General features: G+C 36.0%; 1 protein-coding gene and 1 pseudogene across 1 annotated transcript; both read right to left on the bottom strand.

The window, feature by feature from the left end:
* Positions 1–4,301: 4,301 nt before the first annotated feature.
* LOC129888060 (5S ribosomal RNA) lies at positions 4,302–4,421 on the bottom strand (annotated as a pseudogene).
* A 15,694-nt stretch (positions 4,422–20,115) lies between these two features.
* On the bottom strand, positions 20,116–22,474 carry LOC129884252 (uncharacterized). The gene is made up of 4 exons (XM_055958580.1): positions 22,325–22,474; positions 21,413–21,531; positions 20,767–21,106; positions 20,116–20,499 (listed from the first exon to the last, which is right to left on the bottom strand). Exons 1-4 carry the CDS (start codon positions 22,472–22,474, stop codon positions 20,116–20,118), a joined length of 993 nt encoding a protein of 330 aa, XP_055814555.1.
* Positions 22,475–63,030: the final 40,556 nt, after the last annotated feature.

Genomic DNA, 63,030 nt, shown 5'->3' with positions numbered 1-63,030 from the left:
AGTTTAAGAATGTCGTAGAAATTCTCGACGTTCGAAATAAACTAAATTGGAGTCGCTAAAAGTGAATTGTCATCGAAATAAAGTGTCGTTCTTGTGAGTTGCTACTGCAGGGGTGTGGCTTGTTGTTGCAGGGCCTAAATATGTCCTAATGTGGGTTAGGTTGCTGCTGGTCTGAGCCACATGACCCCTCGTTACGTATAACTAAAGGCGTCACAAAATAAAGGCTAGACGCCCTATTTTGATATCGTATTTTTGAATAAGTCGTTTGGAGTTTATGTTGTATATTGTTGGTATGAATTGTTGCAGGTTGTTGTTGTTGGTTGGTTGTAGGTCTTAGGGACCTAATTGGAAATTCGTATAGGGCACATTATAGGGAAGGTGCTGCCCAATTTTCGTTAACGTCTTAACAAACTAAAGAACTAGTCGAGGAAACGACTAAGGAAATAGATTCTATTAATATGAAGGCATAACCAAATATGCTGGAAAGTTAAGAGTAGTTGATATTCGTATTACTTTCATATTGAATAGGTTCAAAAGACGAAGAGACGAGCAGAATAAAGGGTAACTCCCAAGAGGTAAGTAAAGCTTTCTCTTGGCATGTTTTGGTATAAGCTCGTACAACTATCTTTCTTTCCTTTTGGCAAGTTTTAGCCTTAAGTGAATTGTGTGTGGAATGTGGGAATAATTACATTCCCAAAACTCCAAGTACGCCTCATAACCCCTATCCACTGCTTAGTTTTGGAATTTCTGTAAGGATTGAGTATTGCCTGGTAAGGCTTCTACGTGTTAAAAAGTAGTGTGTGGAAAGCTATCTCTCATTTTCCTTGATACGTACTTGGTACAAAAATGAGATTATGATGCCATAATGATTCACCAAGCCCCATGATGGGCCGGGTACGAAATATTTGTATGCAGATCCCCTAAAAGAAAGTACAGACTACATAAAGCTTATTCTCTTTCTTCTTCTGGCATGTCTTAGTTGTAGGTTAAACATGATATGAGTTCCGAGATAACTCCATTCTTATCATCTCTTATTTACGTCTGACTATCGGACTTTTATAATAATTGAACTATTTCCCTGAAAACTTCTCTATGCTAAAGATATAACAAATGTACAGGCTACAAGTCTTACAGACTATATGTTAACAAATGTTTCTGGTTCCATAAGCGATTTGGCTTTAGTTTAGTACATGTCTAGGAGCCCCGAGATTATAATTGATATTGCCCATAATGGCATTTAGAAGTCACTCGAGATGACTACAATACTACTCGAGTCCTCTAACAAAATTTTAATCTTCTTATACAGTCAAGTCTCTAATAATGATTTAAATTGCATATAGTTACTCACTACTCTACTCGTGTATATTGTAACACTTCTTTCCCTGAGTCCCGGGCCAGGATATGTTCTCGTGCATAGTTCACTACATTATTCACTGAGTCCCTCAATAGAGGGCCAGGATACGTGTATAGATATATGATGATGTGATGTAATAAGGTGGAGATGGCACCAGACCTATGATGGTCCTATAGATATGATTCACCGAACCCCTGAAAGGGCCAGCTATATGGTATGACTTGAGCATGCATGCTTTCCTGATTCACAGAGTACAGGTACAGGTTTCAGATTTGATATATTATCCCCTGCTTCTCTATTTCGAATATACCTCCAGTGTATTATGTTACATTTTACATACTCAGTACATATGTCGTACTGACCCCCTTTCTCGGGGGGCTGCGTTCATGCCCGCAGGTACAAATGCAGGTTTTGGGAGTCTGTCAGCTTAGGATTCCATGCAGCTCAGCTGGAAGAGGCTCCATTGTATCGGGGCCTAATTTTTGATATTGTCCACTGATGTATAAAAATTGTTTTGTCCATTCGGGGGTACGACGGGGGCCCTGTCCCACCATATGTTGTCATTTATATGTTTAGAGGTCTGCAGACATGTATATGTGGGTTGTATCTGTCAGTTTGGTTCAGCTGGGTCTATATGATATATTGTACATGTTGTTATGTTATGGAAGCCTTGTCGGCTTGCGTGCCCTGTCATGTTGTGATACAAACAAAAAGGGCTACAGGTATATGTAAATGTTATCGCCCATTGGGGCTCTGTTATATGATATATTGTTTTATTTACAGTTCAATGTGATCACAGCTGATAGATATGTGTACGGGGGGTCCAGGTCGGACCCCAGTCGCGACCTACGGGGTTGGGTCGTGACAAAAGTGGTATCAGAGCAGTTCGTCCTTGGATTGTCTACAGACCGTGTCTAATAGAGTCTTGGTTATCGATGTGTTGCGCGCCACATCTATAAATAGGAAGCTATAGGACATTTAGGATGTTACCTTTCTTCTACATCTGAGATTGTGCTTTAGATCCGAGTCATAGGAAAAATTCCTTATACTAACCTTGGATCTTAACAGAAGGACGACACCAATAGAAGGAAGTAGTTGACGACATGGAAAGTTATGAAGCATACAGGTAAGTAAAGTAAATCCACAGAAGATATCCGGCGGGTAAGGTATTAAAATATAAAGTTGAAACCTGAAAGAAAAGCAGACAAAAAGTGCAACAAATGCAGTTTGAAGTGGGACATATGAGGTAAGTCCAGTATTTTTATATTATTGTTGACATTGAAAGCCCTGAGTGGCTGTGATATGAGATGACATTGAAAGCCCTGTGTGGCTGTGATATGATATGTATATATATATATATGTTGGCCCTGTGAGGCACTGTTGGTATTTTCTGCGTGCAGGTTTTGGCATAAGTAAGAAATGTAGAGAAAACTCTGCCGAAATTTTCCCAGAACAAGGAAAAGGAAATGAAGCATAGATTTTTGAGATGCCCGAGAAATTGATACCAAATACCCCTACTGTGTTTAACTAAAACTGTAAGAGGTATCCTTCAAGTCGCCGACAAGGGGCACCTTTTTTACTTGAAGAATTTTATTTCGGAGGAACAAAAGCTTAATTAAGTAGTAAAGTTCAGACTATGGTATCTCCAGCCGTATTTGTACTGTAGAAATATAAACAGAGGGCTCAAGGTGAAGGATAAGATGTCCCGCGAATGAGTTTCACTCTTTTTGAAAAAAATAGCAAGCCCTCAACTCCTAATTGTAAATTAGATGAGTTGTTCATAACTCGAGGATAAACTCAAAAGTAGACCAGGTAGGTCAAGTATTAGAAGAAGTATTGTGATGTTTAAGAGGTTCTGATTTCTTCCAACAATGGTTGGAAAATGATGTACGATAATAGTTTATAATTTGCCACCGACTAATTGGGGAAAGAACTTCTAACAGAAGCACCTCAAAGAGATGTCAGGAACCAAATATATATACGAGTTAAAAGGGGGATATGTAAGTATGAATTGAACAGTGTGATACGAGTATGCAGGGATAAATTGGAACCACTAGTAAGACGCACTTAGTACGCGTTGCCTAAGTTAAAGGCCTGCATTGAGAACGCAGTAAGAGTATGGGGATTAAGATACAAAGAAATGACGCGTGTACACAACGTCGCCCCAAAAATAGTGGAATCCTTAAGGGACGAGGAGGGAAAACTTAAGGAACAAATGACGCAACTTCTATTCGCCCCAAGAAGCAAAGGATATAGGTGGGGACAAAACAACAACTTCGAGAAAACCTGGAATAGTTATCGTCATAATACTAGTATTGCCTAATTGAAATTGGAACGACTACATGTACAAATAGAGGAAAGTACGAGTACCCTCTAAAGGGGGAAGTTAATGAGAAAATGGCAAAGGTAGGAGGAGGCAATTGATATAGCAATAAATGTGAGATAGACGTCTAAACTTCGATAAGATATCTTGCTAAACCAAGTTAGAAAGGTCCGGAAGTTACCAATAATTGGATGGAAGCCAGAATGCTACATAAGGTAGCGTTAAGAAGTTTGTGACGAGACCCTGAACAACATAACACTAGAAGGCGGCTGCATATAAAAAACAGAAGAATGTACCAATGAAAGGATATCGAATAATTCAAGAGACACTACAAAGGATAACGACAGTATGCTAGACCAAAAGCAAAAATGTTGGTTCTAGAGTTAGTCGCAAATGATGTTGCGATAGATAAATAACCAAAGAAAAAGGAATAGAAAGCCTCATGTGGTAGAAAATAAGGAGAAAACAAAGTGAATAAAGGATTATGGAGCTAAAGGTCTACACCGATACTAGATGCAAGATAACAGACGAAAAGACAGGGCAAAACATAAAGACTCGCGAGACAACACTGAGGTAAATCTGGAGCTAAGTTGAGTGCCCGCACCTCGTGGAAAAGGTTATAATGAAACGCAACATGAAGACTTCCCATAGAGGTCACCCATCCCAATATTACTCTCACCCCAGCACGCTTAACTTCGAAATTCTGATGGAACTTAATGCGTAAGTGCTGGTATGATCACACGAGATGGAAGAATCTGAACTAGCGACGGAGAAACGCTATGAGATTATGTACCCAGGGTATTATAAGATACGTTAAGGAAACTGTAACAAGGGCTTAAGAAAAACAAGAAGGATTAGCTAATTGCTAATTGATGATGCACTCGAATGCCACAGCTCTTCAACATAGAGCTAGTTAATGAGAGGGAAACCGCAGAATGGCTATATGGGCCAGTGGGTGAGGGAATTTCGACACCACTTGGTAGCCAACTCTGAGGGCGAAAAAGTAGGACCCAAAAGATCGAACGCCAGTTAAAGTTCTGAAAAGAGTCGAGAAGGACTATACGAGGCTAACGATTCCCAAATTATCAACGTCATTATGAACCTATTTTGTACTCTATAAGAGTAGTGTGCTATATGAGTTATTGTGAGTAGGCTAGCGAATCAGCTCATTTGCTTCCAAGCAAGACCACCTATGCCGCTAGAACTAGGTGAAGTTATATGACAATGAAGTAGTAAGGTTCCGTGAGGTTCCCTCATCTAATATCCGAGATAAAGGGACTTCAATTATAATTAACGCCTTGAGATCAGTCCAAGAAGAGATCAGGAGCACAAACAGTCTTAGTACCACATTTCTCCCTCGAGCTACTAAACAGACTGAGCGCACTATTAGACGCTAGAAGATATGTCACAAGCCGAGAGATTAACTTCGAAGGTAGCCGAAATGATTATCCCTCACTTATCAAGTTGCCTACAATAATAATTACTACTCTAGTATTCCAATGGCCCGACATGATTAAGCAAGCCATTGACTAAAAGCCCAGAGTCGGCAAGAATGATATACAGATAATCAACATCGACATACAGAGTTCAAGTTGATGATTGGATGTTCATCATAGGGTCACCTAGAAAAGGAAATTGACCCAAAATATGTTAGACGGTATCAAGTTACTCATAAGGTGGGCAACGTGGCTGGTAAGTTCAGCTTACCACCACATTTGGAAACTATACGCCCAGTCCAACAGATAAGAATGCTTCACAAAGATACTGATGAGACACCCAGGGTATATGCCATAGGTGAGGTCCAGGAGATGGAATCCGATGAGGAAAAACCTACCGCCATCCTAGATCGGCGAACTGAAAGATTGTAGAATAAAGACGTACCTTCCATCATGTTACGGTGGAAAAACCAAAACCAGAAAGAGGATGATCGGGGAATTGAAGAGAACATGAAATACAAGTATTCGCACCTGTAACCGATGTCTACAGGTAACTCCAACTCTTGAGCACTCTTATGTTAATAATATAGATGGGAATGTATGTGATAGCATAAAGGAAAGGAACCCCTCTATAATTTATATAAAGTCTTAAAGGAAGTTGCATTTAACATTCGGGGACGAATGTTCTAAAGGGGGGAAGAATGTTACACCCCACATCTTTGAACTCAGAAGGTCCCTTAAGTTACTTAGAAGCTAGTATGTGAGCCACTTAAGTTACGATACTATCAAACGGCTCTAAGGAAGGGAGAATATGATACCCCATACTAGAGAAGGTTGGAGATGAAATCATAAGAGTCCGGAAGGAATTGGAGGCCAAGTAATAGGTCGTAGGACTCGATTTATCTACGTAAGCTACTAACTTGGAAGTCTTACACACTTAAGCTATTGGAGTATGTACCAAGCTTGGGTAGCATGGGTTACATAGGCTCTTAAAATAAGACAAGATTACGAACCTACGAGAGGGAGCAAAAACTAGTTTCCGAAGTTATGAAAGTGAAGCAAGCAGGTGACAAGCAAGCAGGTGACTCACCTACTTGGTATGGACCCCACGCTGCCACGTTGCAATTTTGTGTTGGAAGCTTGGACGAGGTGTCACCCTAGGAGGCTGGCACGTGTCACCCTAGTGGGCTTCCACGTGTCACCTCCTAAGGAGGTGTATATATACATGTTGGCTGACTCTTTAACTTATTTTCCATCCAAAAACATCAGCCAAATGAGAGGAAAAACGTGAAGAACCAAAAGGAACAAGGCAGCAACGTTTTTGAAGAATTAAAGGTGAGTTCTTAGAATTTTCCTCCGTGAATTAATTATCTACAATGTTTTTCAAACATGTGGGGGTGTATAAATGTGTCTTAGGATGCCTACGGAACCATGGTTGCAGTTTACACTTGGAAAGAAATAAGAGAAAGTTGAAGGAGAAAATGTTAAGAACTAATTAACCAACACGTTTTTGGAAGGGACTGTTGTTAGTAATATTGGTATAACTTCTTGTGTACAGTTTCGTTTCCAATGATTTAATATGTTTTGGAAAGGTATTTCATAGGCCGATAACTTTCGTTCAGACTCTAAAATCCATTTTTACCTTTATCTTCTCGAAAAATGGTGATGAAGTGTAGAGGAGGTACTGCCCAGATTTGGTTTTGGAAATCCTACACGGACAGCTGTGAGTATTTTGGTCATATCTTTTTGTACAAAATTGATGTAGGGATGATTCGAAATTTTTTGCGACCCTAAGACACATGTATATAACTTTCATAAAGGACGTAAATCCTTTTTCCCTCCATTACCCTTTCGAAACGAAGCGACAAGGTAAAACAGTAAGCTGTCCAGATTACACATTTTGGATATTTTTGGCGAGTTTGACAAGTTTAACGTAAGGTAAGGACTTTCATTTTAAATTGGAGTTTATGGTATTTTTATATGGTGTATTACACCCCTTGTATGCTGCTGGAAGTTTAAGAATGTCGTAGAAATTCTCGATGTTCGAAATAAACTAAATTGGAGTCGCTAAAAGTGAATTGTCATCGAAATAAAGTGTCGTTCTTGTGAGTTGCTACTGCAGGGGTGTGGCTTGTTGTTGCAGGGCCTAAATATGTCCTAATGTGGGTTAGGTTGCTGCTGGTCTGAGCCACATGACCCCTCGTTACGTATAACTAAAGGCGTCACAAAATAAAGGCTAGACGCCCTATTTTGATATCGTATTTTTGAATAAGTCGTTTGGAGTTTATGTTGTATATTGTTGGTATGAATTGTTGCAGGTTGTTGTTGTTGGTTGGCTGTAGGTCTTAGGGACCTAATTGGAAATTCGGATAGGGCACATTATAGGGAAGGTGCTGCCCAATTTTCGTTAACGCCTTAACAAACTAAAGAACTAGTCGAGGAAACGACTAAGGAAATAGATTCTATTAATATGAAGGCATAACCAAATATGCTGGAAAGTTAAGAGTAGTTGATATTCGTATTACTTTCATATTGAATAGGTTCAAAAGACGACGAGACGAGCAGAATAAAGGGTAACTCCCAAGAGGTAAGTAAAGCTTTCTCTTGGCATGTTTTGGTATAAGCTCGTACAACTATCTTTCTTTCCTTTTGGCAAGTTTTAGCCTTAAGTGAATTGTGTGTGGAATGTGGGAATAATTACATTCCCAAAACTCCAAGTACGCCTCATAACCCCTATCCACTGCTTAGTTTTGGAATTTCTGTAAGGATTGAGTATTGCCTGGTAAGGCTTCTACGTGTTAAAAAGTAGTGTGTGGAAAGCTATCTCTCATTTTCCTTGATACGTACTTGGTACAAAAATGAGATTATGATGCCATAATGATTCACCAAGCCCCATGATGGGCCGGGTACGAAATATTTGTATGCAGATCCCCTAAAAGAAAGTACAGACTACATAAAGCTTATTCTCTTTCTTCTTCTGGCATGTCTTAGTTGTAGGTTAAACATGATATGAGTTCCGAGATAACTCCATTCTTATCATCTCTTATTTACGTCTGACTATCGGACTTTTATAATAATTGAACTATTTCCCTGAAAACTTCTCTATGCTAAAGATATAACAAATGTACAGGCTACAAGTCTTACAGACTATATGTTAACAAATGTTTCTGGTTCCATAAGCGATTTGGCTTTAGTTTAGTACATGTCTAGGAGCCCCGAGATTATAATTGATATTGCCCATAATGGCATTTAGAAGTCACTCGAGATGACTACAATACTACTCGAGTCCTCTAACAAAATTTTAATCTTCTTATACAGTCAAGTCTCTAATAATGATTTAAATTGCATATAGTTACTCACTACTCTACTCGTGTATATTGTAACACTTCTTTCCCTGAGTCCCGGGCCAGGATATGTTCTCGTGCACAGTTCACTACATTATTCACTGAGTCCCTCAATAGAGGGCCAGGATACGTGTATAGATATATGATGATGTGATGTAATAAGGTGGAGATGGCACCAGACCTATGATGGTCCTATAGATATGATTCACCGAACCCCTGAAAGGGCCAGCTATATGGTATGACTTGAGCATGCATGCTTTCCTGATTCACAGAGTACAGGTACAGGTTTCAGATTTGATATATTATCCCCTGCTTCTCTATTTCGAATATACCTCCAGTGTATTATGTTACATTTTACATACTCAGTACATATGTCGTACTGACCCCCTTTCTCGGGGGGCTGCGTTCATGCCCGCAGGTACAAATGCAGGTTTTGGGAGTCTGTCAGCTTAGGATTCCATGCAGCTCAGCTGGAAGAGGCTCCATTGTATCGGGGCCTAATTTTTGATATTGTCCACTGATGTATAAAAATTGTTTTGTCCATTCGGGGGTACGACGGGGGCCCTGTCCCGCCATATGTTGTCATTTATATGTTTAGAGGTCTGCAGACATGTATATGTGGATTGTATATGTCAGTTTGGTTCAGTTGGGTCTATATGATATATTGTACATGTTATGTTATGGCAGCCTTGTCGGCTTGCGTGCCCTATCATGTTGTGATACAAACAAAAAGAGCTACAGGTATATGTAAATGTTATCGCCCAGTGGGGCTCTGTTATATGATATATTGTTTTATTTACAGTTCAATGTGATCACAGCTGATAGATATGTATACGGGGGGTCCAGGTCGGACTCCAGTCGCGACCTACGGTGTTGGGTCGTGACAATCACAATCACAATAACAATAACAATAACAATCACAATAAATACAATAACAATCACAATAACAATCACAATAACAATAACAATAACAATAACAATAACAATAACAATAACAATAATAATAATAATAATAATAATAATAATGACAATAACAATAACAATAATAACAACAACAATAATAACAACAATAATAAGAAGAAGAAGAAATGGGTCATATCATAAATCTGTAGTTCGATACAAAATATACAAAAGAGGCTCGAATGTGACCAGGAAGACAAATTGACAGAAGACTAAATCCCCGGACCTGGTGTCACCTATACAGGAGCTACTAAGTACAAGTAGGCTATACATGTAAGATATATCTGACTAATAGTGTTACAAAAGTACAAAAGGAGGGAAGGAAGCAAGTCTCTAAACGTAAGGAGCTCACCATGATCCAAGTCTGCGACGACCAAAAAAGATCCAATGCTCATGGAAGGTGGCTCGTATTGAGAATTGCATCAGGATAAATTGCAGAAGTGTAGTATAAGTACCAAAATATGGGGTACTCAATAGGTATCATAGGTTGATCGAGCTTAGAAAGATCATGCATACATATACAGGAGTAGGATAGTACTACAACTACAATCTAATAGTACAACGAACAACAAATATCACTGTGCATACAAAAATTCACTAACTACCAAGAAAAGAGCATGCAAGTACACAAAAACCACGATCACATAATAAGACAACATGATGCAATATAATGGTCAAGTGCATAAATGTAAAAGCCCAGAAGAACCCTCGAGCTGCCCGAAATGGAACGTCAGACTCATCAACAATAAACTAATAACCTGGATATTTGTCGATGGGCCACCCGAAATGGAACCTCAAACTTATTAATGAATGAAATAATAAAATGTAGCCCAGAACTAAGTCAATGTGCAGCCTCGAATGGTACCTCAGACTTATAAATAGTAAACCAAAACATATGAAATAAAACCATGCAACCAAGTGCTACCTTGTCATTCAAGTCATGCAAGTTCAAGAATTCCAAGTCATCCGAATAAATTTTATTTTTTAAGACAACTCCAAAATAATCTATTTCCCTTCAAAAACAAGTTCCTTATGTAAAAGGAGAAAAGTATCTTTCTCCCATGGAGCCTAACATGTAGAAATATAGCAAAACCACTTAAAGGGGGCTTAAAACCCGAGTCTCCTTTCCTTACCAAGATCAAGTCATGCCAAATGCACAAGTAATTCATATGAATGCCACCAAGACAAAATAAACAAATCATACCACTAGTCACATCATGCAAAAATATGGTTAAACACCCATCACAGATCAATAGTACTAACCTGGAACTCCAGCCTGTCCAAATCCAAGGCCTCGGGCCCAACATTACAATCATAAAGCAATAAAAACCAAAAATAATACAAAGTCACCCAACAATCCCAAAGCACTCAAAACCCATAAAACTAAGTTTCATGCCGCCTAGAAGCATATTAAGGAGCTAAACTCGTCAAACAATCGAAGGATCAACCTAAGTTAAGGCTTAATGCTAAAGTCTAAGCTAAAACACCCAGATATGGCCATTTCAAATCTAAGGATCTTGCTGTTGTGTCCAAATGCACACGCAAGTGTACGTGGTCTCAAAAGTAATATAGTGACCCTTTTTAAGACCCGGATATCGAACCCACAGGAAAATACAATTAGGCGTTAGTTAGCTTTTCAATGAATCAAATTATTCATGTGTGTTTTCAAATAGTTGAGTTTATTTATATCTACAAACTAATTACACCAAAAACGATAAGAGAAACTGATTTAATGATATTAGAGAAATTTTATCAATTTAGAAAAGAGTCCCTGGGTTGTATCACTCATAGATTTTCAGTCTAAAATTCTTTACTTTGGTATCCAATGGGTTTTTCAATTACTGATTTACGGGTTCATTTTATAATTATGATCTTTCGACCTCTAATTGCCTACTCTTGTTAACAACTTAACTACATCTTTGAGCGGGGATAAGAATGAACCAATAAAAATGCATAGATCTTATCATCCTTTTTAGTAACCAAATATGGTGTATAGATATGTTTCACGGTCATTCTATACACGAATTATTCTAGACAATTCTAGAACAATATGCACCTTATATTCTAGTGTTCTATCACTTTTCGTCTTTCAAATTCTGGGTGGACAACAAATTTGTTCTAATAGTGATCAAGCATTAAAACAATCAAAATAAGAATATAAGAGTAATCACATACAAAACCCATTTTCAACTAAAGAAAACATCATTTAAACCTTCATCTTGTGGCTACAACCCAAGAACAAGGGGATTTAGCCACTCATAGTGTGTAAAATATTTACATAAATCATTAATAACATAAAAACTTGAATTCAAAATGAAAGAAAAGAAGAAAATATCACCAAAAGTAGCTCTTCCTTCATCTTCTTAAACTCTAAACCTAACAATCTAATCTACTTTTTAATAAAATATGTAAAGGTATTATTTGTAGCCCAAAAAATGTAGAATTAAAGTAGGCACACTGAAGTCCACGATGCGGACTTGGTTCAGTTCAATACAATATTTCATTTTCTGTGTAGGCATGAATTTGTGTTATCCAGAAACCAGGTCCACGATGCGGACCTAGCGTGTATCACACTATTTCATCAAATAAATTCCAAGTTTTGAAATTAAATCTTGGAAGCCAAGTGCGCGATGCGGACACACTTCCTTATAGTGTATTTTCTTCACATTGTGTTCCCAACTTCTCCTCTTAGCTCCACTTTCTATCTGATCATGTTTTAAATGTTCATTCTTTCCCAATCAGTCCTGAAAGTGTCTAATCACATTAGTTTGTTACAACAATACAAAAATACAATAATATAAACTACATTCTAGGAATTTGCTCTCAACTTGACCAATGAATTATGGGTTTTATTTGTTATTAGGCGTATAAATGTACCCAAGATCACCACCCCATACTTATAACTTTATTAGTCCTCGAACAAACTTCAGTTTTATTCCTAAAATAACAAATCCATAATATACAAAACAATTCTACCAAACCACACTGATTGCACAATTAGCTTATCTTACAAACACATGTAAAATTTCTGTTTTAACCAACTGACTAACTCAACACCACATAGAATCGAGATTTGACTCTGTAATGAAATAACTCATATGGTTTGTTAAATTAAAATTTATGCATAACTACCATTTCTTCATTAAACATGTTCCCTCACTAAGAAGGAATTTACCCATACTCTCACAGTTACGTTAATATGTATTTAGACACAATTTTGCTCACTCTCTCAAATGAAATTACAAGTTGCTCAAGATGAACCATAGGCTTTCCATTAGTGTATCAAATAGATCTATTAAGGCAGCTAAGACTTAAGGATCACTTAGGACTTTTTTAGGTTGTAATGTGGGCTAGGAGATGGGTAGGTAGAAATTTGGACATGTATAGTGACTTGATTCCTAAGCGCTTTCAACACCTTACATTCTTTAATTCCTTTCAAGTACTTCATAACCTTATTCTTACCACTTTGTTATTTCGTTAGCTTAACCTTTTACTTCATTATCTGTGTAGAGAAATTTCTAACTTCAACCATAATGTGGTTGAAGTTCTTTTCATTTTCCACAAGCTTGTCTTCCCTAACACAAGATTTTATTTCAATTAATTGCACCAATGGTTTTATTCTTAGTAACCCAAGATTTTTAACCTCCCGTTTCTCCATTTTTTTCTTTTCCAAAGAGCTTGGCTTTTTGGATCAAAATTATGGTCTTAGAAAAAATAAAAATAGACTTCAAACTAGGCTACCAAAGAATCAAGTCAAAGGCTCAAAAGAGATAACTATAGATTTATATTAAGGTGGGTACACAAGTGGTTTTAAAATGAGGTTACCAACGAATTGCCTAGATCCTTTCTCTAAATTCTAAACTTCTGTTAATTTCACTACTCATACACAGGGCAAGTTCTAGCAATCAAAAGCAACCAGGATTATACAATTAACCGTACTCAAACTGCATATATTTAATTTTAGAACGAAAATTCTTCAAAAACTTCAACCACAATTACATGAATTTAACATTATTCAAAATCTAACAACAAAGTTTTAGGTGTCTTAATTTAGTCAATTATTTTATATGGTTCAAAGGAACTATCCATGGACAAAGAACCGAAAACAAATTCCATGAAACCCAAGTTCAGAAAAAAGAAAATAAACAAGTACCTCTCCAGATGAATCACAAAATAAATCTAACACAAGTAACAACAATTACAATCCAAATAAAACAGAACATCAAACTTACAAAAAAAATAGATATGGTTTAAATAGACAGACTTCACCCCACACTTAGAGGTGGGCACTATCCTCAGGAGCTCAAGTTAGTAGACTTCCCTGTCTACTCATCCATCTGTCCACCAGTAACCGGATCTTCCACCGCTAGGGGGTCAAACTTTGTGTCCTCCAAATCTGACTCCACGTCTGATCTGGTCCTCCTTCTATCCTCATATGTGGGGATGTCATCTTCAGTAGGCTCATTAAAGTTATGTCCCAGTACGTGGACAACCATAGTATGCTCATTCAGCGAGTATTGTCTATCATCCTCACAGAGTTCCTCTTCAGTTAAAGCTCTCCCTCCGGTGCGGTGTCAAAGCATTTCCAAGATAAACATGCTGGCTGTGATCATATCATCATACCTCATGAGCTCCTGGGTAGTGAGGACTAGGCTGTGAGTATAGTCTGGCCCCTTGATATTTGTGACATCATAAGAATCTGAGGGAAGGGGGCCATATAATCATGTTGTTCCTTGGGGACCCCAGCCCTTTGACATATATCTATGATGAGGCCTCTGAATGCAAACCCCCTGCCTCGATGAACTCTACACTTCCTGATAGTAGATTTGATCATAGCACCAACATTCAAATCTATCCCTTTCATAATGGCATAGACCAAGCACACTAAGTCCTGCGTTAATTCTGTGGAGTGGAGGCCTGGAATAAGGCTTTGCATAATAATTTTTACCCACACACATGCTTCTTTGTTAAGATGCGCGTATGGTAATATGTTGTGGTAGCCCTAAAGATCGTGACTCAAACTCACTTTGCAGTCGACCTAGGCCCCCACAAAGTATGTCAGACATCCCTGTATGGCGATTGAATGTTCAAATATTTCAAGGCGGTGGTTGGCAGCTCGGGCGTTCCCTATATCTCATTTATTACCATGGGAGATAGAGAAACATCAACCCTTCGGACTGTGATGTAATGTGTGCACTAATCAGGTTGATAGTTTACATAGAATTCTCTTACCACGTGCAAATTTCACGACTTTGGGTTAGCAAACAAGAAATGCATATTCAATTCCTCTATTCTCCACATTATTTGGGGGTAGTCTCTGACTAATTTTTCTTCATCAAATAGTATGTCGGAGAGATAGCAAGATTGAGTGTGTCGTTTATACTAATTTTTCCCAATTGGATGCACCTCTTTTGTGCCAAATCGATAAGATTGGCCTCGAGGCATGGGTGGGGTTAGTGGTATAGAGGGTGCCCTCCTCTCTCTTTTCCTGGTGGTTCCTTTCCTGACCTTCGGCTGGATGACATTTTCACTGCAAATAAGCCACCCAAAAATAATATATAAGAACCTAAATGTGCATTTGACTTTCAGGCCCGTACCCCACACTTAATCATTTCATTAGTATGCAAGTGATATAAAGGTACTCAGACTTCCCTTCATTTGAATACTATGCACACATATGCTAACAAACCAACCCATACTTCAAATAATCAACATAGTGAGTCCAATACTACACGAATTCAAAATAGCCTCCCGTAATCTAGCATATCTCTCAAAAATCAACATACATGATTCAATACTACAAGCCACTTCAACCCCAACTTCAGAGCACACAGATAAACTCATGATTAATCCAACATAGTATTCAAGTTCAAGCATAAATGTGCATACATGATCACCACTACTACAACCATGTTTTCAACCCAAGAATTGGAAGAATATAAACTTCACTTCACATTATTTTCACAATTCAAACAAACTTCAACACATTACTTTATGCATGTTTACTCAAGAATTCAACACACATTATCATACTAATCACAACATCCAATTTTTTCTAATCATCAAAAATAGAGTTAGGTTACAAGAACTTAACCTATAATAAGTTAACCACAAGAAGCAATTCCTAAGCAACTTGACGCACCTAATAAGTATTTTAATCTAAGAACCATGAAAATCAATTATATTGAGTCAAAACTTAAGGCCCAAGAACTTACTTATGTAGATTTCAAATATTTATGAGCCCGTTTGGATTGGCTTTAAGTTGGTCAAAATCAACTTAAAGCCCCTTTTTAGCTTTTGCACGTGTTTGCCTAATGCTGACTTTAAGTCATAAAGTTCTTAAAGTCAGTCAAAAATGAAAAGTTAGGATTCCTAACTTTTTTTTTTCCAAAGTGCTTAAAGTCATTTTCTTTGACCATGGAAATTACTTTTATATTATACCCTTGTATTTTAACTAAATTCCCAAACTACTTTTTTTTATTCTTTTAACCCTAAAATTCACATCATAAGCACTTTTATCCAAACACTCAACTGCTTATTTATAAAATATACTTTCAGCACTTCAAAGTTCTAAAAGCACTTCATACATAAAAGTTACTTTTTTTAAGCCAATCCAAACGGGCTCTATGTCATAAAAGTAGTTCAAGAACATATACCTTGTTGGTGTGCAGTAGAAACCCAAAAGAATTTTGCTTGAAATTGTTGAATGCGTCATGGATTTTACCTTAGAAGAAAGGAGTTTTGAGATTCAAAAAGAGAAAGAAAACGGTTCAAAGTTGAAAAAATAAAGTTAAATGGGTCTTTTTCGGTGTTTTAACGCTAATTTCATCCAGTGCACCCATTAAAAATGGGTTAAACCCATCTTTTTAAATGAAGAATTGCGAAAAATGTCTCAGGCCCGCAATGTGAACTTGCCGCGGACCTTACTATTTAGCCTCCAAAAATTTCAGACTGCATTTTGTACTGAAATCTGCCAGGTGCGGACCTGGCGCGCACCTTACTTGAAACTTATTTCCACCAAAACCATTCGAAAATTGTTTAAAAACATACCTAAGTAAAATTTGAATTGATATGGAAGAGTTCCGCGAAGCGGACTTGTCTCGTACCTCTCTTTGAAGGCTTCGGCCAAATTTTCTTTTTATTTTCTTTTATTTTATAAACTAACTTATACACTGAAACAAAATGAAATTTTAACATACCCAAAAAAATCCATTATAATTTCTAATTAAAAAACATGTTACATTACCTCATAGTTTGCCTCCCGCGTAATACCTTATTTATCATCGTGGCATAACTTAACGCCTTCATCTTTCGTCCTCAAGCTCTACAGCTTCCTCTTCACTGTCCACATCATTACTAAAGTAGTGCTTGACTCTTTGCCCATTAACTAGAAACGTAGACATTTTTTATGCATTTCATAGTTCCACAGCTCCATGAGGTATCATACATACCACTTCAAAAGGGCCACTCCACTTGGATCTTAATTTCCCTGGAAAAAGTTTGAGTATAGAGTTTAAAAGAAGTACCTTTTGCCCTGTTTCGAAAGTGCGAGTGATAATGTTCTTATCATGCCATCGCTTTTTTTTCTCCTTGTAAAGCTTGCCATTTTCATAGGCCCAGAGCCTAAACTCCTCCAACTCATGCAATTGGTCCAACCGCTTTCTCCATGCTAACTTTGAATCAAGATTCATGTCACGACCCTACCCCGTGGGCCGCAACTGGGGTCCGACCTAGACTCCAATATATGTATCTATCAGATATAATAACTATACATATGTACCCTAGTGGGTGATAAAATTTTCATACACATGTAGCCTCTTTCATTTGCATCATGTCATAAAAGGGCAAGCGAGCCGACAAGGCTACCATAACATAATAACATTTACAACTCATACATATGTCTACAGACTTCTAAGAATAGTAATAGTAACATATGATGGGACAGGGCCCCCGCCGTACCCCTGAATAAACAAATATATATATATATATCAAATGACCAGTATCAAAAGTTAGGCTCCGGAACAGTGGAGCACTTTCAACATTGCTGAGTAGAAACCCTAAGCTGGTGGATCTCCAAAATGAACATCTGTACTTGTGGGCATGAAATGCAGCCTCCCAAAGAAAGAGGGTCAGTACGATATATGTACTGAGTATATAAAGTATGGACTGTAATAAGTAAAGTCATTACCAGAGCAGAATGTGCAAAACTAAGCAAGGTATCCAGAAATATCAAAATGCTTATCATAACCACAGATAAGGTATGCAGAAAAACATATGCCATATCCGTCCCCATTATGGGACTCGGTGAACAAATTATGGTCGCCGCCCCGTCACTAGAGCCACAGCATATCATAACTCCAGAGTAGGGAATATCTCCATAATAGATCATATCATATCAGATGGTCATATCAGTTCATATCATATCATATATGTACATGGCACATCATAACTCTACAAATCCTATGTACAAGTCGTACATGCCCCCTCACATCGGGGCACGGCGAACAATACAAAGAAGTACACATAATAACAAATCCTGGCCCAGGCTCAGTAAAGGAAGCATTGAGGCATCCACGAATGGAGTAGTGAGAAACTATATGCAATTTAAATCATATTTGATACTAGATGGAATAATCAAAATGAGCTATCATTCAAAATCAAGACAAGAGTCATATCAAGTACCTTTTGAAAGTTACTATGGGTTATATAAAAATAGAACTTTTGGGAATCATATACACATATCAAGGCATAACAAATATCTTTTGGAAAATCAAGAAGTTGGCCATCCTAGCGGCTCTACGAATAGGAACTTCCTTGGGATCATATAAAAGTCATATACTTGCTTCATAAAAACCATGTCAACAAGGAAGATTAGCTTTACATATTTATACCCAAAACATTCCAAGAGATAGAATAAGCTTAATACACTTATGCCGAAGATGTGCCAAAAGAAAGTCTAAGCTTTACACACTTATGCCAAAAACATGCCAAAAGAAGGAAACGTTAGCTTTACATACCTCTTACGGATTACTCTTAACACGTTCACCTCGTCGTTTCTTGAACCTATTTAACATGAAAGCAATATGAGTATCAACAACCCTTGACTTTCCAGTGTCTTAAGTTACATACGAGTATTCATAGAACTCATCTCTTCACTCGCCTTCTCAACTAGTTCCTTAGTTAGTTAAGGAGTTAACGAAAATCGGGCAGCATCTCCCCTATAATATGCCCTATCCGAATTTGCAATTAGATCCCTAATCTCTACAGCCAACCGACAAAAACAAGCTGCAGCTCATATACAACTAAAACATGGCAATATTACACAATATAAGCTCCAAACAACTTGCTAAAAATTACGATACCAAAATAGGATTTCTAGACTTTATTTCGTAAAACCTTTAATTATACGAAATGAGGGGTCATGTGGCTACAAACAGAAGCCCCCACACCTCTTTTAGAATACTTTTAGGCCCGTGAAACACACCACCACACACCTGCATCAGCACACCAGAAGCACAACACCTTGCTTCGACTATAATTTAACTATAGCGACTCCAATTTAGTTTGCGTCGAACGTTAAACATTTCTACGACATTTTTACATGTCCAGAAGCATAAAAGGTGTGTAATACACCCTATAAAAACACCATAAACTTCAAATTGGAATAAAATACCTTACCTTACCCGAAATTGGCCAAAACCCACCAAAATTGCCTCTCGGAACTTCTCTAAATGTGCTGAAATTTCGTGGCTGCTTGCTATCCATTTGGTGCTGCTCCAAATCATAAATTTATATCATTAACACTCTCATAACCTGTACAAACCCTTATAAAAATGTGGGAGAAGAGAACCAAGCCATACCTTGCTAAAACTTACTAAAACTTGTCTCGGAAGTTCTCTTAGTATGCTGAAAAGTAGTGGGTTGTTTGTGTCGCTTCTTCGCTGCCCCAAATAGAAATTTTTCTTTATTAAAAACTGGTATATCACCGTAGGATACCTTAAATAATTTATTCATAGAACGAAATCAGAAACCTTACCTTAAATTGAGCCAACCCGTGGCTGCCCTCTCTTGCCTTCAACGTTTTTCTCTTCTTTTTTCCAAAGAGAGCATGCTGAAAATGAATTATATCTCAGCATAATATACATATATACACCTCCTTAGAATGATCCACGTGGCATCCCCTTAGGGGTGATATGTGGCAGCCTCCTAGGGCACCACCTCAGCCCATGCAGCCCCTCACATGCTTCCCTATGGTAATGGGGTCTACCCCAAGCTGTTGCATCACCTACTTGACCTTAATTAGGTGCATCACCTTTTTTTCCAAGTAGGTGCATCACCTACTTGCTTCGAGTAGGTGCATCATTTCCTTATTTCTCTTTTGTGAGCTCGTAATCTTGTCTCACTTCAAGAGCCTATGTATTCTTTTCTACTTAAGCTCGAAGTGTACTCAAGTATCTTAGTTATGTAAGATGTCCAAGTCGGTATCTTACGCAAGCAATTCGAGTCCTACGACCCATTACTTGGCCTCCAACTCCTTCTAGATTCTTATAACCCTATTTCCAATCTTTCCTATTATGGGATATCTCATTCTTCTTTCCTTAGAGTTATTTGATATGTGGTGGATAATCTAGAGCACACGACACTTTTCAAGAGACTTAAGACAGTGTCCCAGGGTGCAAAAGTACGGGGCATAACAATTCAGCTTCTTGATTGCCCAATATGCTCGGTATTGTAATTCAACCGACAAGTGACATGCTTTACCAAATACCATCTGATATGAAAAGGCCCTGATGGGTGTTTTGTATGCCATTCAGTTGCCCAAAGTGCTTCATCTAACTTCTTTGACCAATCTTTCCTTTGTGCTTTCCAGTCTTTTATAATATTTGCTTCACCTATTGTTGGATACTCGACCTGCCCACTGGTTTGTGGATGATATGTTGTAGCCACTTTATACCTCACCCCGTACTTAGCAAAGAGATTCTTCACTGTTTGATTTATGAAGTGTGATCCTCCATCGCTGATAATTGCTCTAGGAGTGCCAAATCGAGTGAAGATGTTCTTTTTGAGAAACTTGGTCACCACCTTTAAGTCATTAGTGGAAAGAGCTACAGTTTAAACCCACTTGGACACGTAATATACTTCTACTAAGATATACTATTTCCATAAGATGATGGAAACAGACCCATGAAATACATGCCCATACATCAAAAATTATGATTCCAGGATGTATCTCAATGGCATTTCATGTCTTTTTTAGATGGTGCCCATTCGTTGGCATTGGTCGCAGTTCTTCACATACCCTGCAGCATCTTTAAATAATGTAGGCCAAAAGAAACCAGATTGAAGTACCTTATGCCTAGTTTTCTCTCCTCTATGACGACCGCCATATGGTGATGAGTGGAAACTATCTAACACTAGGCACACCTCGATTTTTGGCACACACCTTCTTTCTATTTGGTCTATTCCCTGCTTGAATAAGTAAGGCTCGTCCCATATGTATAACATGACATCATGCATAAGCTTTTTCTTCTGCTGTGAGGTTGCATCAAAAGGAAATACTCCACTAACCAGGTAATTGACGACATTTGCGTAACACGACAATTTAGTCACCTCTAGGGACAATAGCTTCCCATATGGAAATTCTTCTTTAATATGCAGTTGTTCTCCAACAAGTGTTGAACTCTTTAACCTACAAAGGTGATCAGCAACTTAATTCTCATAGCCCTTGTAATCCTTGACCTCGATATTAAACTTTTATAGCAATAAGATCTATCTTATGAGCCTTGGCTTTGCATCTTTCTTGTTGAATAGGTAACTAAGAGATGCATGGTCAGTTTGAAAAATTACTTTAATACCTACCAGATAGGATATGAACTTGTCGAATACATAAACCAGCACCAACGTCTCTTTCTCGGTGACTGTGTAGTTGGCTTGAGTTGAATCAAGGGTCTTGCTTGCATAGTAAATAGAGTGAAAGATCTTCTCTTTTTGCTACCCTAAGATTGCTCCTACTGCTACATCACTGGCATCACACATAAGCTCAAAAAGTAGCTCCCAATTAAGAGCAATTAAAATTGGAGCCTCTATAAGCTTCTTCTTCAATAACTCAAAGGCCTGCATACATTTATCATTGAATGTGAATTTTATTTCCTTATCCAACAAACTACACATGGGACTAGTTATTTTTGCAAAATCCTCGATGAACCTTCTATAAAACCCTATATGTCCTAAGAAACTGCACACTCCTTTTATTGAAATCAGGGGTGATAACTTCTCTATCACTTCTATCTTGGCTTTGTGTACTGCCATCCCTTGTTTTGATACTTTGTGACCTAAGACAATCCCTTCTGTTATTAGAAAATGACATTTTTCCCAGTTCAGGACAAGATTTATCTTTTCGCACCTTGCCAACACCTTGTCTAAGTTCTATAAACATAAATCGAATGATTTCCCAAAGATTGAGAAGTCATCCATAAAAATTTCCATAAAATCTTTGACCATGCCATGAAAGATTGCCATCATACACCTTTGAAACATTGCTGGAGCATTGGACAATCCAAATGGCATACACTTAACGGCATATGTTGCATAGGGAAAAGTGAACGTAGTTTTTTCCTAATCTTCGTGTGCAATTGAGACTTGATTATATCCTGAATATCCATCCAAGAAACAGTAGTACTCCTATCCGGCCAACCTGTCTAGCATTTGATCAATAAAAAGAACTGAGTAGTGATCTTTTCTTGTAGCTTCATTCAACTTGCGATAATCTATGCAAATTCTCTATCCAGTGACTGTTCTAGTGGGGATTAACTCATTCTTTTCATTTGTGATCACAGTCATTCCTCCTTTTTAGGAATACACTACACTGGACTTACCTATTTGCTGTCTGAGAGGGGATATATGATACCTGCTCTAGACACTTAATAACCTCTTTCCTCACTACATCCTTCATTATTGGATTCAATCTACGCTGAGGTTGTGCGACTGGTTTATGTCCTTCCTCCATAAAGAACTTATGCATGCACAAGGCTAGGCTAAATCCATATAGATCAGCCATTTTCCAACCCATAGCTTTCTTTCTTCATCTAAGAACCAATAGAGCTGTAAGGACCTGCATTTCAGACAAAAACGATAAGAGGATTACCGGTAACTTATCATTAGGACCGAGGAATGCGTACCTGAGATGGGAAGGCAATGGTTTCAACTCTAATTTAGGAGCTTCCTCAATTGAGGGTTGGGGTGAAGGACCCAACACTCTGTTCAATGGTTCTACCTATTTTTCCACATGCTCACATTATGAGCATCTAACACACCAACAATTTCTTGTGTTGTTACATCACCTTCTATGTCTTAACCCACTAATACTTTTTCAAGTGGATCCTTTAATTACACATATTTCTCTGCCACTACTTCCTCAATTATTGTTATCGCAGATAACTCTTCATATATGGCAGGCAATTTCAATGCGTTGTACACATGAAATACTTCCACCTTATTATGAGCTCTCATTGTGAGTCACCTGGCCGCTACATCTATCAAAGCCCCTCTTGTTGCCAAGAATGGGTGTCTAAAAATAAAGGGAACCTTTGGGGTCTGGATCAAAATCTAAGATGACAAAGTCCATAGGGAAAATGAGAGATCCCACCTGGACTAAGACATCCTCAATGACTCCATTCGGTTTAGCTACAAAGCGATCTACCAGTTGTTACAAGATGGTGGTAGGCTAAGGATTTCCCAAGCCTAATTTCTTAAACATATAGGTTGGAATCAAATTTATACTCACACCCAAGTCACATAGTCCTCTCGCATTCACACACTTCCCAATAGTAACCTACACCGTAAAACTCCCTAGATCTTTTTGCTTGGTTAGAAGCTTAACTTTATTCAAGATTCTGGAACTGCACTTCTCAGTAAGTGCCACTATTTCATACTTTTCCCACTTGCTCTTATTGGACACAATGTCCTTGACATACTTGGCGTACTTAGGGATTCTCTACAAAACATCAATTAAATATAAATTAATTTGTACATGTTTTAGCAAGTCTATGAACTTCGCAAAGCACTCCTTTTCTTTCTTCTTCTTAAACTTTTGTGGGAATGAAGGAGGAGGTTTTGTTTTTGGTTCTTCGACTGCCTTTGGTCTGCTGGATTCACCTTTTTTCCTAACTCACTTTTTACCTTTTGCCTCTGCCAGCTTAATTTGGGATTCAATTCAACTAGGGGGAGACCATTGTGAGTACTCACAGTATTCACCTATTTGGGATTTAGGTTAGTGTTACCTGGTGAACCCCCTTGTTGGCGAGAACTTTATGCACTTGCCAATTCCCCAATCTATTTTTCTAAATTTTGAGTAGCTAAGTGATTTTAATGAATATCTACAACTAACTTAGCTTGGTCCGTCATGATATGTTTCAACATGTCCTCTACACTCATGCTTCCTAATTTTCCTGAGCTTTGATTACTTTGACCTTGATTATTGTACCCTTAGTTTTGATTGTTGTACTATTGTCCACTTCCTTGTGGTCTGAATTGGGTTTGCCCTTGATGTTGATTTTGCTGATTTCTACCCCATGAGAAGTTCGGATGGTTTCTCCAATTTGGGTTGTAAGTGTTCCCATAGTTCTAGTTACCACCACCCCTAGGTCCATTACCCACAAAATTCACCGACTCAAGATTAGATCCATAGTATTCTGCCACATGTTCACTACTGCCACATACCTTACACCACATGCGTTGTTGTTGAACCATATTCACTGAAGCTTGTTGTTGTCCTTTTGCTTAAGTGTTGAGATGCATTGTCATCATGTTTTGTATTGCTACAATCTGTGTAGTCAATGTTGTCACTGCATCAACTTCCAATATTCCTGGTTGTTTTTGAACCACGGTTTAGAGTTTCCTCCATTCCACTCAGGATTCCCCTGAGATATGCAATTAAACAATGTGTAGAGCTCATCATAGGTTTTCTCTAGTGCTTGTCCACCTGCTGCAGAGTCAAGAAGAATTTTTTTGTTGGATTCCATACCTTTTATGAAGGTATGGACCAATATCTCATTAACTTGATGAAGCTGAGGACAACTACTGAGTATAGATTTAAACATGTCCCAAGATTGGTACAAATTTTCTCTAGTTTTTTATTTAAAGCTTAAAATTCCAGCCCTCGTCTTAGTTGTCTTCCCCAAAGGGAAGAACCTGAGAAAAAACATGCGAGCCAACTTCAACCATCTCTTAGCTTCCCCCAAAAAAGAAAAGGGAAATAATATTAACCTCACGTAGTCAGGAGATACCCCATTAGGTGTATAAGTGTCGCTAATCTCCAAGAAGTTTTGGATGTAACTTGAGGATCTTCATGAGGCAAACCTGTAAACTGCCCATTAGAGTGCAACAACTACACCATGTTCTATTTCAGTTCAAATCTTTCTCCAGCTGGTGGTTTTTGAATGCTGGAGGTCACATTCGCTGTGAGTGGGACCTCTACGACACTTTGTTATTATCACCTAGATTTACCTGTGGTACGGGATATAAAGCAGCTACTCTCCTATTTTGCGGATGCAGAAAACTTTTAAGCTCAGTTAGCGGTTCTACAATGTTTCCACTTCTGTCCAGTGTGCCTTTTTGAGTTATCCTGCCAGAAATACCAGCTAAGATCAAGTTGTTAACACACTCAAATAATAAAAAAACTTTGCAAAGAAAACTATTTCTAAATTAAACAATTTCCCCGGCAACGGCACAAAAAACTTATTGCGTCCAAATACACACGCAAGTGTATGTGGTCTCAAAAGTCATATAGTGACCCATTTTAAGAGAATGATATCGAACCCACAAGGAAATGCAATTAGGCGTTAGTTATCTTTTCAATGAATCAAATTATTCATGTGTGTTTTAAAAGAGTTGAGTTCATTTATATCTACAAACTAATTATACCAAAAATGATATGAGAAACTGATTTAACGATATTAGAGAAATTTTATCAATTTAAAAAAGAGTCCCTGGGTTGTAGCACTCATAGATTTCTAGTCTAAAATCCTTTACTTTGGTATCCAATGGGTTTTTCGATTACTGATTTATAGGGTTGATTTTACAATTATGATCTTCCGACCTCTAATAGCCTACTCTTGTTGACAGCTTAACTACATCGTTGAGCGGGGATAAGCATAAAATAACAAAAATGCATAGATCCTATCATTTTATTTAGTAACCAAACATGGTGTATAGATATGTATCACAGTCATTCTATACACGAATTATTCTAGACAATTCTAGGACAAACAAGCTCCTTATATTCTAGTGTTTTATACCCTTTCTGTCTTCCAAGTTATGGGTGGACAACAAATTTGTTCTAATGGTGATCAAGCATTAAAACAATCAAAATAAGAATATAAGATTAATCACATACAAAACCTATTTTCAACCAAAGAAAACAAGATTTAAACTTCATCTTGTGGCTACAATACAAGAACAAGGGGATTTAGCCACTAATAGTGTGTAACATATTTACATAAATCATTTATAACATAAAAACTTGAATTCAAAATGAAAGAAAATATGAAAATATCACCAAAAGTAGCTCTTTCTTCGCCTTCTTCAATTCTAAACCCGACAAGCTGATCTACTTTTTAATAAAATATGTAAAGGTGCTATTTATAGCACCAAAATGCAGAATTAAAGTAGGCGCACTAAAGTCCGTGATGTGAACTTGGTTCAGTTCAGTGAAATTTTTTATTTTCTATGTCGGCATGAATTTGTGCTATTCAGAACCTGGTCTGCGATATGGACCTGGTTCCCACCAAACTATTTTGCCAAATAAATTCCAAGTTTCTAAATTAAATCTCAGAAGCCAACTGCGCTACGCGGACACACATCCTTATAGTGTATTTTCTTCACATTGTGTTCCCAACTTCTTCTTTGAGCTCCACTTTCTATCCGATCATGTTATGAATGTTCATTTTTTCCCAATCAGCCCTGAAAGTGTCTAATCACATTGGTTGGATATAATAATATAAAAATGCAATAATATTAACTAAATTCTAGGAATTTTCTCTCAACTTGACTAATGAATTATGGATTTTATTTGTTATTGGGCATAATCCCAAAGCACTCAAATCCCATAAAACTAAGTTTCATGCTACCTAGAAGCATATTAAGGAGCTAACTCGTCAAACAATCCAAGCATCAACCTAAGTTAAGTCTTAATGGATAAAGTCTATGCTAAAGCACCCAGATAATACCATTTCAAATCTAAGGATCTTACAAGCCTAAAGTTATCTCGTAGAACCTTCCTAACGATCATACTGCTTATAAAAAAAGAGACCATAACCTACCTCATGATCAAAAATTAGACACAAACACTACTTGGCGATTTTCCCTTTCGAAAAGTCTCAGTCTGTTTCCATGCTATCAAGAAAACAACAAGCAAGTCAATATAGTTCCAACGATATCCATATTACAAAAATAAAATTCAAACTAGAATTTGGTCAAAATTGACCTTCGAATTGACATTACAAAATTATGAAACAAAATTGTCATTATGTCTCCTTGAGGTAAGGTTCACATGCCCAGAAGAAGGGTGAAAATAGAGTTCAATTTGAACCTCAGATGGTCAATTTAGCTCACTTTAAAGGCTAAGAATAAAGAATTTTAAGGTCTAGAACAGAATTAAAATATAGAATTGAATCTAGAAACAAGTTTAGAAAATAGAAGGGAAGAAACTTACCTTTTAATCACTTGATTTGGTCAAGAAATCAGCAATTACACTAAGAACCGAGCTCAACGTACATGGTTTTATCCTTGAAGAAATGAGGAAGAAAAGGGATTTGAATCCCAACCATTTTTGCTAAAGCCAATAAATAGTCACTACAATAGCAATCACTTTAGCCATCATTTGGTCTCAAAACTAACTCCCCCTCCCCCAGGAGGCTTCTATCACTAAAGCGACAGCCGGGTCACTAATGAAGCCATCGCTAAAGTGATAGACTTATAGCTTTCACGACCCCCACCCCCCGATGCCATCGCAAAAGACAATCCTTGGTCGCTAAAGCGGCTATCGCAAAAGAAATCAATGGTCTCTATAGCCATGACACCAGAAGCCAGAAACCAGAAAAAAAGAGTTAAGTATCCCAAAACATCAAACAAGCCCTCGAAATTTATTCAGAGTGCAAATGATGCAAATCAAAAGTACAACCACTTCAAAATGATATTCAAGACTCAATGGAATCAATGAAATAACCAACGAAGGTCATTTTATTAGAATGTTGACCAAAGTCAACTGTCATGACCCAAAAATCGAGGTCATAATGACACACATTCCAAATATCATCCCGATGTGTACGCCGAAAAGTATAACCATATGAGACTCTAAGAGAAGTCAGGACATAATTAAAAGCGATAAAAGGACACAACAAAACTATCCCAAAACCTTGTGTCATAAATTTAAGAGCATCTAAATTCAAATCTGGTTCTGAATACACAGTATAAGTCTCCAAATATAGAAAAGACTATAAATGAAAGATGTACTAGAGGTGATTCGGATCCCAATATCTAACCACTGATCCAATGATGATGTATCCGCTGGAATCAACTACCATGCTGGGCACCCTAGCTAGTATTTGCATCAAAAGGGACACAGAAGTAGGATGAGTACAATCCATATGTACTCAGTAGGTTTAATCGACTGAGTATAAGGAATTAATCAAAAATTATGAACTAAACTAAGGAATGCTTCCACCTGCAAGTAGAAAAGTCCCACTCTGGCTACGTTGCCGCTAATTTTGTTCTACATACAAGGATATTCATAATTGTATTTCTTTTGAATTAGATGAAATACCTAGAGGCTCTTACATGTGACACTAGGTTTGTGGGTGCTTATGAGTTATGTTATTTTTATCCGCAATGTTTATGAAATAATAGTATTTTATTTTGCTTTACTTCCACATTTTCTTCTTTATTGAGTTTTAGGCTTACTTGTCTTGGTTGATTAAGATATGTTCCATCACATCCGTTTTTGGATCGTCACATATTGTCTTAATTATTGTGATAATACTTTATACATAATTTTCAAATATATAATAGAAAACTTCAAGTTGTTAATTATTGTGATTTATAGTACTATTAACTTAATTTGTAAATTTATAGCAGATTAAAAAATAAAATAAGACAAATAAATAAAATATAGAAAAAAATTTAACTTTTTGATGTGGATCCCTTGGTTGTAAGCACACAACTCAAACAGACATGTATTTGTGTGTTGCGAGTGTGTGTGTATATATATATATATCTGATTTCAATCTCTTACTTTAGTAACATTCCAATGCCTTTAGGTAAGTTGTTACAGTAGTAACCAAATAGAGAGATTAATATAAGATCTCAATTTATATATATTATGCAAGTATTTAAATGTATGTAAGCTACTTGCCTTTTCTCTTTTACAGTAACAAAAGAAAAAAATAATGAATTACATTGATCTCATTATATATATATATATATATATATATATATATATATATATATATATATATGTTATGAAAGTATTTAAATATATGTAAAATACTTGCCTTCTCTCTTTTACAGTAAGTAACAAAATTTAAAAAAATAATGAATTACATTGATCTCATACTCTTTGGTAATTTTAAAGCTACAAAAGCAGAGTGGACGGTGTAGAGAAAGTAAAAAAGTAGAAAAATGAAAAACTCTTTGTCCTCTTCATTGTTTTGTCTCTCCTTTCTAGTAGTAGCACTGTTTGGAATTATTACAAATGTGAAAGCAGACATACTTGATGACGTTTGTCCCAAAATTATGGATCTTTCACTATGTTTTCAAGTGCTTCAAAATGACCCCTATGTCTACAAAGGAGACATTCACAACCTTCTCTCCATTGCTCTTTCTATAGCACACGATAATACTACATCCACCTATAACTTGATTCAATCCTTTCTTCAATAACCCATCAAATATCCCAATGTGAAAGCCCAATTCACCAATTGTTTGAAAAATTACAAAGATGGACGTGATAAACTTGAAAGTTGTAATGATTTGTTAAGGACTAGGGATTATTAAAAAAAATTGTTGGCTTCAGATGCTTTGCATGATTCTTTTCTTTACGATCAAGGTTTTGAAGAAGTGCCACCCCAACTCAAATAAGTCAGTCAAGTGGTTCATGAGTTCTCTCATCTTGTGCTTATTATTTCCTATTATCTCAAATAATTTAGTCATTTAACATGATGCCATATGTCTCACTTCATTATTACATTACATGAATGAGTTCAACTTCTGAATTTAAATACATCAATAAATTACCCTAGCTTGAACCATATCAAAAACCAAAAATAACCCCCGAAATCTAATTGTCACATGTACAAGCCTCTAGTAAAGCAGAACTAAAAAATAAGTATAAGTCTCGATGTATTTGATTCTCAAATAGAACAAAGTACTAGTAAAAGGGACAAGGGAGATCGCCGGACATCAACGGTTACCACTCAAGTCACCTCGAAGCCTAGGAGGATTTTATATAACTCACACATGGTCTGGAGTCAGAACCTACACATGTGTAGATAGCAAAGAGTGAGTATCAAATAACATGGTATTTAGCAAGCCAACTAAGAAAACCAAATAAATCTAATAGATACTAGAATTCCTTTCCTCCCAACCAAACTTCCTCAACTATAACCTGCACAGAAAATCAGGTCAATCTACTCGACATAGTTCATATAGAAAATATATCAAGAGTAGTTCACCAATATCACCAAATAAGTTATATCAGTCTCAAATAGATTAATCTCAGAACACACGGGCATATCCACAATTTCACGATGACAAATAAGATGCAATGCAATATAATCTGATGTCACGTAGGATGATGCATGTCTGTCCTAATGATACACATCCGATGTATAACAGACCAAAACCCATGGGGTTTCACAAGAACCATATATCCACCACGGACATGTAGTCCGATCTCATGTTTCTCAAAAATAACACCGCCACCAATGTGTGTTCCGATCTCTATTTTTCTTTCAATATGAATCCATAGGAACTATTTCCCATCTGCAAAAGTATCAAACCCCCAAAACTATTTCCCATCAGCATGAGTATCAATCCGCCGGAACCATTTACCATCAGCATAAGTATCAATCTAGTCTCATCACAGTATTTCAAAACCAATGCAAATAAGAATGTTCACACAACTAATGAGAAAATGATAGTGCACAGTCACAACGCAATTCATATAAATGAAAATTATGTCACACTATCAATAATATAACAACATCAATAAGTACATCATTTACATCATATAAGTCATCAAGTCTCCATTTCATTACCCCTTTTATCATATTTAGCATCAATTGATGATCAAGTATATCCAAGTCAATTCTCATAATCAACAATGAGCAAGTGAAAAATTCATCAATTTCATAGTCACATTTAGGCTATAATATCATTTCATCAAGTTCAAGTTAAGAAGTTCATATTTTTTTTTATCAAATCTTAGCACACATAGTCCTTTTTATTACACCCAAACTTTCATTAGGCACAATTCACATGTTTATCATCCCAAACCATTTTCCTATTTTACCCCAACACAATAAAAAAGAAAGTTTAAGTAACCTAGAAGATTTATGGGGTTTCAGAAGTTCACTTGCTTTAATCAATATCCACTCAATCAAGTATTTGAGCCTTTCCCTTTCAAATAGAATCTAACACACCATAATATATCCAAATAGTGATACCAATCAAATTATGAAGCTAACATATCATGACCCGACCTAGGGCCTTTCGTAACACGATGATCGAAACCCTAAAGGGCTCCAACCAAGCCTCTTGACTTATCATAAACCATACATAAGATAAATTAAGTGCAGAAAATACTATAAGAAGAGTTTAAACATGATCATAGAAAAAAGAGTAGATGGACTACATAGACTCCATGACATAAGTCCAACAAATGCCTCTACTACATGAAAATGGAAGGGGCTAAGACATGTCCTAGTTCACCCTCAACATGAAAGAAATATAAAAAAGTCTTTGAAATGGGAACGACCGACTCATAACTAGTCCCTAACGAATGAGGACTCACCAAAACTTCTTCAGAATAAGCTCTACTAGCCACGCATGGGAATATGATCCTCAACCCCCACATTTTGAGATAATGTAGGCAACAATATGCGTTAGTACTTTTGAATGTGCTAAGTATGAGGGCATGACATGTAACTTAATTGATAAGATACAATGATTAAGTAAAGTATATGGTAAGAATAGATAAGTAAAGTCATGAGAAAATCATAATGATCAAAGCATTTGAGAAGCATAGTTGAAATCATGAAAGTGCATAAGAGATCATACATATGTGGGATAAAACCATAACCGACAATAAGACCATGCAAGTTATAACATGTAATCCTAATGTATTCTCATACAATGGAAGAAAGGAGAATCTACTTGCCAAGGTAGACTATACTCCGCTTGGCGGGTCAGAACATACGCTATATATGGATCCACTAGCTAAGACACAAGGAAACTTATGGTGGCACATAGATTAAGATACTTGAGGTTGTTACTAAGGGTTTTGATAGGCCCCCACCTCAAGTGCACCTTGTGCTAAGTCAAATCCCACGAAATATATAACATAGTAAACATACGTACCATATATCATAACTTGTTCATAAACTTCATAATTCATGGAATAGATCATTTCATAACATAATTGTAATGTGAGTATTGTCCTTTCATCATTTCAAATCATACTTGGGTAATTCACATAATTAGGTCAGGTCACCACATAGGGCCCTAAGTTACCTTTCTTCATAACTTGCATGAAATTCATATCTTGAACATACGTGTAAATTATAACCATAATTCATACTCTAATTTAGAGTAAAATTCATATACATAGTCAATTTGGATGAAAATTATGATAATACCTTGAAATCATTGAATTCATAATCATACTTCATAATATTATCATAGAAAATAGGCTTCATGCATGGGCACTCATAATGCAACTTAAAATCATGTGATTCATGTAGTAACATACTTATAATGATCATTCATAATGATTAAAGACATAATTTAAATAGCTAAATGCAATTCATAAAACTAGGGTTACAAACCCAATTGAAATTTATGAGTTTTTGAGTAGAAACCTTGGGACTCCATGGGTGAAAGGGAACTGTGGACCAATACCTACATACCTTGATTAAATTTGAAACCATGGACCAATTCCTACATACCTTAATTAAATTTGACCTTATAATTGAAAAATGAAGACTTATTCTTGAAGAAACCCTATCCAAATTTGATGAAAAAGATGAATCCTTGGAATGAACCTTGAGAGAGAAGTCATAAAGGTTATTGGGAATTAATGAGGGAAAATAATAGGTTTAGGAGTATTTAAGATATTTTCATACTAAATATAGTCCCAAAAACATCCACATATATTTATAAAAGAATAGGGAAATGACTCGAGGACCCCTTATTAAACTGTAATTGGGATCCATCATGGAGGACCCACCATGGTTCGTGATGCTCATCACGGTCCGTGGTAGTGTCCGTGATGTTGGACTTGGAATCTAAATTTCTGAAGTTGCAGGGGAAGGTTTGAGAACTTCCTCCACGGAACCCTTAATCGTCCATGAAGTGTATGGGTGCAGGCCCTTTAGGTGGGCCTGTAGGAGTGACCAGCACAGAACTCACCATTGTACATGAAGAGCTACATGGCCCATGGTGGCCAGTCGTGGTCCTAGTCTTGGTATCATGTTTTGAGGTTTCAGGGGAGGAGCTACCATGAAGGGCTTCATGGCTCGTGGTTCTTACCACGATTTGATGTTCCCTATCGTAGACCTCACCTGGTAGGAGTGAACCTCAGGTTCACCACCATGGTGGCTCACTACGAGGTGTGGTGCTCACCACATCCCGTGATGGCCTTTATGGTCATCACCTAGTGTTCAAATTGCAGTTGTTTCAAAATTTTCATATTTTGATCCTTGTTTTCCGACTTTTCAAATTCTGAGGTCTTACAATATCTCCTCCTTGGGAATATTCATCCTCGAATAGGACTCAAGCTAGCATGAATGGAATATGAAAGGAACATAATAGCCCAACAAGAATGCAAAATGTCACAATAATGCGTAAAACATGAAATCTCTAATCTCAAGCAAAAACATAACTTTAAAACTCATTTCATGAACATGAATGCGTATGAAAATATGAGAACAACTAAAACACATGATTTGGGCTGTTTGGATCCTAAAAGAACTAAATACTCAACTAGGCATGGAAGGAAAGAGGTGAGGATATCGGGATATCATATCATCTTTTGCCTCCCATGTAGCACCCTCAACCTCTTGATTCCTCCATAACACTTTAACTGAAGTTATTTCTTTGTTTCTCAACTTTCTAACTTGTCAGTCCATAATCTCAACCGGAACCTCTTCATAAGAAAGACTCTCCTTGACCTCAATACTGTTCAATGGCACAATGGAGCTAGGATTACCTATAAACTCTTTTAATAATGACACATGGAACACCGGATGCATCGACGCCAAATCTGAAGGCAAATCCAACTCATAAGCTATATTACCAATTTGCCTGAAAATCTGATATGGGCCAACATAGCAGGGACTTAGCTTCCCTTTATTGACAAAATGCATCACATCCTTCATGGGTGAAAATTTCTAGTAAACCCAATCATTGAATTCAAATTCACGTTCCCTTCTCCTCATATTTGAATGACTTTTGTCGGCTCTGGGCCGTTTTCAATGTTTCTTTAATAAGTCTAACTTTTTTCATAGACTAAAATACCAACTTAGGTCCTACTAAAGAAACTTAACCTAACTCAAACTAACCGATAGGAGATCTACATCGCCTACGATACAAAGCCTCAAATGGAGCCATCTCTATGCTAGAGTGATAACTGTTATTACAAGCAAACTCTATTAATGGCAAACAGTCATCCTAATTTCCTTTAAAATTGATCATGCATGCTCTCAATATATCCTCTAAGTTCTGAATGGTATGTTCATCTTGACCATCCATTTTTGGATGAAAAGCTATACTAAGCTTCACTTGACTAGACCCTTTTGGAAAGATCTCCAAACCTAAGATGTAAATTGAGTACCTCGACCAGATATGATAGACAATGGAATGTCATGAAGCTTCACCAATTCTCGAATATACAATCTAGCATAGTCCTCGGCTGAGTATGAAGTCTTAAATAGGAGAAAATGAGCTGACTTAGTCATTCAATCCACAATCACCCAAATAGAATCATGTTGCCTATGAGTATGAGGAAAACCAGTAACAAAGTCCATATTCAAGGCTTCCCACTTAGAAGTTCGAATCTCAATGTCTTGGGTCAAACCTCCTACTTTTGATGCTCAACTTTCACTTGTTGACAATTGGAGCACTTAACTATAAATTCCGCAATATCTCTTTCCATTCCATTCCACTAGTACACTTGTCTCAAATCTTGATACATCTTTGTGGAACTAGGATGAATAGAATACCGCAAACTATGAGGTTCAAACAATATCATATCTTACAAGCCATTTACATTTAGCACACACAATCGACCTTGATATCTCAAAACATCATCTCCCACTTGAAAGAAAGCCTCAATGGCTTTTTCGATAACCACTTTTTCAATTACACCAAAGCAGGATCATCATCTTTCTTTATCTTTACATCTAAAACAAGAGACAATTCGGAACCATTTTGCATAATAAAATCATCAGCTTCCAAATCAACCAATCGTACACCCAAATAGGCTAACCTATGCATATCCCGAGCTAACTCTCTCTTTTTATCATCAACATACCAAGTTTTTCACAATCTGACCTAGGGCCTTTCGTAACACGATGATCGAAACCCCAAAGGGCTCCAAACAAGCCTCTTGACTTATCATAAACCATACATAAGATAAATTAAGTACAGAAAATACTATAAGAAAAGTTTAAACATGATCATAGAAAAAAGAGTAGCTGGACTACATAGACTCCACGACATAGGTCCAACAAATGCCTCTACTACATGAAAATGATGGGGGCTAAGACATGTCCTAGCTCACCATCAACATGAAAGAAATATAACAAAGGTCTTTGAAATGGTAATGACTGACTCATAACTAGTCCTTGACGGATGAGGACTCACCAAAACTTCTTCAGAATAAGCTCTACTAGCCATGCATGGGAATATGATCCTCAACCCCTACATTATGATACAATGTAGGCAACAATATGCGTTAGTACTTTTGAATGTACTAAGTATGAGGGCATGACATATAATATAATTGATAAGATGCAATGACCAAGTAAAGTACATGGTAAGAATAGATAAGTAAAGTCATGAGAAAATCATAATGATCAAAGCATTTGAGAAGCATAGTTGAAATCACGAAAGTGCATAGGAGGTCATACATATATGGGATGGAACCATAACAGACAATGAGACCATGCGAGTTATAACATGGAATCCTGATGTCTTCCCATACAATGGAAGAAAGGGGAATCTACTTGCCAATGTAGGCTATACTCCGCTAGACGGGTCATAACATACGCTATATGTGGATTCATTATCTAAGCCACAAGGAAACTTATGGTGGCATGTAGATTAAGATACTTGAGGCTATTACTAAGGGTTTTGATAGGGCCCCCACCTCAAGTTCACCTTGTGCTAAGTCAAATCCCACTGAATATATAACATAGTAAACATACTTAGCATATATCATAACTTGTTTATAAACTTCATAATTCATGGAATAGCTCAATTCATAACATAATTGCAATATGAGTATTGTACTTTCATCATTACAAATCATTATTTCATAATTCACATAATTAGGTCCTATGTCACCACATAGGGCCCTAAGTTACCTTTCTTCATAACTTGCATGAAATTCATATCTTAAACATACTTATAAATAATAAACATAATTCATACTCTAATTTAGAGTAAAATTCGTATACATAGTCAATTTAGATGAAAATCATGATAATACCTTGAAATCATTGGATTCATCATCATACTTCATAATATCATCATAGAAAATAGGTTTCATGCATGGGACATCATAATTCAACTTAAAATCATGTAATTCATGTAGGAACATACTTATAATGATCATCCATAATGATTACAAACATAATTTAAACAACCAAATGCAATTCATAAAACTAGGGTTATAAACCCAATTGAAATTTATGAGTTTTTGAGTAAAAACCTTGGGACTACATGGGTAAAAGGGACCCATGGATCAATTCCTACATACCTTGATTAAATTTGACCTTAGAATTGAAAAAAGGAAACTTTTTCTTGAAGAATTCCTAACCAAACTTCATGAAGAAGATGAATCCTTGGAATGAACCTTGAGAGAGAAGTCTTAAAATTGATGGGGAATTAATGAGGGAAAAGAATAGGTTTAGGAGTATTTAGGATATTTTCGTATTGAATATAGACCCAAAAATGTCCACATACATTTATAAAAGAATAGGGAAATAACCGAAGCACCCCTCATTAAACAGTAGCTGAGACCCATCATAGAGGACCCATCACGGTCCGTGGTAGTGTTTATGATGTTAGACTTGGAATCTGAATTACTGAAGTTGTAGGGGAGGTTTCAGAACTTTCTCCATGAAACCCTTAATGCTCCGTGGAGTGTTTCTCAACTCGTGAAGAATGGGTGTGGTGCAGGCCCTATAGTTGGGTCTGTAGGAGTGCCCACCACGGAACTCACCATGGTTATTGAAGAGTTACACGGCCCGTGGTGACCAATGGTAAACCTAGTATTGGGATCATGCTTTGAGGTTTCAGGGGAGGGGACACCACGGAGGTCTTCACGGCCCATGATGCTTACCACAGTCTGTGGTGCCCTGTCGTGGACCTCACCCTGCAGGAGTGAACCTCAAGGTTAGATGTAAGACCAAAAATACATAGTTTTAGTCATTATTTGCCTCATATTTAGTTTTTTTTATTTATTCTTTTTGAGCATAAATTTTATGGATTGTGCTAAATTATATATTTTATTTGTAGGATTAATCTGAAGTAAAAATAATGAAATTTGGAGCCAAAATGAATTAAATATGAAATATTAAACAAGAAAATCAAGTAGGCAGCTTATTGGAAGAATTGTAATATAATATTAATATATATATATATATAAGAAGTTGAACGAGAAATTTCAATTCAAATTGTAATAGACAATACCACATGGCAGCATGTAAATAGAGCAGTCAGGATTGAAGGCGGCGCAACACAGTGATAAAATACGCGCACGAGCACAGTCCAATTTCCTCCGATTTTTGGTTTCCCACTTAGTTTTGGACTCAGTTATTTTATTAAGGATTTTTTCTACACTTATAAATATTCCATAAAATTAGTTTTGAGGAGAATGAACTTTTGACTTTTGACCTAGGGTTCTTTTCTTCTTCTTTTCTTAAGACATTAGTAGCTAAAGACCCTTTTTCTAGGGCTGCGGCTACGAATAATTGTTGAACATTAATTTTTTGGATGAAGTTGGTTATCCTTTTTATTAATTTCATATTATTTCTTCTACTATTTTAATGTCTGACTTCCATTAGAATAAATTTGTTATCTACCTGGAACTCGAGAGACGAAAGTGAGATAGAACACTAGAATATAGGGAACATATTTGTTCTAGAATTGCCTAGGATAATTCGTGTATAGGATTTCCATGACACATAACTATACACCATATTTGGTTACTAGACAAGATGATCAGAGTAATGCATCTGTGTTGGTTCATGCTTATCCCCGCTCAACGATGTAGTTAGGCTATCAAAAAAGGTAGGCAATTAGAGGTCGAGAGACCATGATTTTAAAATCAACCCTCTAAATCAGTAGTTTGATAACCTTCTGAAATCCATGTAAGAGATGTGAAACATGAATTTTTAGTATGTTGCTGCCCTGGATTTGTTCCAATAATATTGTAAGTTTACTTTATTATTTAATTCTTGCAATTTATAGTATAAAAAGATAAATAGTATTATTTTATTTCAATTAAATAAATAATTATATTTAATATAATTTAGCAAAATCATTAATGACAAGTCCCTATGGGTTCGACATTTGGCTTCTGAAAAGAGCCACTTTACTACTTGTGAGACCGCGTACACTTGCGTGTGCTTTGGTAGCAATAAGTTTTTGGCGCCGTTTCCGGAGACTTAGAAATTAATTATTTTTCTAAGTTATACTTTCTTTTTTTATTATTTTGGTTCTTCATAAGTTATTTTTTAAAATTTTATTATTATTATTTTATTTGTTTTCACTATTTAATACTCTTCTTCAGATGAAATCTTCGCAAGAAAAAGTGTGGAGTGACAAATATTCCTGTTTGATGGACCCTTGTTCTTATTCTAAATGACCCCTCTTTTGGCAACAATGTCAATATATTCCCGAGGGTGAGTTTTTGTACCATCTCTATCTTGCGAATTTTGTGGTGGTTTGTGGTTCGGTTGTCCCAAGTGTTGTTACCCTTCCCTGAAATCCTCTTACGATGATTTTAATAATCCTTGTTCCTTTGATAGTTCAAATTCTTGCAGTAAATTAGTATAGGGTATAGAGAAAACTCAAGGAGAATAGAATATGAGATGGCACGCTTTATAGAGAAACGAGTAGAGCTCTTGCAAGATATTGATATGTTTTTCTTACATATTCACAACTTAAGCAATGAATTGAATGCAAAGGTTGTTGCGTTTGATGCACAACAATATAGTTATGAGTTGTTGATACTGGAAAAACACTTATATGTCAAATTGAGGAGCTAAAATAGGAGGAGATGCTATGCAATTATATTTTTCTTGAAGAGGCCATTTCTAAGGAGCATAAAAGTGAGCATGTTGTATTAGGTGTAAGTTTGAAAGAGGGATGTATTAGACCCCATTTAAATCACTTTTTGACATTATTTATAGATGATGGCATGTCTTTCAAGTCATCCGAACTAATGGAGGAGTATGAGGATGAGGAACAAGAATCCTACATTCTTAACTTTGCACCCGAAAAGCAACAAAATAACATGCCTCACTTTAGAGCCAATAATTCCTACATGCACAATCCATTACTTGGTTCTACCATCTTTGTACCACCACCCTATGAAAGAAGCAAAAAGATAGATGCAAAATTGAGGAAACAATTCATATCTTCAAAGTGGAGAGAAAAATAGGTGGTGACTTGCGTCATGTCGTGACGTTAAATCAGACGCTTATTAGGAGGAAACCCAATTATAGTATAGCTTCTTATTTTTATTTTTATATTTTTTTAGTGTCACTTTTTTTGTATTTTTATTTTGCAGATTAGGGAAAGTCTGAGTATCCAATATTTGAAGCAAACAAGCACATTTGAGCTAAAGTGTGGGGTGCACACAACCCTTGATGAAAATTAAGAGAATATGTTTCTAGCTAGTCCTAGAGGTCTCAGTGAGTTTTCTAACCCTTGTTTTTAAATTTTAATTAATGTTTTAGGGACATAGCATTTTTTCAAATATAGGATGGAGATTCTTCCAATATATTATTTAGGGTGGAGTGTGCTTTAGGTTTGTTTAATAATTTTTAATTTCATTTTTATTAAAAAAAATAATTAAAAATCTGGACATTGAAGTCCGCGACCAGTCCGCATCACGGACCTGGGACAAAATTTTTTTTTTTCGTATAAAAAAACACTAAAACAATTAATGAATTAATTTTTTTTCTTTTTCATTTTCACTTAGACCACTTTTTAAATATAAAAAAATATAATATAAAAAAGATTTTAATTATTTTTTGTTTATTTTTCATTTTCTATTCTTTAGTACAAGCTCACTTAACTCACTCCTTAGTTTTTCTTTTCTGAGGGGGTCCTTTGAACCAATTGTCTTTTAATTTTTAGGAGTAGATTTTCTTTTTATTTTTATTTATTTATGTATTTTTTATTTTTTGGAGAGAAAAGAAAAAAATATTGACTTGGTTCTTGTTATTTAGGCCTAATCTTAAGTGCTTATTAAATAATGGACTTTTTGACACCTAGGTTCATAGTTGTGACTCTATATATAGCTTATTTTATTTTGTAGTTTGCTATGACTCTGTCTATCTTAAAAGCAGAATTGATCTATCTTGATTGAGACTTGTGCCGTGTGTGCTGAGAATTTGTATATATTCCATGTTTTGCATTTAGTCTAGAACTTTCCCTACATGTTATTGAAGCTAAATAAAAAGTGTTACTCTATTTAGAAGATGATAATAGGCTTTCTTTGATTTGTGGTGTAAATTTTAGCCTTTTTGAATATTATATCACTAGTCAGCTCTTTTGAGCCTTAGCCTTTTGTTGGTAGCCATATTTTTGCCTTGACTATTTTGTTGAATCCATAGTTTTTGCACCTTTTTTTCTTGAACACTATAACATAGACTTATTATAAATGTTAAATCAGAAGAAAAGGGATGGGTGAGTGTAAAATAGTAGTCATTGATAGCTACAGAGTGATGAAAGAGCCCTCTTTGAAAGAATGTGACATGAAAAAAAGAGGAAAAAATATATAATTACAAAAAAAAATATGATTGAAGCGTTCTTGATGAGATGAAATTACTAGTGAAATAATTGGTGAAGAGAGAATTGAAAATAAAGAGAAGAAAATGATGGGTGATGAAGTCTAAAAATGCAAAGTGCTTAGGGAAGTGTAAGTCACTATTATATAATTTTCCTACCCATCCCCTAGCCTACATTACAACCCGTTAAAAGTCTTATTTGATTCTATTCGAGCATGCTTAATTAGTGAAGATGTACATAATGGGCAAGCCTATGGTTCTTTGTGCATACATGTGGATTCTTTTGTGAGTTCGAGACTTATTCTTTGATGCTAAGTCCTTAAATTATATTCAATTCTTAAATTGAGAGTGGACTATTTTTTTCTTGTGAGGGCACTTATTTCATGATAGATAGGTAATTTTATTTGTTTTCTTTGATGGAATAGTTGAGAAAGCATAAATTTGATGAGTTAGAGTCTTGCTTTGAGGCTAGGAGGTTAGAAGTTTGTTGTTTTATTGTATATCTTGCATAATGATCGAGAATTGTACTTGATGCTTTGAAATTTGTGCATAGCCTAATTGTTTGTATCAACCAAAGGGTGGAATTCCTAGTTTGATTTTTTTTATGATCTTTAATGTTTGCTCGGGAACAAACAAAAGGTTAAGTGTGAGGTGGTGATATAAGACCAAAAATACATATTTTTAGTCATTATTTATCTCATATTTAGTCTTTTTATTTGTCCTTTTTAAGCATAAATTTTATGGATTATGTTAAATTATGTATTTTATTTGTAAGATTAATCTGAAGCAAAAATGAAGAAATTTGAAGCCAAAACGAATTAAATATGAAAGATTGAAGAAGAAAATCAAGTAGGTAGCTTAATAGAAGGATTGTAATATAATACTGATATTTATATATAAAAAGTTGAACAGGAAATTGCAATTCAAATTGAAATAGACACTAACACGTGGAAGCATGTAAATGGAGCAGTCAGGATTGAAGGCGGCACAACACAGTGACAGCATACACGCACGAGCAGAGTCCAATTAACTCCGGTTTTTGGTTTTCCAAATAGATTTGGACTCAGTTATTTTATTTAGAGTTTTCCTACACTTATAAATATTCCATAAAATTAGTTTTGAGGATAATGAACTTTTAACTTTTGACCTAGGGCTCTTTTCTTCTTTTTCTTTTCTTAAGACATTAGTAGCTAAAGACCCTTGTTCTGGGGCTGCGGCTACGAATGATTGTTGAACATTAATTTTATGGATGAAGTTGGTTATCATTTTTATTAATCTTATATTCTTGATTCTAATATTTTAATGTCTGATCACCATTAGAATAAATTTGTTATCTACATGGAACTCAAGAGACAGAAGAGAGATAGAACACTAGAATATAGGAAACATGTTTGTTCTAGAATTGCCTAGGATAATTCGTGTATAAGATGCTTGTGATACATATCTATACACTATATTTGGTTACTAGACAGGATGATATGATTAATGAATCTTTGGTTTTTAATAATTATCCCCGCTCAACGATGAAGTTAGGTTGTCAACAAAGGTAGGCAATTTTAGAGTTCGAGAGACCATGATTGTAAAATCAACCCTGTAAATCAGTAGTTTGATAACCTTCTGAAATCCATGAAAGAGATGCGAAAAATGAATTTTTAGTACGCTGCAACCCTAAATTTGTTCCAATAATATTTTATAAGTTTACTTTATTATTTAATTCTTGCAATTTATAGTATAAAAAGATTAATAGTATTATTTTTATTTTGATTAAATAAATAATTAAATTTAATATAATTTAGCAAAATCATTAATTGACCAGTCCTTGTGGGTTCGGCATCCGGCTTCTGAAAAGAACCACTTTACTACTTGTGAGACCGCGTACACTTGCTTCTACTTCGATAGCAAAAAGTTTTTGGGTCACCACTACGGTGGCTCACCACAAGGCGTGGTGCTCACCACGGCCCATTATGGCCTTTGTGATCATCACCTGGTGTCAAAATTGCTGCTTTTTCAGAAATTTCATGTTTTGATCCTCTTTTTTTGACTTTCCAAAGTCGGGGTCTTACATAAAAATACCAAAATCATGAAATTCGGTAAAAAAAGTCAAAATAGCTCAAAATTTCAATTCCAAAAATGGTGTTTAAATTCGAGAATTTTTTATGAAAATGGTCTTGAAAGCGTTAAGAATCCATTAGAGTAAACCATTTCAAAAATGTAGTACAAAACATTCCACAAACACCATTTTAAGAATTTCAAAGTTCTTGAAGAAATCCTCAAAATTTGGGGCCCAAAATCCTTAATTCAAAGTCCAAATCATGATATAATTTATGGGTAATGTAGATTTTAGGTCAAAAACACTTACCCAATCGGTTATCCTCAAAAAATCACTTCACAAATCGCCTAATCGATTTCCCCAAGTCTGAAAATGAAGAAGAAGGCTAAACCCCAACCTTAAACCCCTCAAGTCTCGCTAAAGAGACTCAGGGGTTGCTTTTGCGAGGTCTGAAAAAACCCCAGCCTTTGTTGTGTTTGATTAAGAGAAGGTCTCTTTCTTGACACACCCTTCGTTTTACCAAAGCCTGCAACTTTTCCAAAACACAACAATTCCACAACTTCAAATATACCCCGATTGGACCCTCGTGATTCGTTCAGAATCCCGTACACACAAACCACATATGCTACCATACTAATTTTGATGTTCCGGACCCAATAAAACAGTTGGAATTTGAATTTGAGATCTCATTGATCCGGAAACCAACAAGTCACAACCAAACTAACTTTAAACCTCAAAAAGACTAAAACGCTCTCGGAGCTTCCGAAAAATATACAAAAACCCTCCCAAGGCCTAAAATCATCTCCTAAATCCAACGAAGTTATCAAAATTCAATTCTGAATATCCGAACTCCAAATCTTTACTAAAGTCAACTCTATGATCAAAATTTCAAGAATTCTCAACTCAAGGCCTCAAATTCACAATATTGCTCCAAATCTGATTCCGTCAACTCTCCTAAATCAAATTCTACATTTTGGAACTAATGAAATCTACGTAATTCTATTTTGAGACTAGGAACTCTAAATGACACTGAATACTACTTTTTCACAACTTAAGCTTCCAAAAGTTCAATCTTTCCAAAAATCTCAACTTTTAACAGAATTTCACAAAACCGTCATTGAATACTGATCAAACATGACTCGAGGCAACTGCCGGGAGAGGAAAAATGGTCATTTTGCAAAAATTCCCAAAAACAACCTTCAGGGTCATTACATCATCTATCATTAAAAACCATATTTGTCCTCGAACATAAAGTAAGAAAAGAGAAGAATACTCGATAATACCAAGAGTCAAAGGCATAATCTACAAGTTTGGTATTTGTCTCCCCCAAGTGAACTTGTACTTAGACCATATCGTCAGTATCCCTTATCAAACTGAACCTTCAAATCAAACTTTGGCAGATCTATCAATCATGAGTAATTTTCAAGTCACTGACTAACCCATGGACCAAATCTGAACCGAAATCCTCTAAACCACAACATAACCATCAAGACAATTCTTTCATCACATAACCATGGGAGAATTCTGATCCAATACTCAATAAAATTAGGGGTGAGCCTGAATCAGCCACCAACCACTCATAACACATGAACCATCACAGATTCTAGCAAAATTCTATTCTAATAGTCAAATCTTTCCACATGCTTAAGTTATACAAATCTGATTCATATACATTGGGTACTCGTCATGGGGGAATCAAATTTATCTGATCTAAATAATGAAATGGTCAAGCAACCATCTAGCGAGAGATATCCCCCAGCACACATAACCTCAAACAACACTATCAAAATTGCTAGATCAGTAGATGCGATTGTAAACAACCCCTTAGAGCAATAGAAATAGGCCCAATGACCCCTCGCATTCAATTATACAGTGCCAGAAAATGAATTCGATCATGAGGTGCACAATAAGACTGCCAGTTACTGAAAATATATATGGGAGCTCTTCTATAAGTTTCTATAAGCAAGGTGACACTTGTATAATTTCCGAAAACCTTTAATCGCCCTAAGGCAACACCAAATCCTCCATATCTAAACTAATCAAACTTGCGTAAATATCTTACCCTACCAAGAGGGAACGGATTGGTACATTTGATCTACCACTAGAAATCCATTCACGGAAGTGAAAACACTAATGGGCATAGACAGAGATTTATACTCCAAAACCATGTTTGAAATAAAGTATGTGGTCTTATAAGAATGTACAAAACCGAAGTCGCGTAACACAAGATATTCCCTCCATAGTGTCCATAACACACATCCCCATCCGCCTGACTTCACACTCAACCAACCCGATCTCATAGCAATCGTAGACATCACAATCACATAGGCCAGTTACTTTACTCTCAGATCGTCACTAGTATCCAGGTATTCTTAGCAATATATTATTGTCTTCAAAGTTTCAAACTATGGTTCGCTCTCCTTTTATTTAAGCATTCCACGACAAGTATGGGTCCCACCCAATTGCTAATAATCTATATTTTGAATCTCATAGTACTTTTCCATTGAGATAAAACTATTGAATCACGACTAATGTCATTTACACATAATCTTTCACTTACCTAGTTCCAACTACTATTCAAACCATCATATACCTCATGCCAAAACTTAGAGAAATTCTTGATCACCCCAATAATTTTGTATACTATGGGCATATAACCTCTATTTACCACCAAGTATTTATAAAACACATTACAATAGTCTGGATTGTCCTATCAATAGAGTTATCAACCAAGCTCAAAATCCTCAATAACTATGTAGAACTATAAGTCCTTCTGGTGGTGCATCCATAAGTCACCTACCATTATTTGAACAATCCGACCTAACTCAAAAATGCAGAACCCCTCATACATCCTTGTTTATCACCAATAATAATATTAGTGTTCAGAAAAGTAGTTGATGACACATCATACATCCTTGCTAAACCAGTCCACCTTGTATTTTTATATCTAGACTTAAACGCAAAAATAATCAACATAATCCTCAATTGCGAACTAAGGATCTACATATGGGGTCTTATTCCTTCATATTTCTTAGCTTGTATCCATCGCGCAAGACTATTATTTCTTTATGTAACTCATTTATCATTATTGTTCTTTGGCCAAACATCCACATCATATTACCTTTTACATTAAATCAAACTTTCAAATGAAAAATTCATCAAACTCTTTTACTATCAAAAGTAATAAACTCTATAACTTAAGCCATGCACAAGTCCTTCCAAATGCTCAATGATCGACACAATCAATCATTTCTTAATTGTCGATCTGTACCTTGACAAAATCAACTACCACGAATGTAGACTTACAATGCAATACTTGAATTTGATTCAAACCTGGTAAACCAATCCTATTTATCAATCGACATTAGTCCATACCTCAAACATTTTCTGAAATCACATACCTTAGCTTATCATCAAGCACCTATCCATCTATTTTACCATGTCCCTCATTAGGAATCCAAACTATGTCAGTTGTCAAACTCAAAACCACTATAGAACTAACCACAACACTAGAGTTGAATGTCCATAGAATCCACTCTCGAAGCATGCTTAACTTGACTGATGAACACCGAATAGTATTCTCATAACAGAACAAGATGGATGAAGCCACATGTTTCTGAATTTTAACTCATCAACTCCCAGAAGATAAATCATTGTCCTCTACAATCCAAAATAAATACCTTTGCTCTCGCATCCTTCTAAGGGTCACATAACATCTTATTAAATTTTATAAGTTAATTCCTTTTGATTCTACTTGAGAGCTCTCTAACACACCGTACACTCTCGCTATGTAACTATGCTACCTGTCAAGTAGTACCAAACTAAAACCTTAGATACCCGCAAGTCATCTTTTCCATATTGTGTCTCTTTAATTGAAAACCCTTATCATATAGATGTATCCTAATCATGGAACTTCCCAAACTCATATTACTATGTCTAGTAACCATGCCATCATCTTGAAGTCAACCCTCTCATCCACATGATACCTTAAACGCAATTATACTAACCAAATCTAAAGAACCAACCCAATTTTAATTGCACTATCTCACTAACATCCCTAATTGCCTTCGCACAAGTATATTGTTGGAACTTTCCTTACCCATAGCTTATTTGTTTAATATCAGTCTACTCCTTTCGGCTTATCATGAAGTCATCAGTTCCCAATAAAATCATACCAACCCTAGTATTGTACCTTGCCAAAGAGATAAGACAGAATCGATACACTTGATCCACCACTATAACTTTCCTTATAAATAATGCTTAACGCAAGGGTTCATAATAACGACCACTTGATTTCTCAATTGAGAATGCAATATCAACCCTTATTACCCTAATAGGTGAAATAGTTGACAACTTATTACATAGCTCTACTTTTATATATCACTAGTACCATATCGTGAATATCTATTAGATCCACCATTTTATCACATTATATTCATTGAGAAGATTGTACTCAAATAACCTACATATTTATACCCATTAAGTAGCTCTAAAACATTACCAAAGCATTTCAATCTTCAACTAAAAGCGATATGCACCATTCTGTAAGTTAGGACAGTAGCAGAAGCAACACAACCCATAACCCAAACTAAGAGAACACAAGTACTGTCGTAGCAATCGTATTATGACCCTTTATGATATACATCCACTCTATGAAACTATAGTAGAAGTTCTGATCTCGAGTGGCACCACATCATCCTCATCATTCATTATGCAACCTATTCTTTTTCTGAAGGACTTCACGAGCCATAGTATCCAAGGTCACAATGCTCATAACATTGTCATTCTCTTCATTATTGAACCACTTTAGATATCGTATAAGTCGCACAAGTATTATTCCCATTGTTGAATAATTGACGAAAAGGTAAGGCATTCATGAATTCTCTCAACCATCGCTCATCTTTCAATACCATATCCTCAAAACATATCACCAAATCACAGCCTTACTCACCATTTTGAATCACAGAGCATTCCAAGTCTGACCACACATCCTTTTCATAAATATATCACTTCTGCCTCAATACTAGATCCAACACTAAAACTAAGAGATGATATCTCAACCACACACATGCAGGACCAAATATGAGCCATCATTATAATTTAGTGAATGGATTAAAGCTATAGAAATTAGATTAGACCATGGACACACGATAGAGAATCAAGAAGTGAATATCTTTCCTAATAGTCTTCATAGCCTCCCGAAGATAAGTACAGACGTCTCTGTACTGAACCTCAAGACTCTACTTAGACTTGACTTGTATACATGAGACCTATGAACCTGAGGCTCTGATACCATTTTATCACTATCAAAATATGGGTATGAGGACACTTGTCTTTTTCCACCATGACAAGTCAGCTTAAAATCCGACAAAAATGGAAATAATGTTAAAATAAGGAGATAAAAGACAAACATAAGCAAAAGACTTTCAAATCTATAATAACCCCCAAAACTAGGTTGTCACATGTACAAGCCTCTAGTAAAATAGAACTAAAAAATAAGTATAAGTCTCGATGCATTTTCTTCTCAAATAGAATAAAGCATAAGTAAAAGGGACAAGAGAGATCGTCAGACGTCAACAACTACCTCTCAAGTTACCTCGATGCCTCAGGGGATAAAATAGAACTCACACAGTCTGCACTCAGAACTTACACAGGTTTAGATAGCAAGGAGTGAATACCAAACAACAGGTACTCAACAAGATAAATAAGAAAACTAGATAAATCTAATAGATACTAGATCTCTTTTCCTCCCAACCGAACCTCCTCAACTACAACCTGAACAAAAAATCAGCCCAATCTACTTTACATAGTTTATGTAGCACATAGATCAATATTAGTTCATCAACATAACCAAATAAGTTATATCAGTCTCAAATAGATCAATCTTAAAACACAGGGGCATATACACAATTTCACAATGATAGATTAGGTGTAATGCAATGCAATGTGATATCACGTAGGATGATGCCTGTCTATTCTAATGATACACATCTGTTGTATAACAGACCAGAACCCATGGGAGCCTCATAAGGACAATGTATCCACCATATGCATATGGCCCGATCCCATCTTTCTCATAAATAACACCGCCACAGATGTGTGGCCCGATCTTTATTCTCCATTCAATATGAATCTGCTAGAACCATTTCCCATCAGCATAAGTATCAATCCACCAGAACCATTTTCCATTGGCATAAGTATCAATCTAGTCTCATCACAATATTCCAAACCAATGCATATAAGCATGTTCACATAAATAATGAGAGAATGATAGTGCACAGTCACAACGCAATTCATATGAATGCAAATCACGTCACACTATCAATAATATAACAACATCGGCAATTAGATTATTTACATCATATAATTTATCAAGTCACTATTTCATTACTCTGTTTATCATATTTATTATCAATTGGTGATCAAGTATGTCCAAGTTAATTCTCATAATCAGCAATGAGCAAGTGACAAATTCATCAATTTCATAATCACATTTAGGCTATTATAACATTTCATCAAGTTAAAGTTAAGGAGTTCACATTTCCGATCAAATCTTAGAACACATTATCTTTTTTGTTACCCCAAACTTTCATTAGGCATAATTCACGTTTATCATCTCAAACCATATTCCTATTTCACCCCAATTCAAATATGAAAGCAAGCTCAAGTAACCTACAAGATATACGGGATTTTAGAAGTTCACTTGCCTTAATCAATATCTGGTCAATCAAGTATTTGAGACTTTCCATTTTAAATTGAATATGAAACACCCCAATCTATCCTAACAGTGATTCACAATCAAATTACGAATAAAAATACCAAAATCATGAAATTCAGCAAAAGGGACAAAATAGCTCAAATATTCGATTTCAAAAATGAGATTTAAATTTGGAAATTTTTGGATGAAAATGATCCTCAAAGAATTAAGAATCTATTAGAGAAAACCATTTAAAAAATAGAGTTCAAAATAGCTCATAATCACCATTTTAAGAAGTTTAAAGTTCTTGTAGAAATCCTCAAAAATTGGGGTCCAAAATCCTTAATTCAAAGTCCAAATCATGATATGATGGATGTGTAATGCAGATTTTAGGTCAAAAACACTTACCCAATTGATTAGACTCAAAAAATCACTTCACAAATTGCCTAATCGAGTTTCCCAAGTCTGAAAATGGAGAAAAAGTCTAAAACCCCGACCTTAAACCCCTAAGGCCTCACTGAAGCAACTCCGGGTTGCTTTTACGACACTTGCTTAATTGATCCCCCTATCGCTTTTGCGAGCCCAGCAAAAGGGTAACTACTAGGAAGGGTAAAATAGTTATTTTGTAAAATTTATCAAAAGCGACCTTTAGGGTCATTATAGGTATTACTACCTAGCTAAGGCCTAGACTATCAGACCAAGGTATGCTATATCATTCTACATGGAACTAAGATATCTGAAGTGACGTCGGAGAGATTTCAAGGCCTTCGGCTCTAAAGGTATGCAAGTCTATGGAAATCACTAGTCTAAGCCTAGACTAAGGCCAAACATGTTTTCATTAATAAACGCAGCCATACAAAGGCACACCACACGGTATAAATGATCAACAATAGCCATCTCCACCACAATCTTGGCCACCACATCCTCCATAATGATGGACCCTTCAATAGACACCTCCACATCTAGATGCTAGGGTTTTGTAAACCTGATCATACCAAGCCTAACTCTTTCTCAGACAATATTTTCTGATATGTCTAGGCTCACCACATCTGTTACAAGTCATGGGGCCAAGAGTGGGTCTCTGTGAAGACAAAGAAGATTGAAGATAACCCCTAAAATTAGAAAAAGGTTGGCTATTCTTTGACGAACCTCCATCTAAAACCTACAATGCAGACTGGATAGGACTAGCTGAATAACCCTTAGAACTCTGCCCTCTAGAGTAAGAACTACTAAACTCACCTCTCTTATGAAACTTCTTAAACATTGTTGCCTTAGCAAAGTCATATGGCTTCACCCCCTCCATCTCTATCACAAAATCAACCACTTCCTGAAAAGATTTTGCTGAAGCAGCCATCTGTAAAGATGGAATTTGCAAATCTAACCTCAATCCCTTCACAAAGAGGCTAATCCGTTCTTCTGGACTAAAGTAAACCTGAGTAGCATAGTCGAATAAGGCACAAAACTTGACCTCATAGGTTGCGACGAACATCCTCCCCTGCTCTATATTTAGGAACTCGTCTCTCCTCCTATCCCTTAAGCTCCATGGGATATACTTCTCCACCATATTTTGGCATCTCCCTGGAGTTGGTAGGTCATAAAATCAACACCATATTGTTCTACTATATCCATCTTATGAAGTATCTTATAATAATCAACAAGGAAACCATAAGCATCTTCAAATTCAATACCCCTGAAGACTAGGGGTTTTAACTTCAAGAACTTAACAAAGAGATCATGTTGGTTGCTAGTTATTATCGGCCCTATAGTCAATCAGGGAAATATCTTGTTCCCAAGGACACATCCATTCGGGGAGCTATAGTGGTTGCATGATGTACTCCCTAAATTTGGGGTGTTGGGGGCACTTGGACCTACATAAATAATCCATTAAGATTGGTGAGAGCCTAGTGGATCATCTCTGGAATAGGGTGGAGTGTTTCATCTTTGTCATGAATCTGCTCATCCTCCACCTCAACATATTCTCTAGCTACCTTATCGAATGGTAGAGGGGTCGCTACTCTTTCCTTGGCTGGCCTAACTGCCTGACCTTTGCCCTTGGTGGGCTTTTTCCCTCAATCTCTACCACGGCCTCTTGTTGCTACTTTCCCTCAGGCTACATCCCCAACTTCTGGCTCAGACACTGTTGTTTCTCTAGTTTTGGCCATATTCGAAAATAGAGTAAAGAAGGCCAGATACTAATTTATATCACCTAGATACCAATTACATCCAAGTAATAACACAAAATAAAGAAGGAATGGAGTTTTTCTAAAGTCATATATCCTCTCAAAGAAAAGTAAAGGCATCGTTATACAGTTCTGCGAGACTCTACTAGACTTGTCTTTGTGTGTGATATCAGCAAATCTAAAGCTCTAATACCAAGTTTGTCATGACCCAAAGTGGTCCATGAGTGGTTCCCACACTTAATATCCTAGGTGGGATAACCAATGATATAGACCCCAACTTATATTAGTTATTTAACTTATGAAATACAATAATAATGCAGAAGCTCAAACTTACGAAAGTAAGAAATAAATCTGAAAGTCATCACATTAAGGACATCTAATCTAAAAAAATCAAGTCTAAGAGTATCAAACATTGGAATAGATGAATAAAATAGTTTGTGTCCGAAAACTAAGGACACCATGCCATGACTGAGAAAATCCAACACGAGCTATGAGGATAGCTAACCCTGAATCTATATTGGAGATTGGCTAGATCTGAGGGAGAGTTAAAGTCAATGTCGATGGTACACTTGTTGCATTCTACAAAACAAGGCAAAGAAAAATACAAGTAGGGGTCAGTATAGGACAATATGTACTAAGTCGGTATCATCGGCTGACTCGAAATAGAAACCAATATGCATAAAGTGATAAGATAAAATCAACTATAGCACTTAATAGGTGATAAACAACAAGATCAAGATCAAGTGACAATACAATGAAACAATTATGTAATCAGTCAACAATATCAAGAATATACTTAAGGACTCAGGCCTACACCATGCTCTTTTGGGAAATGGGTTGTTTGAGATTGGATAATATTAAGTCACTTAATTTGTTTTCCTTTAATATTACCATGTCGGAACGCGACACCCAATCCAATAATATCATGCCGACTCATGGCATCCGATCAAAATATATGATGCTAGCTCGTGGCAGTTGATCCAATAATATAGTTAATTCATCATTCTTTATCATCACTCTCCACTTCATTAATAATATTTCATCAAGACTTCTTTACTCAAGGCATTACTTTTGATAGAGAAAGTTCAAGATTATGGATCGTTCGATCTTGGGATTGTAGACCAATTAAAACAACATATCAACCATTCAAACCATAATAATTAAATACATGGAAAACTTCACAATATTACTCAATGAGTATCAATGATTATTAAGAGTCTATCTACGATATAGAATAAATCATAACCTACTTCAACTGAAGAACCGAAGTCAAGAAAACTAATTCACCAATGCTTTTCCTTTCTTCAATACCTCAGAACATTTCCAATCTAGCAAATGTATAATACTCGTAAGAAACCGAATCTGTAGACACTCATATTACTATAACCAATTTCCTAAATCTCAAGTCTAGGAATAAGTCTTAATTTCCTCCAAATATCATAAATTTAATGGTATTCATATAATACAATACACCTAATATTTAATAATATATCTTAATACATCAAAACATGAATTATAATATGATAATTATAAGGAAAATCTATAAAAATGTCGAAGAATACGAAAACACTGTATGCATCACTTTAGTTTAATTACATTGATCAATTATAATATATTCTTTTCCAATCATTCTCATCATTGTAAAATCACAGTATGCAGATTTAAGTCGCACTTTCTTTCTCTTCCTATCCACTATACAATACTAATAATGTGACCCTATTCATATGCATAAATACGGAGATTGGCATGGTTAAGGTATTACCTGATGCCAACTGATACTTTTCTCTTTATTGTCGAATAGTTCATGTGTCAAATGGCTGTAAAATAAATATCAAACCCTATTCTATTTTATTTTAATAAATTTGAGACAATTGGTATAGGATATTAAATAAAATAACAGTTTAACTCATTAATTAAATTAATTATCTAAAATTAATCGTCAATTATATAACTGTAGCTACTGAATAGTCCAAAATATCCATTTAAAATTTACGGAATGAGTTTTTTATGAAATAAAAATCTCTGATACACAAAATGACCTAATGGATCATTACATCAACCAAGCACTCCATGCTCGAACTATACCCAATCCCAAATCGCCAACCGAAGCCTAAAGCTCAAATCGTCAATGTACTGGCCTTAAGAAGAAGGGGGGAAAGGGTAGAAGGTCATCGAGGATGAGGAAACACCTAATCTAAGGCTCAAACTATCAGATCCAAGTCTGTTATTCCATTCTACATGGATTTAATCTGTCCTAATCGACGTCTGAGTAAAAGCAAGGTCAACAAGCTCCAAATGTCGCAAGTTTATGGCAAACACTAGTCTAAGCCTAGACTAATGCCAACATGCTCAACGTCCTCATAAAACAACAATTACAAATACACAAGACATGTATGATCTCAATAAAATAGGCAACATGCTAACAAGTACCCAATATTACTCGAAAATAGCCTAAAATGGGATTTCTACAATTCTAGGCATGATCAAGAACCTAACCAACCCAAATTCCAACTAATCTTCATGTTTTCACATAATCAATCTCAATCTAATGAGAAAAAGTCATAGCATACCTTTAGGCCGATCATGCACACTCCAAAATCAAGATGCCAAAGTGTTTCCCTTTGAATGGCCTCTGAAGGCTGTCACACTATTCAAAATAGTTTCACAACATCAATACGGTCGTTTAGACACTAAAATTACTAAAAGTAGAGATAGACTAATTTCAGAGTCTAAAATAGGAATGTGGGACCGACTCCATGAAAAGATCTAATTATCTCTCCAAACTTGTGTTTCAAAATGGAATACAATTCGGGGCTCAGAACATTCCAAATTAGCGACATATAATTTACTCACCATTAAAGCTAAGAACTCAACCATGGCAGCATTTAGATAGCTAAATTTACCTTAAATGGAGAATCCCCGGCACTCCCCAAACACTTCAATGCGTATCCCTAAAGTTTCCAAACATACCAGCTTTGAATGACCCAATTTGGACCACTATAGCTCCAAAAATTGCAATTTGAAATAATCTGTCCGAGCTGAAATGCGTCTGTCTCTTATTAAAGAGACCAGAAAAAATTGACTTCTGTGAACGCGGAGTGGGGGAACCCAGACCTTCACAAATGCGGAAGGCAGTGGACCAAGCCTCTACGAACGCGGATGCCTTTCCTCGAACGTGGAAGGTAACCACCTATCCCTCCGTGAATGCGGCAAGGGCTCTACGAACGCGGAGATGATTTCACTTGGCCTCCGCGAATGTGGCCCAATGCCTGCCAACCCGAAGGGAAAAATTCCCCTGCACTAGCAACTACTACAATATCAAGTTTGACATTGTCCAAGTCTCCGACGGAATGGTCAGGATTCAATTGAAATTTTGTGCGTGCAAATGAACTATGTTACCCCACTAAATTCGATGGTCCGGACTCAATGACGCAGTGGAAATTTCCATATAAGGTCGTCTTAGAAGAAGTGGGTCCATACTTAAGTGTTAGTCAATTTCACAAGGGGCCTTGAGATTAGACCGAAAGCCTCAAGAAGCACATGAAAGGTCATTCTGAACCAAACTCGACATTATAGAGTTACAAAATTTTCATCCGTGCAAGTGTTCCAAGAATTTTGACCAAGATCAAACTTAGGCTAAAACTCAAAGGCTAAAATGTCTAATGGTCCAAACTTGCACCGAAAGCCTTGGAAATCAAGCTGACCATGCCACTAGCCTAAAATGATCATTTTGGAATTGATGGAACCATTAGAATTCCATTCTTAGGTCATTTACCTGATATTTTGACCAAAATCAACTATTCAAGTTTCAAAAGCTCTAAAACAGGAAAACGGACATAAATCCCAAACGAAGGACTAAGAAACCGAATAGTCTATTCTAGCAAGTAATAAATGACTTGGGGTTGCTATAGGAACGCTCTAACTGATGAAAAGAAGGCATTTACTCAGAAATGACCTAGGGGGTCATTACAAAAATAAGAGTTATGGAGCATATAATAAATAAAGACGCATGGTAGTAGTATCAATGTCATGACCCAACCCCATAGGCCGTGACTAGTACTTGAGCTGGGCACTCATATACATTTCTGTTAGACATCATCAAACTGAAACCAAACACAATATGGAGACTTTGTAAAAATTGGACATCATCTCAAACGTTATATACATGTATCAGGGTAACCTATCTCCTCGAGAATCATATTCAAATTAGAACATTGTAATACAGGAGCCGACAAGGCTGTCACTACATACAACATCCCAAAATATGTACGTACGCAAGCCAATAAGACTTCCACTATGAATGGGAATGTCCCAACATACAAGTCATATAGGCACAACCGAACACATATATGGGATAGGGCCCCACTATACCTCTGGATAACCAAATATATACATCAAAAGGTTCTGTACCAAAAGTCTAGGCTCTGGGACAATGGAGCACTCCAAAAAAGCTGAATGGAAATCCTAAGCTAGCAGATCCCCAAAATAAGTATTTATACCTGCGGGCATATAATATAGCCCCCCAACCATCCCGAAGAAAGGGGGTCAGTACAAGAAATGTACTGAGTATATAAAACATGAAATACAGTAAGAAAGATCATAACTGAAGTAAAGAGTCCAAGAGACAAGTATGATAATCAAGAACTCACTATACCTCTGCCTTACAGAATAAATCATGCATATCATTGTCATATACCATACCCGGCCTATTATGGGACTCGGCGCCATAATTGTATCACCATATTATCATATCATCGTATATATATATATACCATACCCGGTCCTCTAGTAAGGGACTCGATGAATAAAGTCGTGCGCACATATATCATACCATGCCCATTATGGGACTCAGTGCCATAACCATATCATTGCATCATTATACCATCATATAGCGTACTACTTGGCCCCCTAGTGAGGGACTCGGTAGATAATGTTGTAAAATATATATGATAACATACCCGACCCTCTAGTAAGGGACTTGGTGAAAGATATAATGACAGTATGCATGAGCAGAGTAGTGAGTAACCATATGCTTTTAGATCATCATTTGAGACTCAATAGATAAGTAGGCTAATTAATACTTGAGTATCAAGGCGATAGTCATGTTTCGTACTCTTTGAATATCATTATGAACCATATTAGATAAAGCCTCAGGGATTATAGACACGTATCAAGATAACCCGAGACAGCTTATGAATGTCAAGGACATTAATCATTATAGGGTCCTTAAGATTAGGGACTTTCATATACTAACTACTGTTCAACGTATAGAAGACTCAATGGTAGTAGCTCAACTACTTTAAGAGTTTTAATATCCCGAAGTGAATAAAAATCATGAATCATACTTAGAACCTATGAATGGAATTACCCCAAAGCTCATATCATATATCACTTATATCTAAGACATGCCAAAAGAAAGAAAGGATAGATTTACATACCTTTAGCGCCTATTCGCCACAATACATATACGCTGCCCATAGTGTCTCAACCTATATTAAGATGTTAAGCACTATAGTTAAGCTATGGAAAGGAATTAAATGTACTTTATCGTTAGTAGGTTATTTCTAGATAATTGGAAAGAACCTCCCCTATATAGCTCACTCCTCTCACATCCTAGCCAGCTATACAACCATCAAGTAGCATCAACAATCATACGTTCAAATACCATGTTAAGGCTAGACAAGACAAGATTCAATAATACTCCGAACAGCTCACATAACAATTTAAACAACCCGACATTCACAACATTCGATAACAATCCACATACGACTACCACATAGTCAAGTTATCTTTAATAATCCATAGTCTTAACGTTTCATCAAACGATCTTCTAACAGTCCAACCAATACAATAATTATAGTCATACTTAATCTTCCAAGCTTAATAAGAACACCAACGACATATCAAAACAGCCCCTAACTAGCAACATAAAGATGCTCGAAAACCTTGCGAACACCTACGAATACACCAGCAACCCACCTACGATTCTTATAAGTTATTTCATACAATCTTTTTATCTAATTTAATGGCATATAACAGCAACCACATGATAGCAACATCACTCATTCAAATGCAAGTAAACTTTGTTAATATTACACCAAGTTCTACAACAGCCCTCAAACCATTACAACTTCAACTATAGCCATTTAATTCCTTCATCCTCATCACATAATTCATGACAACAATAACTAAAATACTAAATAAAATCATCTCCCCAACTTTAATTAAAACAGCCCCTACGGCTTCAACAATACTCTAACACCAACATACATAATTTCATACATCCAATTCACATTTACACATTCACCACACGTCCAAATTCATCCGAAAATATATAAAAAATGATTAAATCATACCTTAACAAATTACCTCCTTAAGTTGGCTGAAACTCATGGATTACACGTTAGGCCTTCTTACTACTCCAATGATTAATTCACATTGTTAATCACCTCCGATTGCTTGAAAATACCTTAGAGAATTAATTTATGGATTAAAATTTGGGACTTTGATTTGCTTCAGCCAAGGCTGTGAATTGCCATGGCTTGGACTCTCTTTCTTTCTCTCTAGGTTAGGTTGAAGAAGAATGAGATAAATGACTAGCTAATTAGTATTACTAGGCTTATATATGCTGCCTTAGGGGTTGGACATGTGTCCACCCTTATGACATGTGTCTATAGTTGACATGTGTTCCACTATCATCCACACACCAATCAGCTTCTGCCACATGTCTTGGGGGCCCACTTAGGGGTCTAACCATGATTAATTAATTCCTTAATTTCCACTAATATTTCTAGTCCAAATTAAACTTATAACCAATCCGTGTATTAATTAAAATTGGAAATAAAATCTCTATCTCGCATCCCGAAATGATCTTGTCCATTACTTTAAAAATGTAGGTGCATCACCTCCTTAATTCTTGCCACAAGTTTGTAAGTAGTTGCATCACCTACTTGCCCATTTTATTTAAAATGCAGTCCACATATTCTAAGTAGGTGCATCACCTACTTGAAGTAGGTGCATTACCTACTTGTTCTTTTTAGGAGGTTAGCAATTAGTCTTACCTTAAGAACCTGTGTGATCCTTACTACTTAAGCTAGACGTGTAATCAAGTAGCTTAATTATGTAAGACATCCGAACTAGTAACTTAAGCAAGTAGGTCGATTACTATGACAAATTATTTGGCCTCAAACCCTTTTCAAATCCTTCCAACCCTATTTCAAATCATCACTACTCATATAGAACTAGTCTGTGCAAAATATGGGCATTACATCCTCCCCTCCTTAGGATCATTTGATAACGTCATGGATAATATGGATCACATGGCAGATTTAGAGGAGCTTTAAAATATTCCAATGTATAAAAGTACGGGATATAATAGTCAAGTCTTGCCCATGGGGTGTGAATTATTATTTGGAAGACCAGGGGATAAGTCTTACCTCTAAGTCAAAAGTAATAGAGCTTCTGCTAAATCAAGACACAATATGATAGTGTTAAGTCTTGTCCATAGATCATAACTTATTGTTATGAAGTTCTTGGCCTAAGTTTTGCCTCTATGACAAGAGTTATCGAGCATCCCATAAGTTAACCATAGTGAAATAGTGTAAATTGTTGCCCATGAGATATATTTTGTAAAAACCCTTGAGTTACAAAAGTTATTGTGTTTTTCACAAGTTTGACTTAGAAAAAATGGTGTAATTGTTTCCCTTGAGGCATAAATTGTTATTTGAAAGTCCTTGGGCCAAGTCTTACCTTTAAGACAAGAGTTATAGAGCATCTCATAAGTCAAGAAACAATGTGGTAGTATCAAATTTTGCCCATGGGGATTGAGTTATTATTTTGAAGTTTTTGGTCTAAGTTTTGCCTCTAAGGCAAGAGTTATAGAACATCTCTGACGTTAGACATAATAAAATAGTGTAAACTATTGCCCATTAGACATATGTTATTTTTTTAACCCCTTAGCTATGAATAGGCTCTAAGGCTAAAGTTATTAGATTCTCCATAAGTTAGACTTAGTAAAAAGGTGTAAAATATTGCCCATGAGATGCAACTTATTTTTTGAAGTCCTTGGACTAAGTCTTGTCTCTAAGACAATAGTTATAGAGTGTCGCATAAATCAAGAAATAATGTGGTAGTGTCAAGTCTTGCCCATGGATCTTAATTTATTATTTGGAAGCCCTTGGGCTAACAAGTTTTACCTCTAGGAAAATAGTTATAAAGTATCTCATAAATCAAGAAACAATATGATATTGTCAAGTTTTTCCCATGGGGTTTAACTTATTGTCTAGAAGTCTATGGGCCTTAGGCAAGAGTTATGAAGCATATGATAGATCAAGACACAATATAGTAGTATCAAGTTTTTCCCATGGCATGTAACATGTGAAGTTCTTGGTCTAAGTCATGCCTATAAAGCAAGAGTTATACATCTCATAAATGAAGACACAATAATATAATATCAATTGTTGCCCATAAGACGTGACTTGTTCTTTAAAAGTCTTTGGCTAAAAGTATTGCCTCTAAGACAAGAGTTATAGAATATCTCGTGAAATATAAATATGAAAAAATATTATCTTGCTTTTTAACACTTGAATTTAGGAATAAATTTTAGGGGAAAACTACACTAATTCGACACAAAATAGATAATTACAATTCCATAGCCCAGCCCAAAATAATTCAGGAAATGCCAATTCGCCCAAAAGAAATTACCGCTCATGCCCCCTTTAATTTAGGCTCAATTTCGTTCCAGCCCCTTTACATTTAGGCCAAATTCTCCCCATCCCAATTCTTTTTTCCTCTTATTAATTACTTTTGTCATATCATTTATTATTTTTTTATAAATAAAATAATAAATCAACTTAAGAAGAGGAGAAGAGAGCAAATGAGTAATCTTATTATTTTCTTCTCTTTTGTGTGTTCATCGATGCTTACAAGAATGCCTATTTATAGGCATAAAAAAGAAACAAAATATGGTGGAAACACATAATAGAGGAAACAAATTATGGTGTAGAATAAGATATAGTGGAAACAAATTGTGATGGAGGATAAGATATAGTGAAAATAAATTGTGGTGGAGAATAACATGGACATATATTATTTTGTAACACTCCCCCTTAGATGTCCGTGTAAAAAAAGTTTCTAATGAAAGAACAAGTATATATCTTTATTCCTAATACTCATTATTTATTGCCTCATTAAAAACCTTACTAGAAAAAATTCATTGGGATAAAAACCTTGATTAAGAAAAAAAGAGTGCAGCGCGTATTTACTCCCCCTGATGAGAACATCATTTAATATCACGAAGACAATGCATTCTAATTTTTTATCTCATTTTCTCAAAGGTTGAACTCGGCAATGCCTTGATAAACATATCTGCTAAATTGTCATTTGAACAAACTTGTTGGACATCTATTTCACCCTTCTTTTGAAGATTATGAGTAAAAAAGAATTTTAGTGAAATATGTTTTGTTCCATCTCCTTTGATGTATCCTCCCTTCAGTTGAGCTATACATGCAGCATTGTCTTCATACAATATTGTTGGAACATCTCTTTTCAAAGAAAGCCACACGTTTCTTGAATGTGTTGAGTTATTAATCTTAACCAAACGCATTCTCGACTTGCTTCATGAATGACTATTATCTCTGCATGATTTGAGGAAGCGGTAACCATAGTTTACTTTGTTTAACTCCATGATATAGCTGTACCACCACATGTAAATAAATAGCCTATCTACGATCGGCCTTTAAAGAGATCAGACAAATATCCCGCATCTACATAACCAATCAATTGTGACATGGATTCATTTGAGTAAAACAATCCCATATCAATGGTCCCTCAAAAGTATCTGAATATATGCTTAATTCCATTCCAGTGTCTTCGTGTTGTAGAAGAACTAAATCTTGCTAACAAGCTTACAGATAAAATTATATTTGGTCTAGAATTATTGGCAAGATACATTAATGCATCAATTGCACTAAGATATGGTATTTCAACACCAATAAGATCTTCATCATTTTTATGAGGTCGAAATGGATCTTTATTAATATCAAGAGATCTCACAATCATTGGGGTACTCAATGGATGTATTTTATCCATACAAAACCTCTTTAAAATATTTTTAGTATATGTTGACTCATGGAAAAATATCTCATTTGTAAAATATTCAATTTATAGACCAAGAAAATTTTTTATCATTCCGAGATTGTTCATTTCAAACTTTTTTTCAGACATTTTACTGCCTTTGAAATTTCTTTTAGAGTTCCAATAATATTCAAATCATCAACATATATTGTTATTATGACAAATTCAGATCTAGACCTTTTTATAAAGACACAAGGGCAAATTAGATCATTTCTAAACCCTTCTTGTAGAAAATATTCGCTAAGACGATTGTACCACATGCGCCCTGATTATTTCAACCCGTATAAGGATTTATGAAGCTTTATTGAGCAAGTTTCTCGAGAATCCTTGAATGCTTCAGGCACTTTGAATCCTTCGAGAATTTTCATAAAAATATAATGGTCCAATGAGCCATATAAATAGGTAGTGACCACGTCCATTAGGTGCATTTTAAGCTTTTCATGAACTGTCAAATACATTAGATACCTGAAGGTAATTGCATCCATTATAGGAGAATATGTTTCCATATAGTCAATGCTAGGTCTTTGCGAAAAACCTTGGGCTACAAGTCGTGCTTTATATCTTACGACTTCACTTTTTTTATTTTGTTTACGCATAAAAACTCATTTGTACCCTACTGGCTTGACACTTTCAGGTGTTCGAATTATTGATCTAAAAAATTCACGTTTTTCAAGTGAAGTTAACTCTTCTTGAATCGCATCCTTCTATTTTGGCCAATCATTTCTCTGTCTACATTCATCGACAGATTTTGATTCAAGATCCTCATCTTGTTGCATTATTTCAATGGCAACATTATAAGCAAAAATATTATCAACCACAATATCATTTCAGTTTCACCTTTTTCCTGTTGAGACATAACTTATCTAGATTTATTCATTCTCATTATTTTCAGGTACTTGAGCCTCCTCGGTGGTATCACCGTTTGTTGTGTCTCTAGGCTCTTTTTGAGCAACTGCCTCCGAATTATGATCATTTATTTCCTTTCTTTTTTGAGGATTTTTATCTTTAGAATCAATTGGTTTTCCATATTTTAAG

This window comes from Solanum dulcamara, chromosome 4, assembly GCF_947179165.1.
Source record: "Solanum dulcamara chromosome 4, daSolDulc1.2, whole genome shotgun sequence".
NCBI lineage: Eukaryota > Viridiplantae > Streptophyta > Magnoliopsida > Solanales > Solanaceae > Solanum > Solanum dulcamara.
Note: the sequence above shows the minus strand (reverse complement) of the source record. Positions and strands in the feature narration are given on the sequence as shown.

Bases quoted from the DNA above. Each gene is read 5' to 3' on its own strand.
- LOC129884252 (XM_055958580.1), bottom strand. From the start codon at position 22,474: ATGGCTGATCTATATGGATTTAGCCTAGCCTTGTGCATGCATAAGTTC. The intron at 21,532-22,324 runs GTATCATATATC...AAATGTATGCAG, and splicing joins TTATTAAGTGTCTAGAGCAG to GCCTTTGAGTTATTGAAGAA. The intron at 21,107-21,412 runs GTAGCAAAAAGA...TCACCTTTGTAG, and splicing joins GCAGTAGGAGCAATCTTAGG to GTTAAAGAGTTCAACACTTG.